General features: G+C 36.3%; 4 protein-coding genes across 4 annotated transcripts; all 4 read right to left on the bottom strand.

The window, feature by feature from the left end:
• Window positions 1-15,484: 15,484 nt before the first annotated feature.
• Window positions 15,485-16,773, bottom strand: LOC129945516 (transmembrane emp24 domain-containing protein B). Its single transcript, XM_056055303.1, has 4 exons — window positions 16,463-16,773; window positions 16,061-16,324; window positions 15,830-15,997; window positions 15,485-15,757 (listed from the first exon to the last, which is right to left on the bottom strand). The coding sequence occupies exons 1-4, from the start codon at window positions 16,679-16,681 to the stop codon at window positions 15,698-15,700; spliced, it is 711 nt and encodes a 236-aa protein (XP_055911278.1). The 5' UTR covers window positions 16,682-16,773; the 3' UTR covers window positions 15,485-15,697.
• A 7,872-nt stretch (window positions 16,774-24,645) lies between these two features.
• LOC129947348 (protein HBS1) lies at window positions 24,646-27,168 on the bottom strand. The gene is made up of 3 exons (XM_056057873.1): window positions 27,050-27,168; window positions 26,001-26,981; window positions 24,646-25,941 (listed from the first exon to the last, which is right to left on the bottom strand). The coding sequence occupies exons 2-3, from the start codon at window positions 26,947-26,949 to the stop codon at window positions 24,857-24,859; spliced, it is 2,034 nt and encodes a 677-aa protein (XP_055913848.1). The 5' UTR covers window positions 26,950-26,981; window positions 27,050-27,168; the 3' UTR covers window positions 24,646-24,856.
• Window positions 27,169-35,632: 8,464 nt separating this feature from the next.
• LOC129947351 (ADP-ribose pyrophosphatase, mitochondrial) lies at window positions 35,633-36,733 on the bottom strand. The gene is made up of 3 exons (XM_056057877.1): window positions 36,206-36,733; window positions 36,006-36,142; window positions 35,633-35,942 (listed from the first exon to the last, which is right to left on the bottom strand). Exons 1-3 carry the CDS (start codon window positions 36,628-36,630, stop codon window positions 35,668-35,670), a joined length of 837 nt encoding a protein of 278 aa, XP_055913852.1. The 5' UTR covers window positions 36,631-36,733; the 3' UTR covers window positions 35,633-35,667.
• Window positions 36,734-42,950: 6,217 nt separating this feature from the next.
• LOC129947350 (iduronate 2-sulfatase) lies at window positions 42,951-44,933 on the bottom strand. Its single transcript, XM_056057876.1, has 3 exons — window positions 44,549-44,933; window positions 43,296-44,487; window positions 42,951-43,235 (listed from the first exon to the last, which is right to left on the bottom strand). The coding sequence occupies exons 1-3, from the start codon at window positions 44,741-44,743 to the stop codon at window positions 43,096-43,098; spliced, it is 1,527 nt and encodes a 508-aa protein (XP_055913851.1). The 5' UTR covers window positions 44,744-44,933; the 3' UTR covers window positions 42,951-43,095.
• Window positions 44,934-52,088: the final 7,155 nt, after the last annotated feature.

Genomic DNA, 52,088 nt, shown 5'->3' with positions numbered 1-52,088 from the left:
AGTGGAACAATTTATTTCTGATGTGCAACAGGCCGCTGAAGAAAGTACTCCAACATTTTCTAATAGAAGACAAAATGAAATAGAATATTCTTTAGAGATAAGAGAGTTGATAATAGAGAAAAGAAGAGCTCGAAGAAAATGGGAAAATAGTAGATTTCCAGATGATAAAACAACGTTTAACCGTATAAGCAACATTCCTAAGGAATTTAACGACTGATTCTTCAACCGATTTTTCACTATGGAAAGCAGCCAAGCGCCTGAAAAGACCGCAGTTACAAAACTCGCCCTTGAAATCTCAAGATGGGAAATGGATCGGTAACCCGAAAGAAAAAGCTAACCTTTTCGCTGAACATCTTGCGAATGTTTTTAAGCCATACTCATCAAACGCGGCTGAAAATAAATTACAGTTTGTTGATAAGATAGATGAAAGTGAAATACCAAATGCAAGACTTAAAGAAATAAAAAGTATGTGTTTACATCAACTACCAAATAAAAAATCACCAGGTTACGATCTAATTACTGCTCAGGTTATGAAAGAAATGCCATTGAAAGCCTTCATAAAACTCCATTATATAATAAATACATGCCTTAAGCACCACCGGTATGCCCCGCACCATTGGAAAATTGCTGAAGTAATTGTCGTACCAAAGCAAGGTAAACCACCTACAGACGGCTTACAGACCAATATCGCTTATACCAATTATGGCAAAAGTTTTTGAAAAACTGCTTCTGAAGAGACTTAGCAAAATCATAGAAGAAAGAAGGTTAATCCCAAACCATCAGTTAGGCTTTAGAAATAAACATTCCACGATAGACCAAGTTCATAGAATATCGGATGTAATAGAAAAAGCATTAGAAGAAAAACAAGTATGTTCAGCTATTTTCTTAGATGTTGCTCAAGCTTGTGACAAGGTTTGGCATGAGGGTCTTGAGTACAAACTGCAAAGGGATCTTCCCAGGCAGTACTTTGAAATATTAAAATCCTACATCTCAGAAAGATTGTTTAGAGTAAGGTACGATCAAGAATACTCGGAATTGAAGAAAATAGAAGCCGGTGTACCACAAGGAAGTGTCCTAGGTCCTACCCTGTATTTACTATACACAGGGGATATTCCAGTTGGTAATCACATCATAATGGCTACTTTTGCAGATGATACCGCAATTTTGGTACCCGACAAATGAGGCTCTAAGGCAGCAGTAAAACTACAAAATGCCGTCGACACAGTGAGAGCTTGGACCGAAAAATGGCGTATCAAACTCAATGAAACAAAATCTTCACATATAAACTTTACAAATATAAAGATAAACAATATTCCAGTAATCATTAATAATCAAGCTGTTCCTTACGCCAATACGACCAAATACCTTGAAATGACTTTGGATGCAAAGCTTAAGTGGAAAGACCACATCAAAAAGAAAAGAGAAGAACTAAACTTGAAATATAGAAAAATGTACTGGTTGCTTGGTAACAACAAAGAAAACAAATACCGAAATCATCCAAAAATTCCAAAACAAAGAGAAATACCGATCTACATAGTGACTTACAAATAGAAATGGTTACAGAAGTTGTTAAAAAATTCGCTGTATCGCACAACCAGAGACTGCAAAGTCATACTAATTCTGAAATGGAGTCCGTCTTGAATATAAGAAACCATGTTCGGAGATTAAGAAGAACCAAGCCTCATGAGCTTATGGTCTAAAAAAAACATGGAACATAAGAAGCATCGAAACACCATTTGCCTTTTAGAAAGTGCTAGCAAACTTTATCATTTAAATCTTCTTGTGCTGTGGAAACACCAAAAAGATTTATTTAATCTAAACTGAGATAAGCCTTTGGTGTTAACATAACAAAACTTAGTTATCTTCTCTATTGTTTTCCCTTGCAAAATAAGCCCAGTTAGTCCATTTTCATTAACAAAACTAAATAATAATCAACAGTAACAGATTAATTGTTTTCCCCAATGGAAAACACATGATTCCAAATGCACAACTACTCAACGAACACAGCCATCGAGACACAAATGTAATATCAATCGTACCAACATTTGAGAACGAAATCACATAAGATAAATTCGAGAAATGTCAAAAACCCATCCGTAGTAAGATTCTATCTTACTTTTATCGGTAGTATTTATACTGCGGATATTTTGTTTGTTATTCGTGTAAAATCCTACTATACTATTGATAGATTTTCCAACAAAACACGGCTAGTAAAATTCTATCAAAATGTTTTAAGTTCGTGTCCAAATGGAGGAAGTCTTAAATACAACCGTTAACAGGTATAAATGCAATGTTTGGATTTTTAAGCACGTTTTTCTCAAAATAAGATTGTCCCATTTTGCTGAAATTCTAACTCAAAGAGCAAATATAAAATGGACATGAAATTTGAACTGAGAGATTGGATGAAAATTGTCTATTTGGCATTAAAAATAAGACAAATTTAAAGTTAAAAAACAGACTTTTCATTACGACGCCATTTTGTTAGTTATTATCTAGTTTCAAGTACAAAACAGCACAGCAAGGCCCCTTTATAAACTAAAGAACTTTTAGAATTTTTTAAACCATACCTTGCTGGAAAACAGTTATCAAAGAAGAATCTAAAACTGACACTGTTTAGCTTTTGAAAATGGTAATATATAATATACCACTAGTTGATTTTGCTGTTCAAATGGTGAAAATTTGGTAGAAAAATAAAACACAACACTTCCCGGAAAATTTGTTGGCCATTATTTCAGAAATGACAGGACGCCAGAAAAAAGGGGTTTAACAATTTTATATTAAATTCAAGTTTATTTCTAAAAAAGTAATTAGCTATCACCGAAATCATTTATAGTTTTCGAAATATTTATCGTTGAAGTTGCATTAAACGTCCATTTATTAATGAACAACACTTCAGAAAATATCATAAACTTCAACGACCAATACCTCGAAAACTATTGATTAAAGTAATATTGTGCCTAGGACATTTTTGTATTAAATTAAATTTGCTATAAAATGTGTCTTTCCGTTTCTGAGATCATGTTGAAAAATGAAAATTATATACAAAAGTAAAACTTATTAATTTTGGTTTTCATAAACTTGGAAAAAATGTCATATTTTTTCATTCCTATCAAAAAATTTTGCATCACTCGAAAAATTGTTTCAAAAACCTTTAAAACTTTACATAAGAAAAAGTCTTAAAGGTACATAAGTGTCACTTAAAGTAGCAAAACTCATTTTTTAAGACAAAAAGACTGTAACAGATATTTTGAAACTGAACAATCATATGTTAATGATATTGAATTTACTAAACACCCTCTTCAATTCGTACATTCCTCAATGGATGAATTAAATCCAGATTTGCTTTAATATCTACATTTTATTCAATTTCAAGAAACTGGAAACCTATTTAGGGAACGTTTACAACTTTTAAAGATATCCATAATGAAAACCACTGCACTCGCTGCTTTAAACTGCACCAGTAATTTCTGTTTCATTTGAAAAATATGACTTACCAACTTTTTGAAATAATGGATTTAGATGTTACCTTATTTGTTATCCTTTTAGTACACTTTCAAAACTATCACACTAATATTTACAATTTTAATCCTTATCATACAAAAATAAATCTTTATTTCTTGTAATCGGTCTTGAATTTTAAACACCGCTTCCTTATTGTAACTTTGGGTTTTATTTTTTACTTTCTTTTTCTTCTTCTGTTTTATTCATAAAACATAAATTAACATAGGTTTATTTTAAAATCACAACCGGAAACAACACATTGCCACCTTTTTACCGGTCACTCTTCAAAGAATTCCGCCACACTTGAGGTTTACATTTGCTTCCGTCACAGACAAACAGACAGACAGACAAACAATCTTTTACTATCCTGGGCGTCTGGGATATTGATAAAGTACAATGCGGGGAAAGTGTAATAGTTCAGCCAAATATTTTGTTAACTGCCAATAATAAAACCGTTAGCAGACATTTTTGTCCTGTCTTGAGCAACAAGCACTTCTCGCACACAAGGTAGATGATGAAGTATATACGGTCTCCGTTTTTAGTTCCGAAATCGCCCGGGGAAATCCGACAATGATTTTCCTTGTTGTTGCGGGTCACTGAGAATAACGTTTCCACATTTCCACAAGTAGAAGAGTGACTATGCCAAATTGTGTCCGATGTGCATTCCGTCAATAACGAGAACGTCGTCGAGAGTAGTTTTGGTCTAAACCACAAAACGGATAAACCATTGCGCCACACAGACACATATTTGAATTGCAGATACAGTTACAGACACACGCGACGGCCAGAGTAGCACAGTTAATATAGCAGATCATCCCTTTTAATGAGGACACCGTTTGGTGCGATTATTGTGTATGGTGAGGGTGTAGCCCTGGGGTGAAAATTGGTCTTCGCAACAGCTAGCGCAGCGACGACGAACGACGGCAGGCACAAGGCACATCCTCCCTCGATCTGTTTGTGTACCTCAAGGAATGCTGCTGGTTCGCACAGATAAAATGGTAGATTATCGACTTGCAAGCCGATTTCTATGGCTCATCCTTAAGGATGTCAACCCCCGTTAATGCGGTTGCTATTGGTACATCGGCACAAGGATACCCACACTTGGTCGGAATTTTCGAAATGGGCATGCGTGGTGCAGTGCATGATTCCCGACTCACGAATTCCGAGTTCTTATCTATTCTCTTCTGATGGGGGAGGAGTCATCGAAGATGATGATGATGATGTTGAATTTAGATCCTGTGTGTACGGTCGGTTCGGTGGTGTACCTCTGGCATATCCTCGCATCGAAAGGAACACACAAACCGCATTGGCCGGGTGATGGATAAAAGCACTGATGCGACGACGGGCGCGGCGGTGGGGCAAGAGAGGTAGCACCTTCGTCCTCGGATATGCGTACCGTTGGAACTGGAGATTTCAACAATGGCGGTTTAATGTTCCCGTCAGTAGCGTCCGCGATTCCATCCTCCCTCTTTCTCTCTCTCTTCTCCCCACCATCCGCCTCCACATTATGACTCCTTTTTTATTATTGGGCCAGAGAGGAGAGGATATGTGTGTGCCAAAGACGTATCTTTTCTTATCTGTTGTTCACGCAAAATGCATTCGTTGGATTTGTATAAGGTAAATATATAGGATATATCTGTAAAAAGGTATATACACCTGTTTTTTAGATTATAAAAAGTCCTTTTTTATTATTTCACGTATAGAACCGTTCTTTTGTATGTCTATATCTAGGTTTTATTATTTTTAAGTGGGACGAAAGGAGTTAAGATGTTACGAGCTCTGTAAAAATTTAACAAAAAAAAAGAACCTATCTAATGGGAAAAATTCAGGATTTTCAGTTTAAGATTTGAGACTTTAATGGCGGTGTTTAAGAGGGCGTTATCTAAATTATTACCAGATTGAGATACGGATGAATCGCTCCACTTCGTAAATAAGTTTTCTCTCTTAAAAAATAGGTTTAGAGCGTTTAGGTTTATAAAAATACATATCTAGATATTTTCGTATGTATGAAAAGAAGAAGAATAGGGATAAATTGTCTTTTGTTGTTTGAAGCGATTTATGAGTATGTAGCCACGTGTAACGAGGAGATAAGTCGTTTTTATTTAAATAGAGACTTTTAAAAGATTTTAGAAAGTATGTTCTTTCCTTTTGAATCGTTCCAGAGAAACGACTTTTTTGAAAGCAATTCAACTGAAATTAATCAATTCCTTTTACGAAGAAAAGTAATACGTGGTCGTTAAGAGTCTATTTTTTAGTTTTATTTATTTATTTTTGTTTAAATAAGTTATTTTTTGAAAGACTTTTTAATAAAAATGTATCCTTATTTGAGTTTGAATAACTGTGTATACCGTTTACCTTAAAATAATAAACAGATTTCTTAAGAATTGATACTTTTGGTACCATAATTTATTAAACCTCAAACATTCTGGTTTGGATTCGTTTAATTTTCTGAGGGGACCTACAATTTTCTCTCAAACGCGAATGACACAAATTCTCTTAAGGTATTGAAAAGATAAGTAAGTATCTTCATCGTAAAAACTATGACTTTGAACACAGTCAAGGGTCCAAGTTTAGTATTCAGACTCGAGAGAAAGACTGTTTCATATGTTCAATGTAAGTAATTTACATTAAATACTTTTCTCATCGATTAGATTTAAGACAGGATTAAGGTAAAATAAAGTGGAATTTAAATTCTTTGACGTTAAGCAAAAGGAACTTAAATCAGAAACTGGTCGCAGAAAGACTTATTATCTAAATATACTTAATTAATACGAAAGTTAAAATTTTTTCTAGACTAAAGTAGTTGGAAAAAAAATCCGTTAAACTAAATCCAAACCTAAAATGTAATTTTCTTAATTAAGAACTTTTACTTAGGATTCATTAAACGGTAACACAACCATTCATCCAAATATGCACCTCGTCAATAAAGATGATTCTTCGGCCAAAATTGGGGTCCTCTTCCAAACGATTTGAAGCCCAGTCAGCGAACATACGACGTTGTTCGTCATGAATTTTGAGCTCCTGGGTCAGTTGGATCTTGTACGGGTGTAGGCCAAAGTATTAACACAAAATTCGCCAAGTTGAAGTCTACGAAAGGCCAAGTTCTTGTGCGTGGCGAGGAATACACTGCATCGGGTTCTGCTGTACACTTTCACGGACTAGGAGATGTTCTCGGCTGACCTTGCGTTCCTTGAACTTACGGGTGTTGGCGGTCGTCTCAAATTTGGACACCAAACGTTGAAGAGTCGACTGTGAAGGGTCACCACGTCTACTGTAAAATGGGCGTAATGCTCGTGTAGGTTAGGTTAGGTTAGGTTAGGTTATAGTGGCTGTCCAAGATGGAACGGACACACTTAGGCCAGTTTAATGGCCCATTGTGATACCACATGAATCTTGAGGCTTCCTCCTAAGCTCAATGGAACTAGTTAGAGTCTCTTACGAAACGTGAGAGGCTGATTATCCCGATATGATTTAGATCGTTTAGATCGTTAAAGAAGAATTCTCCTAGGTTATTCTTGCGTTTTCGAGCTAGAGCAGGGCATGTGCAGAGAAGATGAAGAACCGTTTCTTCCTCTTCCTCGTCCATACAGCTTCTGCAAAAGTCATTTGAGAATACGCCTAGTCTCATGGCGTGCTTTCCTATTAGACAGTGTCCGGTTATGACACATATTATCGAGCTTATATGCGATCTGCTTAGAGAGAGCAAGCACCTTGAACGTTTTAAATCCAGTGTTGGCCAGATGTTTTTTGTGGCTTGACACGTGGTGATGTTGGTCCACCTGGTGCCTGCCCTCCTCACAGCGTCTTGCATTAGTAGCAGTTTACAAGTAGAATGCTCGTGTAACGAGCCATGATAATTTATCATAAGAAACTGAATAATAAACAAAAGGTTTGACAGATGTCAACAAAACAAAATGGCCGCAACGAGGCGCCAAAATCTACCCACTCCAATTTAAAAACCGTTTATAATAGTTCTTATTTTAAAAAGTAACATAACTTATAGTTTTTCTATAAAAATGACTCATGCCGTAAATCATGATGTTTTTTTTGTTAAATCAGAAACTGAAGTAAAAAAAAAAAGTTATTAGCCAGAAAAATGTCTCATAAAGACTTCATGCCTCTTCGGGATGGGTCATATATATATACTGTCATAACTTATTTTAACACTGACATAGCTCTTTACCATTTAACATTTTGACAGAAATTCATTTGGTAAGTTCATATTTCTGAGATCTGAGGCATTTCTACATTTTTAGTAATATACATAAATAAAATTTCTCATATAAGATGTTCGTTTTCGCTATAAAAACTCTGAGGGACCAAAGTGTCTCTCTATACGACCCTCATTATCTCCGTCCTACTATACGGTGCAGAAGCATGGACTATGACAAAAGCGGATGAAATTAAAATCCATTCAAAATGAAATTTAAAGTTCTGAAATTATCTTACATTCATATATCGATATTTATTTATTTAAAAAGAAATACATATCCTTCTACATATATTTCAAATTTTTGCCATGTTTCAACTATTTAAAATCGACAAGAGGAAATTGTTTTAAAACAATAGGATTTTTAATTTTTTTTATTTTAATCGTGTAAAGTTGTAGCTTTAAATTCATAATTAAGGAAATGAACAAAGGATTTAAGTTGAGTTGACTACAAATTAACTTTTTAGAACTACAAATGCTTTCCATATAACATTTGTAGTAAAACAACGTTCCTTAAAAACTTTCATGGCACTTTTTCGACTGTGTTTCGGTTTATCTATAAAATATTTGAAAACAGTATTCTTCAAAGAAACGTCAATCACAAATATGTATGTTATACTTATTTTATTGCAAAGCACGGAGCAAACAAAAACACAAGAAATTATACAAATTATGACAATCACCAAAGTTATTTACTGACTGATGTGTAAATGATTGGAAAATCTTCCAATATTGGTCGAACTGTCAAGGGTCTTCCAATATCATTAAACAAGCTGACAATTACCAATATTCTATCAAGTTTAAATTTTTCGTCGGTTGATTTCTTCCAAAATAAGAAATTTTCTGTAAATTACAAAAAGTCAGCCAATTTTTTAATAATTACCCGACGTTTGGCTGCCAATTTTTTTCCTGTCACTTTTGACAGATAAAATTGGCTGTTAAGGGCAGGTTCAGACGACATAGGTTGCGTTCAATCTCAGGCAGATATGGTTTCCGGATACCTTTTTGTTAGTGTTTTACGTGTTGATATCAAAAAAGGAATCCAAAGGTATCCAAGAATTTCTGGGGTATGCAGGTATCTGACAGAACAGCTGATTCAACACATGGTCGAATTTCAAGAAACTTGAAAATTAATTTTAGCTTTTTGTATATGTTGGTAAACAAAAAGATACAAAATGTTAGTTGAAGTTGTATTTGAGGATGTGTTTTTTCGGTTATAATAATCAATAGGGTTTCGTAAAGGTTGTTTTATTTGTATATGGCAAGCGTAAATTGCACCAACAACTCCTGAAATATACCCTGCAGATTTTTCTCGGAAAACCTATTTTGAATAATAATATATTTGTATCTATAATGTTCATTAAAGATATTTTATCCTATCATATTGACTGTCCGTTTTTATTGTCTCTTATAAATTTGCATGCTCCAACTCGAGTGCTAGAAATCGTTATTTAATCCATGAGGTATTTCATAGAGTAAATTATGCTGTTAACGAGCCAATATCTCGCTGTGTCAGAGAAATTAACCAAATATCTGATTTTATTTTTTTTTATTTTCATTTGAGTAGGGATGCATTAAAATATACTCAGCTTATTTTTCTGGTTAATTGACTAAAATTTATGTTAAGACAAATTTTGTAATGGTTGAACTATAAAAAGTCTTCCAATTGCATCCAATTAGGTGACAATTACCAATATTCTATTAAGTGAAAATTGTCCGTTTAAACGGTTGGTTGATTTTATTTAAATATATGTATGTAAGACAATATTTTGGTACAGAATCGGCTGACAATTGCCGAAAATTTTGTATCTTACAATTAATAATAATTTTCTTCTTACACGGTTGGAAGACTTTAAAAAACAAAAAAACTGGTAGAGTCATTGAAAAACAATTTTCAAGACGGATTAATACTATTGTATGGAAATATTTTTTTGAAGTGAAAACAGCAGATCCTGCAAAAACTCTTAAATACAAATTTAAATCAATAAAAACAAGTGAAAAAATATTGCAACAGGCAATAACTACTTACTAGTAAAGTTGTTCATGTCTCCAATAATTTTCTAACTATTTGTTTTGATGACTTCCTTTCCGATATTTTCCGGATGTTTACTTATTATTTCTTTCCATGGTCGTTGTTTTTAAATTATTAAAAAATCCCTAAAACTTTCTGCCAATTAAAAATTGGATAATGTTGTTTTCAAACACACGATTTTTTCAATAGAAAATTGAAAATTGGTCGGCTTCCTATTTTTTTTCTATCAATTTTGACGGATAAAATTAGATGTTAAAAGCAAGTTCAGACGCCATAATTGCTGAATCACAAACACGCTTCAGCTTCGGATTCGTCGGCGTTACGGTGGGCCTGCTTCGAGGTTGCTTTGAATGACATTTCTGTTATTACATCCCTCCAAAAAGCAAATAATTTGTTTGCTGTCGGACAAAGCAAATGTTCAGAACATTGAACTAGAGATTCCGTTTGGAGTTACATTACGTAACATTACGTTACGATTGTCAAACGAAACGTGAGGTCGAAGCTCCATTGTGATAGCATGCATTGAATTCCTATGGCTGAACTCGTAAACGTCAGGCGAAGCCGAAGCTAAAGCGTGTTTGTAATTCAGCCATAAAGGACTTCAAAGTAAGGAAATTGGGCAGGTTCAGACGACATAAGGGACTTGAAGGTTAGGCAAGTTTCTAGTATCTGATTGGCCAGCTGCAAAAATTACCTTCCAATCAAGGCAATTTTAATGAAAAGTTAGTCGAGAAAAATCTCCCTAACTATCAAGTCAAGTCAGACAGTTGATCATGTTTATTCATTCAACTGATAGTTGAACTTTATTGTTCTATGATTTATTTATTCTCCGCACAACTTTATTTAATGCTTTCTGTAAAAGGACTCCTTGTCAATTTGGAAAAGAAATAACTAATATTTCTTTACAATACAAATTACAAATAGTGGTGGACTTGTAGCTTTCCTGAGGAATGTTTTGAAAACAGTGATTTTGTTGGTACTTTTTGTACTATAAACTTAAAGTAGAGATTTTCGAAGTAAAGTTAAGAACTTGAAATTCGTGACGCTTAAAAACCTCGGCCAAAATTTATGTTCAAAGAATGAAGTTGACCGCCAATGAAGTCCCATATGTTGGCTGAACCTGCCCATTATCTGCCTTAAAATTAAGTCAAGAAAAATCTCCCTAACTATCAAGGCAAGAGTACTATTGTCAAAAAAACAGCTCATGATGTTTTTTCATTCAACTGAAAGCTGAACTTTATTTCCTTATGATTTATTTATTTTCTGCACTGTTCCATTTTTTGTGAGTTCCTTTCTAAATTATAAAATAAATTTAAGTACCTATTTCCTTACAATACAAATGTGATGAAGTATTTTATGGACAATAATTTTTGTTTTTAGTTTTTAAAGTTAGAAATGTATGACACTTGAAGAAATTACTAGTTGCCTTCCTCAAAATGTACGTTCAGTAGGTTGCTAATTCTGACCATAGTTGATAGGAAATTGGTTAAAATTTCCAACATTAAAAGATCAACAATTATACTTAGCTAAAGTTATAAAATCAATTGAAAAACAAATCCCTGAAAACAATTTCATTCGATTTTCAATTTATAGATCTTGATTTTGTTTAACTCGATAAATTTTGTTTGCCGTAGATCAAAAATGGAGAGCATTGCAACTTTGTATATATATTTGAATACCTAGTACTATCATGAAGAAGGAACGCTCGACCTGACATCTTCTTACGACTTCCTAAACAATTCGTTCCACATGTTTTGCATGTGGAATGTATTGGGGTGGGAGTAAAAATGAGCGAGAATTCCAACATAAAATAATAAATTTCCAGATTATTAGAAAAAACAGAAGATAGAGAAGAATGTATACAAATTCAGCGAAAGTTCGAGGGAGTCAATGAAAATACATTTTTGTTATAATTTATTATTTATATTTTGTATAATTTGTTATTTTGATTGTTTGATTGTTTGATTGGTTGATTGGCAATGAAATCATTTAAAAAAACACACAGGACAAAAAATGGAAGAAAAATTAGAATACAAACATTTTGTGGTTGCCAATTAGAAAAATTAAGGTTTTCCCTATTTTTTTCTAATCATTTTCAAATGAGACAAATACTTTTAAACCATGCTAATAATAGTGCGAACATTTTTAACTTAACATAAGAAGTTATTGTAATGGGTCCGATTTGTCAAATTCAAAATTTTGACATTTCTCGACATTCAAGGTCCCTAGAGTCGAAAAAAAAGATTTTTAGAGAGTTGTCTGTGCGTGCGTGTGTACGTATATATGTACATACGTTCGTGCATCCGTAAGTTTGGGAACTTTTTTCGTCATCCATAGCTCAAGAACCAGACGAGATATTGACTTCAAATAAATATTGATATACAGATAATAATGCAGAAAGATGCAAAAAGGGCTCTTAAGAAAATTGCATGGGTGGTTTTTTTGACATAGTAATTTGAAAAAAGGGTAAATATTTTGATTAACCCTAAATATCTCACGAACGATACCAAAGAAATATATTTTTTGAAAAATTTCAATTAACGTTTTTTTTATAAATCAAAAAAACTGAAAAACAAAATATTATTCGCCTAGAAAATTATACGACAAAAAATGATTTTATCTCCAAAACTATTTTATGTAACGTTAAAATAACGTTTTTGACATCTGGTAAAATTATGAGAAAAATTTAATTGACAGTTTTTGTACAAAATATAAAAAAAAAACAATACTAATACATACTTGGTAAAAATGAACTTTTACCTCAAATACCTTTTCAAAAATTAAAAACATTGGCTTCAAAATAGTTTTATCTCACAGAAAATATTATTTGCCACATTTATCTAATTTTTATTAAAATCCAACAGTTAAGTAGTTAATCGGAAAAAGTGCGGGTTGGGTCCGAGCCGCTACATTGAAAATATACTCATGTTAAAATAACAGCTTTAATGGTCACTTATTTAAAAACTCTTTTTAGTTAATTTGATGTAAGCACCGTAGAAATAAATCAATAGTAATTGAGGTGAAGATTAAAATTGACAAAGATTTTGTTGGAAATAAAAAATGTATTTAATTTTGATTTGAAATTTGATGTGTATTTCTTCAATGTTAAGGTTTTTTATCTTTATTCCTTAATCAAATTCCTTAAAATTAGAATGTCATTTTTAAAACGCGATTACTTAAATAATTAATTACACCTGACAAACCAAAACCATTTGACCGTTTTCCTAAGATCGGAATACGCAAGAAGAAGATAGTGTAGTAATCTTTAGCCATTTGTCCGTTTTTTAAAACAACCAAAATGAGAGTGAGAAGAATAGTAGGTTTTGTTACCTTTTTGGTTTAATACATTAATTTAACAAAATTATTCCCTAGAAACTTCCCTACATGCATAAATTCTCTTTTTTCCAATTCTAACACAGTTGTTTAGAAAAAAGTCTGAAGCTACTATTAGAAGTTCAACGTAAACGGTCAATGTGTTGACTCTTTGACGTCAAATAGACGTCATTTGTAGATCTACAATAATTAAAAATCACACAATAATTATGTAATATGCTTACACTGTACCAATTTTAACATTCTTTCACACCCTAATATGAAAAAAAAATAAAAATAACGTTGGCTTAAATAAAAATTATTTTGTCTAATCGTGTGATAGTCAACATCTTAAGCATTGAAGCTTTGAACGTTGACACAAAATATTTATATGTTTTTATGACGTCATAGAGTCAATGCGTTGGCAATTTAAGTTCATTGTTTAATTCTAGCTTGAGTCATGACTTGACACCAATTACGAAACGACTTTAGTCCTTACAATTCAGCTTAATACACACCAACCTCCTTAATACTTACTTTTCTACATACCTACCCAACCCACCCACTACCCACATTACAATAAAAAAAAAAAATTAAAAATACCTATATCGAATGTATTGCTATGGAAAAATTCAAAATATGGCAACGTAGCATTCTATTAAAACTTAAATTTGAAAACGTTGCTTTTAAATTTTCAGATTTCACAAAAATAGAAAATCTAAAATCAAATGAATACAATTTTCTGCTAACAAACCTAAAACACATACAACTAAATGTATTGTATATGCATACCTTCTATACATTGATAAGTATGAATAAAACAAATCTCAGGTAACGTTGGCAACGACTGATTTTTGTTTACATTTGAGTAATTTATTTTATTTATTTATTTGAATATTTTTATACTTCCAGTCGCTCTTAGATTCCACACTTAATTTTCGTACAGGCAGCGCCCCCATGGTCCGCCTTTCGTACCAAAATTTTGTGTTCCATGATAGTACTATTCAAATTAATATACATACATACAAAGATTGCAATATATTTCTGTAACTGATCTACGTTTCTTAATCTTTTACCTTATTCTAAATATACAAATATATCAAAAAAATCCTTTTAATAATACATATTCAAAGAGATTTGAAATAATAAGGACTTCTAAAAAACTATGCAAATTGTGTTTGACTTCAATTTTTGAATTTTTGACATTTTTCCACAATAATACAATTATATTTTGAAACGACTTGCTTAGCCTTTATGATTAAAAGGCCACCATCTAAATTACTAAGAGCAATACCTCCAGCTAATCCTTTATACATTTCAAAGAACGCATTACCCGGAATTACCTCTAACAGACAAATTTTAAATTATTTTGTGTGTACTCTTGAAGGAGTCAACTTACTGCTGAACATGCATTCTTCCCCTCAAACTTAAATTTCCTTGAAAATGCACATATCTCAACATTTACGTCAACATTTTCAAACCAAAAAGAAATATTTTTCTAAAAAAATACTTCAAAACAAAAACTCAACAATCATAAATCATTGGCAGTCATTTATTTACAAGCAAGTGTGATATTTAAAATGTTTAAATATTGTATAGCTAAACCATAATCTAACGCCAAGCCTAATGCACCTATGTACATATTTACATTTTTGATAAACGCCATGCATTTGTTCAAGGAATTCTCTATATTTATGTATATATTTGTCTTTGTTTATGTACACACTTTTTACTTTGAATTTACTAGATTTTTATATTAGGGACCTTGTATTTAACTAAATTAGATTTTCTTTCAAAATCATGAAAAACAATTGGTTCATGATTTAAACAAAACCCATTAGAATTAAGCCTTAAAAATTGGTTTCAAAATTTTAAGCTGTTAGCAGACATAGTAAATAACACTTATTTGTAATACGAACGTATTAGTTGCTGTTGTACCCACTTTTCTAGAACAGTCTCAGATCTTTCACATTGCCATGAATAATAGGTATTTAGCTTACTACTGAACTGGAAACTTTTATCTAACAAAAAAATTAAAATAAAGAACTCAAAAGCTTTCAAACCGCCCCCTATCCCACTCCCCCCATCTCTTGAATGTCTACCCACTTAAATAAATACCACAATCTTTGTACATTCAATTAATAAATGCAGTTGCAGTGTATTATGCATTTTCTGTGTTGCTTATCTAATTGTTGCTTTTTTCACTTCCAACGCCAATTTCAAGTTTGTACTTAACTCTGGGACAATGAATGTGGTTCAGAAGTAAAAATATAACGCCTTGTTAGCAAACAACTAACCAAATACCAGATCAAAACCACACAAACCGGCTTTTGCCTCTAATTGTCGTCGACTTTTGTTTGGCTTTTAAATATCCACAGAACTTTTAATTCTTAAACAAATACAAAAATCCAAATAAATAAAAGACAAGATTATTAAAGTAACGTGCCATAAGTCATTTGGAATGATAGGTATAATTTATTTCGTCACATTCATGGCTTGCTCTGGGTGCGGAAAAAACAAAAGTTTTCTCTCCTCTCTTTTTATAATAATTAGAAAAAATATCTCACAGATATAAAATCTCCTCTGTGTTAGCTTAATCTTGAAAAAAGGAATGAAATTTAAATAAAATGCTTTCAGTACTTTTAGATGCGGCTTCTTGAAGAACCCGACTTAATATCAAACAATTTCTTCACAAAATAAACCTGCAACAGAAAATAAAAATAAGATACAATTAGTTTTTCTTTGATATTTGTTAGTGGTTTAACGAGGCTCACCTGAACTGAGCAAGTTGCAAGTATCACAAGAATTTGGCTGACGGAGAAAGTTTGAACGTATTGATTGTTGTCCAATAAGAGAGCATAGTCGCGGGCCTCTCGGTTTTTGCTGAACGATTGATACGACAACATGTCGTTGATGTTCCTCTCAACGAGACCAATGGTTTGCTTTAAAAGACAAACTTATTTAAAAAAAAAGGCTTCAAGATAAACGTGGGTGCTTCAAACTACCGTAAAGTTCTGCATATTCAGTTGCAAGGCTTCGATTTCCTTGGCGTATTTATCCCAGGCGTCGTACTTAACCACAGTTATGTAGATGTTAACGAGCTTGCTGGCAAACCTAGAGAACTGGTTATCGATGCACACCCCATAGTAGCCGCCTGGTGAGGTTTGATCTGTGTAATCGGCTGTGGGTAGCCACTGATACGGCTTTACTATGACTCCTGCTGGATTCCGAACAGCAAATCCGGCCATTCCATCGCCACCACGTACAACCTGGTTAGTATTTTTATCGGTTTTTAAATTACAAATCAATCAACAAGTGGTAAATTCTGGTTGGCTTTCATCCAAGCAGAACGGCGGCGGTGGCAACAACAACAAATACTCTGTTTATGAATAGAACGAGATACTTACACTGAAAGATACATAGAAAGTTGCTCCGGGCTGGACATATTGATGGTAGCAATCCTCTTTTCCTGCGTCCAGATGGACCTTGTAGTCCATTGCAACAGCTGGCAGATTTTCATACCATGGCTTGTGAATCTCCTGGGCGGCGGTTTTTATTGATAAATTTGAAAATAAGCAAAAAGTCGCAAGAATGACTAAACTAACATGCCACGTCAAAAATTTCATATTCGCGATTTGTTTTGACTTTACTCTTGTGGTCTGTCTGTTGAAATATGGATGGAGAGATGGTGGAGGTTTTGACAGTTTTGTGTTTTTAACAGGGATGACAAAGAGGTACTCATATGTTTGAAAAAAAAGCAAAAGCATTCTGGGAATTTTTTGAAGTGAAAGTTTTTGGTAGAAAAAAGCTTTAAGTTTGCTAAAGCTGTCATGAGCTTTTTTATGATAGTGATGAGATAAGATAAAAGGAAAAATTGCAATTGGATAAAAATTATTTGTTATAAATATTTTATTACTTTTAGCAACAACTGACAAAATAACGAGTAACAAAAGATGGTCATTCGTAATTTTCTTGAAGTGGTGAGTTCTTCAAAACCATAAAACAAAAGGTTTATCTATTTTTATGGAAGCAATTATTATTGGCGTCGGTTTAAACTTTTTTAATTTTTGCAGAAAGTTATATTTTTATTTTAAAAAGTGGTCAATGTAGTTAAAAGCCTCAATGTCAAGTTATTCTTGTTTAAAATATCCAATATTTAATGTTTGTTTAATAGACAACTTAAAGTTGGTTAACGCTGCAACTTTAAGTTTCTAACACTGTTGAATACCATAATACCATTGGCCTGGGGGAGCTCATAAGTTTCTGTCAACTTTGTATAATCATGGATCTGTTTTTTTACGTTCGTAGAAGCCTTAAGATGGCGTTGCAAGCCTTATAGAAAAAGATTATGTACAAAACTGCAATTACTAATGTTGCCGTAGCCACTAGGTGCAGCCCCATTAGATACCCACGATGATAGTACTATAAGTTTTGTATACAAAGCTGTCACCTTAAACTGAGCTTAAAGATGGCGGGACTTGTTCGACGATTTGATTGTGGAAATTGACCAAAATGGCTATAGCTCGGTGTATGCCGAGCAAATTTCGAAAGTGTCTAATTTGACGGGCTAAATTAATCTGAACAAATTGGCTCAGTCGTTTATGTCCAGCTTTAGGGGAGTGCAATCAGTGCAATCAGTGCATGCAAAACGTCTGATGGAAAATGATACCTTTTTTCTTTTTATGCTCAGAGCAGATCACAAAGCAGAACCTGAGAAGGTCAAGTACGCTCCGAACAGAGTTTAATCAGAACTCTCCAAAAACTGGATTTGCATCTGCATAGTGCAGAAAATTGTAGGAAGGCCAATTTATGTCAATATTGAAAACTGGAAGAGTGGTAACTCTTTTTCCTTCCTATAATGTACTTTATCCTTTTGACATTGACATACTATGCATGGATTACTAGTGGTGTGAATTTTCCATACAAAATTTGAATAAAAATGGTTCCACTTCAAATTAGCTACACTAGCCTTTCCAGGCACAGTGGCAAGAAAAGTTATGGAATATTTAGCGACATTTGTTTGTATTTATTTGAGATAAGCTTTTTCTGACATAGAAAGTATTGACATCTAGTATAATTTGTGGAAGACAAACGATGCGGTGTTTTTTTTTACATATTATTAAAAAATTTTGACAGTTCGTGCAAAATGAAGCAGAGGCTGAAGCAGACTGTGCGCTTTGAGTATTAAATGTAAATGTTACACAAGTTTTCCGCATAGCCCTCTTTGCGCTAGTGTTTTGTCCGTTAAAAGTGGAACCATCGTGAAGTTGGCTACTAGCAGTCCATGTATAGTATGTCAATGCCTTTTGACATGATGTCAAAGTGTTGCCGCCTTAACGAATGTGTAATGAAATAAATTCAATTAAAACTAAACAACTTTTAAACATTTTTTTTCGGACAACCAGAAAACATGGCTTAAAAAGGAAAAAAGGGACTATAATAAGATACACAGTGTTTTTCGATGATCTTAAAATTGGAGTCAAAATGCACTTTGAATTCTTTATCTTCACAATTAAAAGGATATATAAATGAAATTCTTAAAAAAAAAACAAAGCGTGTACATATTTAATGTTCAAATGGTAGACATGTGCATTCAAGTGGACACAAGCGTCCACAGGTTTTTCTCAAAACCAACCTCTGTCTATCAACTCCTGCTCTCACCTCCCCGTGCAGCATTATGGATGTACGAACTTTCCGAGGAGCCAACATCGATTCGGACCACTCGTTGTAGCCAAGGTAGCACTTCGGATTTCCAGACCCAAGGCAAAACAGGGTGGAGCTGGGAGAAGGTACAACGTCGAACGGCTACAATCGCCAGAGATCGCCAAATCCTTTTCCGACCGAGTTACAATTAAACCTCTCTTGAAGTTCTCTGCCGCCAACACAATGTATCGAAAACCAGTGGCAACAGTGCCAAGATGCAATCAGAGAAGTCGCCTCTAGTGTGCTGGGTTTCAAACAGCCATCAACAAGGAACCCCTGGTTTGATGAGGAATGTCGGCAGGCAAATGCAGCCACGCAAAGCGGCGCTGCATAAAAGGACGAGAGCTGCTCGTGAGCTCTATGAACAGAAGAAGCGAGAGGAACGCTGACTGCTCAGAAGGAAAAGGAGAGGGCATGAGAAGCGTGCGGTCGAAGATGTTGAGAGGTTAAAAGCAGGAATGAAGTTCGAAAGTTTTATTAACAGGTGAAACGAAATTAACAGGTACATAAACCTAGAATCGAAGGATGCAATGACGAAAGTGGAAACATCATATTGGAACCGCTGTCAATGCTGAAGATATGGAAGGACCACTTCTGCAGACTGTATAACGGCGACGACGAACTGAATTCCGCTGTCAGGCATGATGACCAATTTAACATAGACGACGAAAGCCAACAATCCCGTCCTCCCGACTTAGACGAAGTAAAGATTGCCATATCTAAGTTGAAGTCTAATAAAGCCGCTTGAGCGGATGGCTTGAATGCCGAGCTCTTTAAAGCAGCTGGAGATAAGTTGGTTAGGAGCATGTACCAACTTATCTGTAAGATATGGTCGGAAGAAAGCATGCCCGATGAATGGAACCTCAGTATTAACAGAACCTTTCGATGTCAAAAATTTTCTTGACAAGGTCATGCGCTGTCATATGATTTTTTTAACATCGTGCTTGAAAGAATAGTGCAGAGCTCACACGTCAACACTAGAGGCACTATCTTTCAAAAGTCTGTCCAATTACTAGCATATGCTGACGTCATTGACATAGGCAGAGGTGGCAAAAATGGGTTTAACTGTTAATGAGGGCAAAACAAAGTACATGCTGTCGTCAAGAAAGGACATACAACACCGACGTCTTGGTCAAAACGTCAAAATCTACAGACGTTACTTTGAGGTAGTCAAGGACTTCGTCTACCTAGGCTCCGCTGTAAACGCAGAAAACAACACCAGCGCTGAGATCAAAAGTAGAATAGCTCATGCTAACCTCTGTTTGTTTGGACTAAGAAAGCATTTGAGTGGTAAAGTCCTCTCTCGAGGGACCAAAGTGTTGCTATATAAGACCCTTATCATCCCCGTCCTGCTATACGGTGCAGAAGCATGGACCATGACAAAAGCGGATGAAAGCACCTTGGGTCGCTTGGAGAGAAAAGTTTTTCGTGTGATACGGTCCCGTATGCATCGAAGGGGAGTGGAGGAGAAGATGGAACGACGAGCTGTACGGGCTGTACAGCGACGTAGACTTAGCCAGAAGAGTAAAAGTCCAACGGCTAAGATGGCTAGGTCACGTAGAGCGCATGGAAACCAATGCTTATTGGCGGAGCAGAAAAGCTCAATTCCTAGTTCCAGATTCGTACCAAAATCACACTCTTTTAGATCACTGAAGCTGTTATGATGGGCTGCAATTTCTTTATGACTATCTCTTTGGCTTCTTCCTTTGAGGACTCGCCTGGCTTGTATAAAGCACTGAGGATCTTCTTGATGTCCATCAAGGGGCGATAGCCCACTGTTGTGGTTTTATTCACTGGAACAACGATTCCCACATTGTGGAATTTTTTGGCGCAAATTTTCCTAGCCCGCTGCTAGTTTCCACGAGAGATTTTCTTTCAAACTTATTCTCCTCCACAAATGAACTTATCGTCTTTCCCATATCTCCCAAACCCTTGAGATTGAACGGAGGAGGCGCTATCATTGAAATGTATCCGGACAAATTTTTGGATTGATATTTGACTGTGTTTCCCTTATTTTTCTCTAAAAATGTATTTTTCTATTTTCCGAACATAAATTCATTTTCTTGAACAGCTGATACTTTTATGTTCAAAAGTGAAACGAATCGTTCCACTAATTTGGTTTCGAATTTCACACAATTCCAATGACAGATTTCTGTCAGTAAAAATTTGTCGGTGGCTTTCCATTAGGAAATTTTTTTCAATGACAGAAATTTTTGATGGAAGTTATAAACGACCTGCCAAAAAATTCCAATGTTTGTTTTCAATGATGAAAACCAATGATAGCTATAACTGGCGCTTTAATCATTTCTAATGATAACGTATTGAAAAGTTTACAAGAAATAATAGGGTACGAGTTTCAATAGTTTATCATGAGAAAAAAAGCGAACAATTTTACTAGGAAAGTTTAAGTGGAATTGCTACGTAGGTTTTTCAAGTCCGAAATCGGGCTTTACGAGTAACCGACTTTAAAATAATACACATGACGTACAGATCCAACTTGCAAATATCGAAACAATTCCACTGAGTACGATAAGCGATAAGTTCTACAAACATTTCTTATGGATGATTTTTTAATAATGGTGTGTTCTTAAAGATGGTTGAAATAGGTTAAAGTGGCTGTTAGTTGGGAAGACCAACACACTTAGACCAAAGTATGGTATGTTGTTATACCACATGGATCAGTTGATCAGCTTAACTCGTATAACCAATTGGAGCTCCGAATGAAGCGTAGGAGACAAATAATGTCAGAAGATGAGAGTTCGTGTCCTCCTCCGATGATCGACAATTTAGGGCTGTTAGTGAGACAGATTCTAGGGACTTTAACGCAGCTTGGCTGTCCGAGAAGATGCGTTTATCATTAGTTGATATAACGTTTTCTCTAAGCCATGATAGGACTTCTTTTATAGCCAGGATTTCAGCTTGGAACACGCTACAATGATTGGGTAGGCGAAAGGAGAGACTTAAGTTTAGTCTATCTGAGTAAACGCCTCCACCAACCCCATCGTCCATTTTTGATCCGTCTGTTTAGAGGATCATCGTTCAAAAATGATGTATTCTCCCAAGAAGACCTGAGAGGAAAAGTCACTTTGAAGCTATAGTTATTAAACTGAGGATGGGGTATGGTGTTGTCAATATATCTGTTTATAGTTCTGAACGAGTTCAAAATAGTGGTGTGGCCAATTCCATTATTGATCCACAGAGAGGAGGCTTGAAGCCGTATGGCTGTATTAGTAGCCGTTTGGTTGCTGAAAATCTCCAGCGGTATACGATGGAACAGAACATCAAGTGAGGCGGAGGGGGTAGAGCGAAGTGCTCCTCGCATACACAGGCAGGCTTTTCGTTGGACTTTGCTGAGTTTATCGCGATTTGTCGCTATATTTAGCGCCGTCCACAATACCGCTACTCCATAGGTAAGGATCGACGTTATAACCGAGATATGTAGCCAGTGTGTAATACGGGACTGTAGGCCCCATTTATTACCAATGGCCTTTTTACAGGAGAACAGGGCAACTGTGGGCTTGTTTATTCTCTCTTGAATATTAGGTTTCCAACTTAATTTCTTGTCCAAAATGAGACCCAAGTATTTTGCTTGCTCAGAGAATTTTAGTAGTACACCGTTTATGAGGGGGGAGGTTCAATGAGTGGGATATTATATTTTCTTGTGCAGAGGACAAGGTCGGTTTTTTGTGGGTTAAAGCCTAGTCCACACCGATTTGCCCATCTGATGAGCTTATTTAAAGCGTTTTGTAAGAGTTCTTTTAGTATATTGCGATATTTACCCGTTACTGCAATAGCAACATCGTCCACATAAGCCAACACTCTGTATCCTTCTCTTTCTAGAGTAATTAGTAATTCATTTATTACTAAGTTCCAGAGGAGAGGGGATAGGACACCACCTTGTGGCGTACCTCTGCTGACACCCTTTTGTGCAGTAAAATTATCCAGTTTTGAAATGATAATCCTGCTTATCAGCATCTGATTAATCAATTCGATGATCGACTTATCTACCTTCAGAGATGTCAATACACGTGCAATTGCAGATGCGTCGACATTGTTAAATGCACCTTCTATATCTAAAAGGGCAACTAAGGTGTACTCTTTATGATGGAGGGAATATTCGATTGTACGTACCGTACTGTGTAAAGCCGTTTCAACTGATTTCCCTTTGTTGTAGGCGTGTTGAGCCTTTGAAAGGAGGGACTTATCAATACTTGCCCTTAACTGGATATCGATCAATCGTTCAAAAGCTTTGATAAAGAATGATGATAAGCTGATAGGTCTTAGGTCTTTAGGGTTAACGTGGCTGGAATTTCCAGCTTTTGGAATAAAAACGACTTTAACTTGTCTCCTTGGCATACCACAAATATGAGAACTTAAGAAAAATCAATGAATTGACTTACATCTCATTTTACCCTTTGCTTAAAAAAAAAAAACTGTAAAATGTCAAGGTCAGGAAACATTTCTTAAAAAACTGTGACCTAAGAGCTGTGGCTGCTAAATGTTGACCATTTTTGCGGAGAAAGCGTTGAGGAGATTGACACTGTTCACTTTTCAATAATGACATTGTTTTTTCTTCTCTAGTGTCAAAAGATGACAGCTTCAAAAGTGACGATTACCTAAATTAGTCTATTTTCCATACATAATATTTTGTTGGAAGGTTTTGCATAAAGCAAACAAGGTGTGGCTGAAACACAAATAATCTTCAGCTTCGGCTTCGCCTGACACTTACGAGTTTAGCCACAGGAATTCAATACGTGCTATCACAATGAAACTCCAAAATCGCGATTCATTTGACAATCGTAAGGAAAATAACGTAATGTGACCCCAAATGGACAACTCAACAGCTGTACTGTAAAAAAAGTCAACAAACAAAATGCATTTGCTTTTGAAGTGATAAATTTCCGCGATGAATTTAAGTTTTTTGATTTCAAAACTCATATTTTTTTTTTATTTTGAGAAAAAACAACAGATGCTAATGACAGAAGAGCCATTTTAGTTATGTGATATTGGAAGTGTCATTCAAAGGAACCTCGAAGTAGGCCCAACGCTACGCAGACGAAGCTGAAGCGTGTTTGTGTTTCAGCCATTAGGTCATCGTAAAATTTGGTGTATACACAGATGACTAGACTGCAAAGTAGTAGGCCCATGAAAAAGTTAAATATATGAATGAAAATTTTATTGTAGTGTTCTTTCCGACTCTGTCCAATCTGATCGAAAAATTTAAAAATCATTAGTTTTTTTTTGACAACTGTTTGAACAAAATAAATTAAATGTTTTCTGATTGACATTTCTTTCTTTAATATGTTTCCGACTTAAGGTGCGATGTTTTTTCATCGCAAAATCGCATTCTACAAAAATCTACCCAAATTCATTGCATACTTTTTGGCAAAAATTCCGTTATTTATAAAGTTGTGGATAACAAATTTAAACGTAAATATTTAATTTTCAAGTTCATTCATGTTTAAGTGTTTATTTTCACATAAATTAAGTTGTTTTTGAAAGTGAATTAAATCTTTAAAAAAAGTGTCTTCTTCTTGTTGATGTGTGTTGATATATAAATAATTTGGGAACATTGGATAAAGGCTTTCTCATGTCAAGGTATGTAGTCCCTTCCATTTCTTTATTGCGTCAAATTAGCTCATAACTCCAATAAGTGTATTTTTGGGAATGGTGTGATAGTTTTAAGTTCTTTGACATCTTTCTTCATAAATAACCGAATTACTATTACCGCTACAGTCCGGGGTGGACCTGGGCCTCAACCAGCTCGGTCCCTAGCTATGTAGCTGTCTCCAGTTTCGCACGCCAAGTAGGTTGAGGTTTTCACACACCTGAGTCGCGGTAATAAATAACCGAATTAATATAAAAACCAATAAGAAAAATACCATCGTTTTGCCATTAACGTGTCCAATTTATTTGCAATCCTTAAATCAAGAATTGTCGCCTTATTTATTGCTTCACAATCATTTTTCTTGATTCTTGATGATTCCCATTTTAAAGAACACGTTAAATTAATTGCATGATAATATACTAGTTAGATAAAAGTCTTACAACTAAGCGAAGTAACAAAAAGAACAGCAGAGAAATCCCAGTCTATATGTTCATCGAATCTTTGTGATCATCCCAGCGGCAATAGTCACCCCACCCACTCGCAACATTACCCTTCCCAATTCCTTAAAATCTGCATAATTCTCAACACAAATTGGCCTCGTTGTCTCAATTTCCACCACTGCACACGAATCGTTGCCCAAGCAACGTGGTTTCTTCTTGATTACCTCTCCGGTTCCCTTGTGGATCTGTGAATTCAGTTTGATTATTGTGGCAGGTTCAATGAGCGACTGGTGGTGCATAATCACTGGGAACCCGATTGTAATGGGAACCTTGACATTGAACACCAAGATGCGGCACTGAAAGCGAGAAGTGACCGGAATCGGATTCTGTGGATCGCAAATGATGCATCCCACATTGATTGTATTGATGTCGACTCCAGCTAGAGTCACAGACACCTGGTCACCGGCGAAAACTGTGAGCTTTGAAGCCTCATCGATTGAAAGGCCCTTAACTAGAGCCTGTTCACGACTCGGACCGACCAGGACCTTGTCGTTGACACACAGCACGCCCGTCTCAATGCGGCCGGAGATGCACAGTCCAGATCCGGTGCCTTTGAATATATCCGAGACGGACATGCGGAAGGGACGGTCAATAGCTCTTTCGGGGATCTTGAATTTGTCAATGACATCGAGAAGGTACTGTCCGGTGTACCATGACACCAGTTCAGGGTCGGTAGCGGGCTTGGTGAGATTCTCACCGGTGAGCCCTGAGCAAGGGATAAATGTCACATCTGAGACTCGGAATCCAGCTCTCTTTAAGAAGCCCGACAATTTGCCCACGATTTCGTCAAAGCGCTCCTTGGCCCAGTTGACTGTGTCCATCTTATTGATGACTACGGCGAGTTGGCTCACTCCAAGTGAGCGGACTAATAAGGCATGCTCCCGGGTCTGTCCTCCTTGTTCAAATCCAGTCTCGAATTCTCCACGAGTCGCATCCACAACGAGAAGAGCGACATCAGCTTGAGTAGCTCCGGAAATCATGTTCGGGATAAAATCCTTGTGACCTGGAGCATCTAGAAGAGTGACAACTCTGTTTGGTGTCTCAATACGTGAGCTTCCAACGTCCATCGTGATTCCTACAAAGAAAAATGATTAATAACTCCCACATCAATCAGAAAATACTGAATCTGTTTACCCCTTGCGCGTTCCTCGCCAGTCTCATCGAGAACCCATGCGTACATGAAGCTCTGTTTGCCCATTTTCTTGCTCTCCTGCTCGTGTTTGTGCATAACCCTCTGAGATACGTTTCCAGTGTCGAACAGGATGTGACCCATAAGAGTACTCTTGCCAGCGTCCACATGACCAATGACGATCATATGGAAGTGAGGCTTCTCGTCGGCTCTTTCCTTGGTGTACAGTTGTTGGGCATTCCTCTGAGATTGTTCCTTGGACACTTTGAAAACTCCAGCTCCACGGGCACCATCTGTCTCTCCATTATTTGGCTCTGGAGTGTTTCTCCCTGAAACAGCTGGCGACTGGAACTGGGGTGAATTGATTTCAAACCCACGGCGAATATCCTTCTCGGGAACTTGAAGAACAGTCACCGCCACAGTTGGCACTGGCTCTGGTCTTTTCTCCAAGACCACTCCACTGGGTTTGGCCGCCGTCTTCGATGAAACACTGGGAGTGATCTTCTCCTTTTTCGCAGCTGGCTTCTCACTTTCTTCACTCAGAATCTCATCGAGGATCTTTGTGATGTCGTAGGCAAACCTCATCGAGGACTCCACGATTCTTCTCTCCGAGACAGCGTCACCAACCACACTTCGTACCTCGTCAATGCACGACACTAGCTTTGCTTGTTCCATGTCATTTAGCACAGGCATCTGGAAGCTTTCCGAGTCCCTTCTAGATTTTTCGTACATTTCTTCGTCGTCTTGTCCACCTTCGTCTTCCTCGGCGATATCCCGATTATTGGCTATAAAAGCCGACATACTCTGTTGTCCACGAGCGCGATCAAACAACCATTGTGATGCATCTGTTGGCGATATGCAGGTGTCGTCGTCGACAGAATGGCCATAGACATCGTCGTAGCCATCGTATTCGTCGTTGAAGTCCATCGTGCGGACTATTCTGTGTCGTGACATTTTTATATCGTTTTATCTCTAATTGTGTTTACCTGAAAGAGTTCAAATATATTTTTGTGAAATTTTTGGAAATTTATTTCAAAAAATGTTAAAATTTTACTTTGAATAATATTTTTTATCAATTTGCTTTTGCTGAATTATTTTTTAACTGATGAATCAAAAAGAAAAATAGAACCAACAAAAACACAAAAACATGTGAAGTGTCAAAGTCAAGTGTCAGAGATTGATGTTTCGATTATCAGTGATGCCAAAGTCTCAGAAAATAATTAAATGATTTGTTTTGTGTTGATTTTCATTCAGCAAACAAAATTGATTTTTTTTTTATCAAAATCTCGTTTCTTTTAGTTTCGTTGAATTTTTTTTGGATATTTAAAGAAAGAAATAAAAAGAAAAATTTTGAGGCAATTTTTGCTTTAAATTTCGTTTTTTTCGGAAATCCCAAGATTAGGCCTGGTAATTTGTGTGTGTGTGTGTTTTTTTATATTTTTGCTTTTTAAAAAGGTTAACAAAAAAACATAAAAGAGATGTTTTTTTATACTTTTATGATTTTTTTTTAATTTACTTTCAATAGTTGAAAATTTTTCTTTATTGTTGATTTTTGATAATTTGTATTGTTTTTTTGGTTAAATTCTCATATTTTTAATTTTATGTAAGTTTATTTTTTTATATTTGTTTTGATTTTTTTTAGATATACAGTTGTGTTCATAAAAATAGCAGTGGTCTCTAAATAAAACATAAAAGCCTTCAATATCAACGTTAAAATATATTTCATTAAACTTCTAATAACAAACTAAAATATTTATTCATAATAACAGAAAATAAGTATATTATCGTTTTTTTACTGTTACCTTTGTTATAGTAAAACCATTTTTTAAATACCTATTATGTAAGAAGTAAGAAAAGCTGTAATAAGTTATATGAAAGTATAAAAATAATGTTAGCTTAAAATTAGTTCTTTGTTGCATAAACATTGTTTTTTATGATGCCTCGCATCTACGTGGCACCGAGTCCACTAAAACCTGACACCTCTCGACTGGTATTCCGTTCCACGAATCACGCACTGGTTCCCACAATTTTTTCGAATTCTAAGGTTTTGCTTTATGAACTGCGTTCTTAACATCCCCCACAAATCTGCGATGGCGTTAAGGTCAGGGGATTGAGCGGGCCACTCCATAACGCATAACTTCTTCTGCGCAAACCATGGGTTTGCCTTTTTTGACCTATGCTTTGGGTCATTGTCTTGTTGGTATACCCAAACCAACGGCATTTCCTCTTCAGCATAGGGTAACATAACCTCCTCGAGAATTTTCACATACTCGGTTGCATCCCTTATACCCCCATAGGATAAATAGGCCCGACCCCGTAATATGAAAAGGAAGCCCATATCATAATTTTTCCTCCACCATGCTTCACTATAGTGTACCGTGGATAGTATGCTGCATTTTAGAGTCTTCTCACATATTCTCTATGCGCTTTAACAAACTCCATTCTCTTTGACACATGCCTTTTCGTCAAGAATGGTACCTTGCGTGGATTTAGGGCTGGTAACTTCGCTTATAAAAACGTCTTCGTATTGTGACAGCGCGAACAGACAGTTGAAATCCATTTCTTATTATCCTAGAGCCTATGGAGGGGTTCCTCTTGATAACTGAATAATTTTTCTGTCAGTTCTTTCAGTAGTCATCCTTTTTGGGCCTAGCGTTTTCGGTTTATTTTGCCATTTTAAGGCGTTACTGACTATTTTTGCTGAGCAGCCTTGGATGTTTTGAATATTTTGGTAGGTCTATCCCTCGAAACGCTGTTTTCTAATAAGTTTTCGAATTTCTTCGGTGCATTGTCTTGACCGTCCCATTGTTTACTATTGAGCTAATATTTATTAATTTTTTATATGCTAGTATGTAAGAAATACTTAAAACTTTAAATATTAAAACATTTACTTACCGAAAAATAAAAAAAAATTGAATGTTTAACACTTTTTAATTATAAAATCAAAACCACTGCTATTTTTATGAACACTCTATATCCAGAGAGTTTGAAATATTGTGTGTTAACCGGCAAAAGTAGAGTATAACTTTAAGCTAAAAGTCTCTAATATGAAAACGGAAGGCGCCTTAGATCAAATAACATGATAATTTTTGTATACGAATTTCCGTTATTTAAATAATTGACAAACTAATAAAATGTGACTAGCACTGCTATTTTTATGAACACAACTGTAATTTTTGTATGGATTAATTCATTTTGAGTTGGTAGATTTGGGGGCCCATGCTTAAAGACGCCACTGGAGCCTAGTGAATTAGAAACTCTCAACCATTCCTGTGTGCGAGTATTGTTGTCAGGGATGGATGGGAACTACAGTTCCGAACGGCTTATTTGAGAAAGCACTTTTCATGACAAGAATTACTCTTGGAGGATTTGTCAATTCCTCGCAAGACGCTGTACAAGTAAAAATTTCCTTTGACAACAAAATCAGTGGAAGTTTATAGTTGCCTAATAATTTGAGAAATAAAGAAATGTACGTAGTAGTAGTACCCGTGGCATGATGGTGGCGATGGACTGTCATGCCAGAGGTCTTGGGTTCGATCCCTGCCTATGCCACCTAAAGTTTTTTCACGTGTACTGCCTCTTTGGAGGAATTGACTAATTCTTGTCATGAAAAGTGCTTTCTCAAAATTAGCCGTTCGGATTCGGCTTAAAACTATAGGTCCCCTCCATCCCTGACAACAGTACTCGCACACATGAATGGTTGAGAGTTGTAAGTCACTAGGCCCTAGTTCTCAACGGACTGTTGAGCTACCCAATATAATATGCATATATTTGACAGAATCAACCCTAGGGATATCACAGTTATTTATCTTTAGCAGATTAAGTGGTAAAGCACAGGCTTTTCTTGCCTGTGTTTTTTTAAGCATTTAGACTTACTTTCCATGCTATGAAATAATCATGAATTTTATTTAGAGTATGTTGCAAGTCATTTTCAATTTCATACCCAATTTTACTTGAACTGTAAATAGCGGTATCATCGCCAAACATTGCACAATTCCATATTTTTGCAAAATCAGCAACATATGTAATGTATAATAATGGACCTAATACTGACCCTTGAGGTACCCCCGATGTTATATTTTAAACGGAAGAGTGTTTTCTATTTAAATTAACTTGAAATTGCCTGTTTCCAAGGAAGCTTTGTATTAGTTTTATTATATAAAAAGGACAACCGAATAATTAAAGTTTATGAAGTAAAGCCATATGCTATCAAAAGTCTTTTCAACATCCAGAAGGACAAGACCCGTTAAGTCTTTTGCATTCATTTTGTCTTTAACATGTTTGCAAATTCTAAGAACTTGATTTGTTGTACTATGATCTTGCCTGAATCCAAACTGTTGGTTTGGCACAACATTGGTAGACTCGAGAAAATCAAGAAGTTTAATTTTTATAATTTTTGTCTAGTATTTTGCTAAGCCTACTAAGGCTTATTTGTCGATAAGTATTAGGTATGTTTGGTGGTTTTCTTGAGGTTGGGTACGATTTTCGCAGTTTTGCATTTGCTTGGTAAGTATTTTATCTTTAGACAAGCATTAACAATAAAAAATATTAAAGATACACAAATTTTTGGTAGCTCCTTACAGCAATTTTTCAGAGTATCTACTCATGGTGCTTTATTGTTCCACGTGCCATGTATTATTCATTTAATATCATGGTTTGTGAAAAAAGCATCTACTGGCAAAGGTTCATCATTATTGTTAATAAAGTTAATTGACTCACTTACTAGATCGTTAGAGCTGGTTTCGTCTGCTAACGAATTGTTTGAAAAATTTTAACAAAATGTCAGCTTTTTCTTCACTGGTAATCAACAAGGAATCATTGTGTTCTAAGTGAGGAATACATTTGTTTTTTGCTTTAAGAACCTTGGCTATTTTCCAAAAGGGTTTGGAATTCGGTTCAAGAGATTTAAGTTTATCAATCCATGTTTTGTTTCCGAACTTTTAAATTTCAAAAGCTTTTTGTCTTTTGTATGCGTTAATTTTATTGAAGTTATATACCTGTCTTTATCTTTGCCACTGCCTTCTTAATCTATTTCTTTGCTTGATTAAATTTAAGATATAATGTGGAAGAATAGTTGTCCATGTCGTTTTTGGTTTTTTGGGAAAGACTCATCAACACCTTCCAATAATGAACTGGTAAAATAATCAATTTTTTCATAAGTTTGATGGGAACTTCTTATACTTCTTATCTATGCCAATTTGTTCTTTTAAAATCTTAGTATTTTACATCTTTTATTCTACCATTAAAAATAATATCACAGTTTATTGAAATATGATCCGAACTCAGAGCGTTAACAGCTAAAGGTTGGGTAACGATTTCTGGAAGTTCGTTATAATCAGATCTAATGATTTTTTAATTATCGCTATAAACTATCTACCAAAGAATTTCGAATTATTGGTTTTAATGATAAAAAAACAAATATTTGTCCCTTAAACCTAAAATAACTAAAGATATATTAGGATTTGTCCCTACTGTTTTTCATAATTGGTCAAGTTCTCTTTCTGTACCTGTATTACATATACTAATGGATCTATTTGTCATGATATTTTCTTAGAATTAAAGGGAAGGCTGAAATTATTGATCCGATATTTAAACCTCGGTCAAAAAATCTGGTAACGAACTACTATAAATAATTAAACTATGAGTCGTTTCAAAGCTTTTTGATAGCCTTCTTCAAGATAAATTTAAATCTATTATAATGCTAAATATAAGTAAATCTCAACAAGGTTTTTGGAAAAGTAGGTCTACCAATCCTAATTAAGTAGAATTCACAAACTTTTGCATAAAAATACAAAAAAAAAATACAAACTACACAGATAGATTTATATATATATTATATATAAATATTTTATTGCTTAAACGCAACAATTCTTTTTAAATATAATAAACAGCAATAATGATAAGAATAGGGTTATTATGTTGTGTCATCCTAGGAAAAATAATAGAAACGAAATTAGAATGGTATTCTTTTTATAGCGAGAAAATAACTTAACGGTAAAAGTATTTTAAATTCTTTGAGTATTTTGTAGTGGCACTCTGCCTCCACTGTTCGCCCCATCGAATTCACCAAATTGGCAATTGTCTCTAAAGGGATGGGGTACCATTCCCTTTGAATTTTCGAAAACAACTCGTCTTTCTTATTGGTTTTACAATCTCCGATCCTTCGCTTTAAGATGCCCATAAGTTCAATTGGGTTCAGGCCGGGGGATATGATGGCCATTCCATAACATTGTTTTTGTTTTGTTGTAAGTATTGTTTAGCCAATTTCGAAGTGTACTTCGGGTCATTATCCTGCATGAACTCTCATTTGTTTAGCACCTCCTCTTCAATTAATGTTAGCATAACTTAATTTTATATGTGGACATAATCCACATCGCACATCTAATCCTTGATCCAAAATATTAGACCTACACTTAAAGTACCTTCAAATCATTATATTCCCACCACCGTGCTCTCTGTCTTTCTTTGTGGATTTTGAGTTAAACTTCTAGTCTTTTGGTCTTCTCACAAACATTTTTCCATCGGAAGTAAACAAATTGATCTTTTTTTCATCCGACCATACAACGTTATTCCAATAAGAATGGTGTAAGTGTTTTGTATAATGGTTTTCTTGGTTAAAAAATGGCACTTTACGTGGACTTTTACCAGGAAGACTTGCTTTCTTATTGTTCTAGCTATCACTGGACCGTTTTTTAGTTGTCTTGGAAAAGGAAATGGTTTCTTTTTACATATTTTTACGAATAGTGTACCAAAACGCGAAGAAGTTTATCTTTTTTCCTCTTGTTTCTTTTTTAAGCGTGAATGTAAAGTTTCAAATACTTTATTCTTCGAACAGTTTAAGGTTTTTGCAATTTCAACCATCACTTTTCCAGCTTATTCTAGTTTTTTCATCACTTCGCGTTCAAAATGAGTACAATGTAATTCACGACCCATAGAAAATTTGAAAAAAAAACTAATATCGATATCCTTTTTTATTTGTTCTTAAAAACTACTTAAAATAAGGTCCTTAATATAAAACTTAAACTACCTATTCCACCTATAAACTACTTAAAACTAGAACAACCACAGCAGCAAATCTAACTATCTAACATTTTAGTTTTTCATATTTTGTTGTCTTTTTTTTGTGTATTATAATTCATGTTTTTTTTTATTTTTTTTGTGTCATCATGCCTATTCTGCTTAAAACTAAACCCTAAAACTATAAAACAATTATGTAAGCCGGCCAAGGCTTAAAACCCCATCCCGATTACCCACTATCAAGTTCCGATTGAAGCCACCAAAACTGGTTTTCCTGCTTCACCCCATCAGTTCGGTCCCGTTCGGACACAGCCCTACTGAACCGAAGGAGCTCTGCTCCGCCTTGTGCCATGACGTCCAGATTGTACAGAAGTCGCCTATCCACGGTTCGTCGTCTAACGAGCTAGATTAGCTGAACTGCCAATCTATCCTGTATCAAACCGCATCTATCTGAAAAGAGGAATGCCTCTGTTGAAATGAAGCCGCTCAAGCGTGCACTCTCTAAATACTCGTCGTTCGGATAGAACGCCCCGAAAATTAAATTGTTAGTCGAAGACAAAGCTTTGGCAATGTGACTTCGAACGAGTTTTATCAAGAAATTTTCAATTCTGTTGATTCGAGACCCGTTGTATAGGACCTCGTTGGAATAGTAATGCACGTAAGAAGATTCGGCTGTTCGATATAAACCGGTACAGCGTCGTTAACAGTGCCGCTCGAACACCCGAAACTTCTCCATCTGGGAAGGGGCAACGTTGAACCACACAGGACAACCATAAACGATCATCGGCCGTATGAGGGCAAATTACCTTCACTCTTAGGTCAAGCCGACTGCTGTAAAAAAGCGGTTTCGTCAGAGCGTAGGCTCCTCTGGCCCTGGTCAGAGCAGCATTTATATGTTTGTCGAAATATAAATACTGATCTAACCAAATACCGAGGTACTTCACTACACTTTTGCTCGCCAAAGGCTGCTCGTGAAGATCAACGACGACCATCTTGCGCCAATTCTTGCACGTATCCCTCGTATCCCTAGCCAACGGAGTCCAGAACAGAATTGTCTCCGACTTTTAGTCATTTATTTTCAGTTTGCAGTCATCGCAATTTCGTTGAATCTTTTCGAAATCACGCTGCAAGAGAATTTTAATAACCTCAACCTTTCGGGCCGTTCTGTACGCAATTAGATCGTCGGCGTATGCAATTGCCTTTGTAAGACTACCTATTAATCGAAGCTTTATCAGTGAATAGGCCGTTGTCTATTTCTATTATTTTTTCCATCACTGTGTATGACTACAATATGAAGTTAATGTAATTTCTGGTGTTCCAGAAGGTAGTCATTTAGGTAACTACTTTTTATTAATGATCTTCCGAACAGTCTTAAAAATTCTCATTGCCTTAAGTATGCGTATTTCTAGTTAAAAAATTTGTCTCTTGCTTTAGAATTATCTAAATTCTTTTGTCGATTGTTCCCGTTCAAATGATTTGTTTTTAAATGTTGACAAATGTGCTTTTATAACCTATAATAGAACTTTTTAAATATCATTCCAAACTATTCATTAAATAATTTTCCGTTACATGTTTTTGACTGATAACAATACAAGACATTTATACAAGACAAAAGGACAGAGGAGAAAGAACAGCATGGGTAGGTTTCGAGATGGTCCACCTTCCCACATCTTTCTATTAACCGCTGATGCTTGATTTTGGTGATCGATGGGAACCGATGCTTTATCACTGACTAGGCCCAAAGTAAATTCCTTACCCGGATTCATCAAAAGAAACTCATTAGAATTTAAGTGTAATCTTTATACTGCATTGAATGTCCTGTTCTTGAATATAACTTTACTTTTTGAAGATTTACAACTGAATAATTGAAAGAATTGAAAATGTTCAAAACAAAATTCTCAGAATTGCCCTTCGAAATATTATTGAAAACAATGCGAGGGTTGCCATCAACTTATTGTTCGAAATGCTTATTACTTGGAATGCAGGCTCTTGAAGTGAAAAGAATTATGTATAGTGTCACGTTTATTTGTAATATTTAGACGTCAACCATTGAATTGAGAATTTGCTTAACTACTTGCACCTGTATGCTTCATCCATTTTTTTTAAAAGCTAGGACACACTTTGATTTTGATTCCTCATCATACCCTAATGGACAGCGTGAATAAATTTATGCAAGTTTTAACTTATTAAATAAGAAACGGTCGGTTTTTACAGTTTTAGCAAGTCCTTAATTCCTTATCAAGAGGATAAAGCTTTGCACAAACTATCGTATAACATTTTCAGATAAATGAGTTAATCAATTATTCGAAATGTCTTACAATCGTTAAAACTTTAGATTTTCTCTTAGAATATTTCTAGAACGACGTTGTCCTCCATTTCCAGGCGAGCGACGAACGACAGAATTCAAATTGTTTATATTTTTCCTCATTTATTTTAACATTGGAATAGTATGTAATGTCCCTTGGATTACATAAACCCTTATAAACCTAATACTTATTATCGGGCAAACTTCCTTCGAGGCCACATTGCGAACCACGGCTACAAAATGTGTGTTTATTAACGTGATATAGTACCTTGGTGATAATTTTATTATAATGTAAAATTATTGCAAGTCAATTAATTAGAAAAGTTATTTATCATTTTTATTTATTTCTACTACCAGTGAGCATTTAATCTAGTAACAACTTGCTTAACAATATCTAAATGATTTGCATGTAACTTAAGATCTCTGCTAACGTCCATCCATTTAACATTTGCGGCATCATCACCGGCGGACAGCTGAAGTTTACCCACTTGTTTGCCAGTTCCATCATGAAAACTATAAGCAACAGTTTCCATCCAAGCGTTATCGGTATTTCGAAAATCATCAACATATCCTTTGTAGATTTCAATGCCTTCGGCAAAGAATTCATCAATCATTCTCTTGTTATCTGTAAAGACATTCATTTTATTTTCTCTTTAACTTGAACTTGATAAAATTTGAAATACAATACCAAAACTATCTAGAGCTTCCTCCATGAATTCTCTCTTGAGTGTGGCACTAACTCTTTCGCCTGGATCAACCATTCCACCTGGAATGGCCCACATTTGATTGTCGTGTCTTTGAATGGCAACCATCTGAAGAATTCGTCTAAAAACAAGATTCTAAATTAGTACAAGTAATCGTGGAGTGAGAGAAGTAGAAATAACTTACTTTTCACCATTGATCAATGCATTACCCAGAGAATCCCTTCGCCAACGTGTCACCACAGGATCTGCTGCATGATTCGGCCCCCATCGACCCAATAGTCCCCGACCTTTAATACCAGTCCGTCCGATTGGATTCCTCGGCACTCCATCCACCACTTTATACTCCCCATTGAACGAGACACGATTTATCTTACCATCTAGACTATTCCATGTAGGTTGAAATGTGCTATCGTTGATATCTGGATCTGCCCACACTTGGCCATTTATATGTGGGGCAGTGTAATCATAAGGTGTATACGATGGAAAATCCTCGGACCAATACACAAACTCATCGGATACGGGGAAACGAGTAATGCTACTCTTGGGATAAATTGAGTTGCGGCAAGTTATATGTTTAAATGATCCAGGTTTTAGGACTGCAGTAAACATAATTATGGCTAAAACTAATAAAAACTTAATAAAGTAGCCGGCCAGCCACAGTAAAAATGTAAACAAAACCTTCGCGGAACACAGAATTTTCGAAAGTGATGCCAGTTTTATTCGATTTTGACACTTGACAGACAAGCAAGTTTTCTTCTCTCTAAAACAGGGATGGTTATGAGGGTATTATTTTAATTTTAAATCAGAATCCGAATTATAACAGTTTGAAGTTGAGATTGGGTGAAATCTTTTAAGAGGACTTGAGGATTATTTTATAAGAAACAATAGCCTTGTTTTTTTTTGGAAAAGTTTATGTAGAAGTTTGTATGAATAACAAATACAAGATCAGCAAAAGAATTACTGCCGATAAAAGGTACAACTGAAATCAAGCTGTCTATAGAGACTTATCTATAATTCGAGTATCGGTTTTCATTTTTAGACATTAGGATAGTTTATATTTCTAACATTTCTGAGAATTTTTTCAGGCAATGACAGAGCAGGAGAATGAAATATAAACAAAATTCACTATTCAATCACACCTATCAATCAAATAAGCTTTGTATGACTTTTCTTAATTGTTTTCTTTTTCACATTTAATTGTAAAATGAAATAAAGCATGGTTTATTTTTATAAACTGAATTGACACAGTTTTTAAAAATTTATATTGCGGTCTTCCTGTACTGCGCTGTCCTGTGGGTGCGGATTCGAAGACTTTCCATGAGCTCTACGTGACCCAGCCATCTTAGTCGTTGGACTTTTACCCGTCTGGTTAACTCTACGTCGCTGTACAGCTCGTCGTTCCATCTGCTCCTCCACTCCCCTTGGATGCATACGGGACGACAGCGCTGGTGTTGTTTTCTGCGTTTACAGCGGAGCCTAGGTAGAGAAAGCCCTTGACTACCTCAAAGTTACGTCTGTCGATGGTGACGTTTTGACCAAGACGTTTGTGTTGTATGTCTTTTCTTGACGACAGCATGTACTTTGTTTTGCTCTCATTAACCGTTAAACCCATTTTTGCCGCCTCTGCCTCAATACTCACAAAAATCCCATTGATATCGCGCTGAGTTCTTCCGATTATGTCAATGTCATCAGCATATGCCAGTAATTGGACAGACTTTTGAAAGATAGTGCCTCTAGTGTTAACGTGTGAGCTCTGCACTATTCTTTTAAGCACAATGTTAAAAAATAACATGACAGCGCATCGAAAGGTTCTGTTAAGTTGTTTTCAACCTTTATGGAGCAGCGTGAATTCTCCATGGTCATCCTGCACAACCGGACGAGTTTGGCAGGGATGCCAAAACTAGACATGGCTCTATACAACTCGTCCCTGTAGATGCTGTCATATGCGGCCTTGAAATCGATGAAAAGATGGTGGGTGTCGATTTGGTGTTCTTGGGTTTTTCCAGGATCTACCGTAATGTGAATATTTGATCAACTGTGGACTTTCCTGGTTTCCTGGTCTAAAACCACACTGATAAGGACTTATCAGGTTGTTGACGATGACGGCAGAGAAGATTTTATAGGCGATGTTAAGTAGACTGATTTCTCTATAGTTGGTGCAGTTTAGAGGGTCTCCTTTTTTCAGGATCGGGAAAACAATACTGAGGTTCCATTCATCGGGCATGCTTTCTTCTGACCATATCTTAAAGATAAGTTGGTGTATGCTCCTAACCAACTTATCTCCAGCTGGTGTAAAGAGCTCGGCATTTAAGCCATCCGCTCCAGCGGCTTTATTAGACTTCAACTTAGATATGGCAATCTTTATATTGAGTCTATATTGAGTGCATCATCCTGCCTGACAGCGGAATTCAGTTCTTCGTCGCCGTTATACAGTCTGCAGAAGTGGTCCTTCCATATCGTCAGCATTGAATGCGGTTCAACTATGATGTTTCCACTTTCGTCTTTGCAGCCTTCGGTTCTAGGTTTATGTACCTGTGAATTTCGTTTCACCTGTTCATAAAACTTTCGAACCTCATTCCTGCTTTTATACCTCTCAACATCTTCGACCGCACGCTTCTCATGCGCTCTCTTTTTCCTTCTGAGAAGTCGGCGTTCCTCTCGCCTCTTCTGCTCATAGAGCTCACGAGCAACTCTCGTTCTTTAATTCAGCGCCGCTTTTCGTGCCTGTTGTTTGGCTGCATTTGCCTGCCGACATTCCTCATCAAACCAGGGGTTCCTTGTTGGTGGCTGTTTGAAACCCAGCACATCAGAGGCGGCTTCCCTGATTGCATCTTGGCAATGTTGCCACTGGTTTTCCATACATTGTGTTGGCGGCAGAGAACTTCGAGAGAGGTTACTTGTAACTCGGTCGGAAAAGGATTTGGCGATCTCTGGCGATTGTAGCCGTTCGACGTTGTACCTTCTCCCAGCACCTCCCTGTTTTGCCTTGTGTCTGAAAATCCGAAGTGCTACCTTGGCTACAACGAGGTAGTGGTCCGAATAGATGTTAGCTCCTCGGAAAGTTCGTACATCCATAATGCTGGAAGCGTGTCTGGCGTCGATCGCAATATGGTCAATCTAGTTGACGGTAGATTGATCTGGAAAAGTCCAAGTTCCTTTGTGGATGTTGAGGTGTGGAAAACGCGTACTGGCTACCATGACGTTTCGTTTTTAGAGCTAAAGTGTTTTTATTTTGGCTCGTATAGATTTTAGCGGCCATTTTGTTTTGGTGACATCTGTCAAATCTTTTGTTTATTATTCAGTTGTTTATGCCAAATCATAATGACAAGTTACACGATTCAACAACACTTTCAAATGATAAAACTTTTTTATCAAAATTGAGTGTTCGTTAACGCAAACGTTGAGCGCATTCCACCTTTTTACGGTGGACGTGGTTGCCCTTCTCAGTCAACGTTTGGTGGCCAAATTTGAGACGACCGGTTAAATAATCAATCAGCCAACAACGGTACTCTCAGTGAACTCAAGATTGGCCGAGAACATCGGCGGGGTCCGTGAAAGTGTACAGCAGAACCCGAGGCAGTGTATTTCTCGCCGTTTTTTGTGAACTCGTCCTTTTGAAGAGGAATCCAATTTTGGCCGAAAAATTATATTAAGTGACGAGGCGCATTTCTGGATGAATGGCTGTGTTAACAAACAAAATTGCCGTTCATGGGACGACACCAACCCATGCGAAGTTTACCAGGTGATAATGTATCCTCAAAGAGATGCCGTTTGGTGTGGATTTTGGGCTGGCGGCTGCGTAATTGGTCCGTACTTTTTTGAAAACGACGTTTCCTTTTATAAATTAATTGTTCACGAATCGTGTGCCATGTTGTGCCATCTTGTTGAAATCACATCATGGTTGTTCAATTGATGAACTAAAAAGTCAGTAATCATGGCTCCATGGCGGTCACCATTCACTAACTTCGTTTTTAAAAAGAACTTATGAACAATTATATACGAAACCCGCCCAATTTGCCTAATTTATAAGCGTTGTGCAGGTGTTAGTCTTTTCTTGTTAAAATGCCAAACCAAACTTAAAACAAATCACTTTTCAAATGACAAAATGGCCACCAGCTTAAATAGTTGCCAACTTATACATCTAAAAAAACACCCTATATTTCATTATTCTCAGAAATCTTAGAACTCGCCAATTATTTTCGTTAAAGTTTTGTTCATTCTCTATCTGTCAAACTATAAAGAGTCAAGTTAAAGGACTTCAAAGTTAGGAAAGCTTCTTGTATCTTGGCTAGCTGCCAAAAAATTATCTTCCAATTAAGGCAACTTAAATGGAAAGTTGACTGGAAAGTAAGGCAAGAAACTAATCATTCGAGTCTACTTCTATCAAAATGACAGTTGACCATGTTTTTTTATTCAACTGACAGCTGAACTTTATTACTCTATATGGTTTATTTAATTTCTCACAACTTCATTCAATGCTTTCTTTTCAAAAGGGTTCGTTGCTAATTTGGAAAAGAAATAAATAATATTTTTTTTACAATACAAAATAAAAATCGTGATGTACTTTTATCTTATTCTTGTGTATTTTAGGAGTGTTTTGTAGACAATAAAGTTTTTGATAGTTTTTGTACGATGAACTGAATGTAGAAGTTAGTGAAGTAAAGTTCTGAGCCTGAAATTTATGGCACTTGAGAAACTAACTAGTTAACTTGGTCAAAATATAGATTCAAAGAATACTGAATGACTGCAAATGAAGTCCCTTATGTTGTCTGAACCTGCTCAGTGAATACTCGGACTTCCCAACTTAAGTTACTTAAATTTCAACTTTATTTTGGTTTCTTGATTTTATTTGATAGAATTCATCAGAAATAATTCGAAACGCGAAATAAAGGGTGATTTTTTTGAGGTTAGGATTTTCATGCATTAGTATTTGACAGATCACGCGGGATTTCAGACATGGTGTCAAAGAGAAAGATGCTCATTGAATTTTATTACCAAAATCAGTGTTCGGTTCGAAATGTGTTTCGCGCTTTGCGTCCGATTTATGGTCTACATAATCGACCAAGTGAGCAAACAATTAATGCGATTGTGACCAAGTTTCGCACTCAGTTTACTTTATTGGACATTAAACTAACCACACGAATGCGTACAGTGCGTACAGAAGAGAATATTGCGTCTGTTTCTGAGAGTGTTGCTGAAGACCGTGAAATGTCGATTCGTCGCCGTTCGCAGCAATTGGGTTTGTGTTATTCGACCACATGGAAGATTTTACGCAAAGATCTTGGTGTAAAACCGTATAAAATACAGCTAGTGCAAGAACTGAAGCCGAACGATCTGCCACAACGTCGAATTTTCAGTGAATGGGCCCTAGGAAAGTTGGCAGAAAATCCGCTTTTTAAATCGACAAATTTTGTTCAGCGATGAGGCTCATTTCTGGTTGAATGGCTACGTAAATAAGCAAAATTGCCGCATTTGGAGTGAAGAGCAACCAGAAGCCATTCAAGAACTGCCCATGCATCCCGAAAAATGCACTGTTTGGTGTGGTTTGTACGCTGGTGGAATCATTGGACCGTATTTTTTCAAAGATGCTGTTGGACGCAACGTTACGGTGAATGGCGATCGCTATCGTTCAATGCTAACAAACTTTTTGTTGCCAAAAATGGAAGAACTGAACTTGGTTGACATGTGGTTTCAACAAGATGGCGCTACATGCCACACAGCTCGCGATTCTATGGCCATTTTGAGGGAAAACTTCGGAGAACAATTCATCTCAAGGAATGGACCGGTAAGATGGCCACCAAAATCATGCGATTTGACGCCTTTAGACTATTTTTTGTGGGCTACGTCAAGTCTAAAGTCTACACAAATAAGCCAGCAACTAGTCCAGCTTTGGAAGACAACATTTCCGAAGAAATTCGGGCTATTCCGGCCGAAATGCTCGAAAAAGTTACCCAAAATTGGACTTTCCGAATGGACCTAAGACGCAGCCGCGGTCAACATTTAAATGAAATTATCTTCAAAAAGTAAATGGCATGGACCAATCTAACGTTTCAAATAAAGAATCGATGAGATTTTGGAAATTTTATGCGTTTTTTTTTTTTTAAAGTTCTCAAGCTCTAAAAAAATCACCGTTTACTCATCCCTTCAAGAACAAATATTAAGTACTTCTACTTTGTTGGGGTCCAATAGCTTTCAGTGTACGAAATCAATAGTGGAACGAAACCACTTTTCGAATAGGAATACAGAGCTCTGCAAAGAATATACATTTTCTTTATCTTAATCTAAATCGAAATTTGAAGCACTCAAAACACACATTATCAATTTCGGAAGTAGCCATTTTTGTGTCATCTTTCTGCTTTATCCAAAACTGTTTTTTTTTTTTTTTTCTTTGAAATAGATAAAATTAAAAACATGCTCAAAAGTCTTACAAATGTATGCATGTACCCCAAAGTTCAGAATCATCAGAATTAGAGGTTAGGGTCGCCAAATAAGAGCAAAATTAGTTCGAAGTTCGAATGTCACTTGAAGGTCCAATTACAAAATTTAAAGTTGACAGAACTTCGTTCTGAAACTAACAGACAATTTCAATACCCTTAGTATTTTTTATAATATAAGTCCAAAATTCGTACTTGAACCTTTTCAAGATCCCGATCTTGGGATATTTCATACTTAAAATGAGACCAAAACTGAGCAACAGCCAAGTATAGCGATGAAACGTCAAAATGACTTGCATTGGAAGTACTGTCAAATTACTATACATGAATTAAATTGACAGAACATTTAATATAAAGCATCATTTTGTATAAAGCATCAAACTTAAACTGTTCTGTTTTAAAATTCAGCAATTTTGACCCAATAAGAAAGTGACCAGTGTGATCATTCTCAAAAAAAGTGTGGAAAACCAATGTTGAAAAAAAAATCAATTCCGCTAACCTTTTTTTATTAGTTTAAAAAAATCTTTCTTCCTTTCCCTACTTACAAAAAATTATTCAATCACATTTCACAAACATTCATATACTCAAATAATTAACATCAAACTTCTGCCAAAGATTTTGATTCAACGACCTTCATTCTTTAGTTCGAAAATGCAGTTACCAGTTGGTGTCGTAGCCACATTCTAATTCCAGAAAACTCATCTCTTCCAATCAAATTTATAAACTCCCCCGAATCAATTCGATGATCATACATTTCTTCACCGTAGATCTGAGTCCAATCTTGAAAAAAGAAAGTAGATACCATAGTTGCATGTTAGTTTCTAGTGAAAAAAAGCTTACCCTTTGTAAAATTCCCAGGATGAAACTTCACCCACAGGGTGTATCGAAAGTTATCTGTTCTCATAGAATATCCCATAACTTTTATGTTCTTCAACCGTGGCTTATCACTATTCGGGTGCTTCGTGGGTTCCCATCCAGGTCGAGGATATTGACTTAGAGCATGCATCATCAAATCACTACTATCAGGGTCCAAAAGATAATGATAGATACTTTTTCCTTCACTACACAAGATCTCGTTTCTTTTGTCTTGGCACTTAGGGAGTGGAGGTAGTTTTGCAAGATCAACGAGGGTCGGAAAAATATCCACTAATTCTACAATAGATTTGATACGTTTGCTCTTGGTCAATGCAAATTCAGGGCTTTGAATGATCAATGGAACTCGAACTGCAACCTCGAAATTACTGTACTTGGCCCATTCACCGTGTTCTCCAAGTGACCAACCATGGTCGCCTGTGAGTAAGACTATGGTATTACTGCGATTGACACTTTCCATGAACTTCCCAAAAAGATCATCGACGTAGGCTACAGAAGCATAGTACGCCTGTCTAATGGCAGATCTCTGAACACTCGGAATGGGCCCGTAAGGAAATGAGATATTCCTACGCTTGAAGTCATCACGAGAACGGACATCGGTAAAAGGGTTCCAGGCGACATTGGGCATTCCATCGGGCTTATACGAATCCTCGGTGTAGTTTTTGAAATCTTCCAAACGGAACTCATTAAGAAACTCCTTGGGAAAGCGAAAGTTAATATGGGGCTTATGAAATCCCAGAGCTAGGAAGAAAGGCTTCTTTGCTTCCGAACTTAGGAATCGCTTGGCTTCCTTGACCGACTCGATGTCTGGCAGAGTCTTCAATGGCTGCGACTCTAGCAGAACAGGACAAATGAGGTTCTTCTTAAGTACACCACTGCCATCCAGGCAAACCGGTGAGTTCATAAACTTTTCTGTCTGCGGATGAAACGGGGGTCGACTCCAACTCAACGGATAGTCATCGTTGTTGTTCGATGAGACACCTGGATGAAAGATCTTACCAACTGAATAAGTTGTGTATCCATTCTCTTTGAAGTACTGTGGCAGAGTTGTGTAGTTGCCGACGTTCGTTCGCCAATAGCTGTAGAAATCATAGAGTCTCAAGGTATCTGGTCTTCGTCCAGTAAGAAATGAGTTCCGACTTGGTGCACAGAGTGCTTGCTAACGAAACAGAAATGCACATTAGGATCTTGAAATCAAAATTTGTAATGGTTTAGCTCACCTGACTATAAGCTCTGGTAAAATAGAAACTATTCTTCATAAAGTTATCAATATTAGGAGTTTTGGCTAACACATCACCATATCCTGATATCACTGGACGAAAGTCATCAATGACAACTAAAACTACATTATATCTTGAACTTGAAGCACTGATTGCGGTTCCCGCCAAAATAAAGCACAAAGTAATTTTGAACATCTTTCAACCACTGCTGACCGGTAGTTAATGCGATATGAACGAATAATGTTTCTTTAAGATCACAAAATCAAGATCGTATATCGACCGTACTGTACCGGCTTTGCGCGGTGGCGTTGCGCGGCGGGGCAGCTCCAGCTATTATACTTTAGGCTTGAGCGTTCAACTGGGTATTCTGATGGTGGCCGGATGTCTGAAAAGATTTTTTTCTCTGACGAAAGTTTAATTGAAAACTGCATTGTTCACTTGTTTAGCGGAATGATGCAACTTCATTAAAGTGTGTGACGGAACGGACCAGGAACATGTGGGTACAATTATGGTGACCATATTTTCTTAGCCAAAATAATTTTAAATTGTAGAATTCATAAATGTCATATGGAATATTACAAAACTTTTTCCTAATATATATAAATGGTGATAAACTTTTATTTTTAAGGACATTATATCTACGAAGACAAATTGTCCACCAATTCTTTGCCATAGTCCTGATTTTGTCAGAATCCTTGGTATAAAGTGACAGACGAAAATGAAGAATGTTTTGACAGCTATGTATATAAGTTGAAATAGAAAGTTTTTAATTATTTTTAACTGAATTTTATAAATTCGTTTTAAATATTAGGAAAGTGAAGAAGTCACAATTTCCTCGTGAATGGTTATAAAAAAATAACCCATCAATATTTTATTGGTACATGAAAAAGAATAAAAACGGTCACCTTAGTTGTAGTGAAAGTTGAACGGACAAAGTATGTACACAATGTGGGGTACATTTAATTTCAATTATAATTTAAAACAAAATCGTATAAAACATAGTGAATTTGACCTTGGCATTCTAGTTTTAGGGTGCATAAATAAAATAATTTCTTTCGATAAAAGAATTGAGAGCTCTATTTCTTCAAATCATAGATATGCCAGCTGGAGACGGTTGACTTTATCGCGAATAAAATATTCCTTGAGAATGTTTCCGTCCTTTTAAATTTCTCATAAAAGTTATCGTGAATAAATATTTTTGTATAGTAATATTTTCTTTTACTTACATATAAGTTGCTAATGTGGATAGTTTTTGAACTTGCTGATATTTTATTCGAATTTTGTATATTTATTTATTTCAAGGGAGATTATCAGTATCACACTTATTTTCGAAGGCAAATACGGTTTGAAGCAGCAAAATATATTTTATTTCGAGATATCGAAAAATTGTTAATCGAATAATATGAAAGTTATGTCCTTTGACAAATACACACCCTTTTTATGGAACTCAGTAAAATAGAAAAATTGTACGTAATTTTTCGCTACTTAGGGTGGCTCCAACACCAAGAACGAACACAAGTTAAACTGAGTATACACGATTGGAAGATCTTCCAATAGTGTCGATCTTCCAATATTGTCCAAACTGCCAAAAGTCTTCTAATACAGGGTTTTTTGACAGGGACGCTACAAATTTATAGTGACAGGGACAGCAAATAACGGACGCCAGATTTCTTGCCACATTTCTCTTCAGTAAGGTTTGTCATTTCATAAGAAAAGATATACGAGCCAATAACGAGTCGAAATTGTTAAAATTTACTACCGAAATTCGGAGTCGGTGGCCTCAAAGTTAAAAGCGCTACATTCAATTTATGGTCGTCACAATCGTCCTAGCAGATCAAGAATTGAGGGTCAAGTGGACAAATTTGAATCCACAGGCACAGTACAAAATGTTTTCGTGCCAGTGAGACAAAGAAGTACATGAAGTGTCAAGAATATTGCTCCCGCTGAGGCTTCAGTTGCAGAAAGCCCAAATTTGTCTCTTACACGTCGTTCTCAAGCGTTGGGCATCTCTGTGACGTCGTTGTGGTGACGCCCCAGGGCTTTGGTACTCAATTGCTTTCTTAGCTCAAAGAAACAGCGGTTAGAAGGAGTTATTTTTCGTTTGATCTCATCGCTGTTGTTTTCTGTGTTTATAGCGGATCCTAGATAGACAAAGTCCTTATCGTTACGTCTGTCGATGGTGACGTTTTGACCGAGATGTCGGGGTTGTAAGTCCTTTCTTGACAAGAGCATGTGGTTTGTTATGCCCTCATTAACCGTTAATTCCATTTTTGCTGCCTCTGTCTCAATACTCACAAAAGCCCCTTTGACATCACGCTGAGTTCTTCCGATTATGTCAATGTCATCAGCATATGCTAGTAATTGCACAAACTTTCAAAGGATAGTGCCTCGAGTGTTGACGTGAGAGCTCTGCACTATTCTTTCAAGTACGATGTTAAAAAAATTGCATGGAAGCGCATTACCTTGTCTGTCGAAAGGTTATGTTAAGTTGGTTCTGTTGGTTCCTGGTCGAAAACCACACCGATAAGGACTTATCAGGTTGTTGACGATGGGCTTTGGACTTTCACATATTACGGCAGAGAAGATTTTGTAAGCGATGTTAAGTAGACTGATTTCTATATAATTGATGCAGCTTAGAGGGTCTCCTTTATTTAGGATCGGGCAAACAATACTGAGGATCCATACATCGGGCATTCTTTCTTCCTACCATATCTTACAGATATGTTGGTGCATGCTCCTAACCAACTTACCTTGAGCTGCTTTGAAGAGCTCGCCATTGAAGCCATCTGCTCCAGCGGCTTTATTAGACTTCAGCTTAGATATGGCAATCTTTACTTCGTCTAAGTCGGGAGGACGGGATTGTTGGCTTTCGTCGTCTATGTTGAATGGATCATCCTGCCTGACAGCGGAATTCAGTTCGTCGTCGCCGTTATACAGTGTGCAGAAGTGGTCCTTCCATATCCTCAGCATTGACAGCGGTTCCACTATGATGTTTCCACTTTCGTCTTTGCATCCTTCGGTTCTAGGTTTATGTACCCGTGAATTTCGTTCCACCTGTTCATAAAACTTTTGAACTTCATTTCTGCTTTTAAACCTCTCAAAATCTTCGAACACATGCTTCTCATGCTCTCTATTTTTCCTTCTGAGAAGTCGGTGTTCCTCTCGCCTCTTCCGCTCATAGAGCTCATGAGCAGCTCTCGTCCTTCTATGCAGCGCCGCTTTGCGTGCCTGTTGTTTGGCTGCATTTGCCTGCCGACATTTCATATCAAAGCAGGGGTTTCTTGTTGGTGGTTTTTTGAAAGCCAGCACATCAGAGGCGGTTTTTCTGATTGCATTTTGGCAATGTTACCACTGCTTTTCGATACATTGTGTTGGCGGCAGAGGACTTCGAGAGAGGTTACTTATAACTCGGTCGGAAAAGGATTTGGCGATCTCTGGTGATTGTAGCCGTTTGACGTTGTACCTTCTACCAGCACCTCCCTGTTTTGGGTCTGGAAACCCGAAGTGCTACCTTGGCTACAACGACGTAGTGGTCGGAGTCGATGTTAGCTCCTCGGAAAGTTCGGACATCCATGATGCTGGAAGCGTGTCTGGCTTCGATCGCAATATGGTCAATCTGGTTGACGGTAGATTGATCTGAAGAAGTCCAAGTACCTTTGTGGATGTTGAGGTGTGGAAAACGCGTACTGGCTACCATGAAGTTTCGCCCGCAACAAAATCTATGAGCCTGAATCCGTTGTCGGAAGTTTTGTCATGCAGGCTGTTTTTCCCGTATATTCCACCAAAGATGTCTTCCCTTCATAGCTTAGCATTAAAATCGTCCAGAAAAATTTTAATATCGTAGCTAGGACACTGCTTATATGTTTTGTCTAAGTGCTCGAAGAACGTATCTTGGGTGTTGTCGTCTTTCTCTTCTGTGGGGGCGTGCGCGCATATCAGGCTAATGTTGCCGAATTTAGCCTTGATGCGGATGGTCATGAGGCGTTCGTTGATGTACCTATAGCTGAAGACTTGTTGCCTAAGTCTGGCTCCAATGACAAAGCCGCATCCAAATAAGCGCTGTTATGGTTTTCGCGGTAGCAGTCAACATAGGAAATGTCGCAGTTTTTTATCCTCTTTTTGCCCAGCCCATTCCGTCGTATTTCCTGGATGGCGGTGATGTCTGCTTTCTAGCAGTCTAAGGCCTTCGCTAATTCTTCGGCCGCATGTGGTCTGTTAAGGGACCTTACATTCCACGTGCTCATCCGAAGTTCGTTGTCCTTATTTCGTTTGCGTTGGTTGTCAACAGTAAATCCGTCCGTATCCGAGGCTTGTTGGTGCTTCTCAATTATGATGTTTTTACGTGGCCAGGAAGTCACCCCAACGGCACGACCCTCAACCTGGAGGGTTAGATCCTTAGTATAACTCAAAGGACGGGGAGCCGGATAAAACCACTCCTTATAGGCCTGGGCTCCGAATATGTCGAAGAAGCCCTATAAGGTGTTCACTAAGTAGTTCACCCTTACTTAGTTACGACTGTCATCGTCATATCGGATCGTTGCTATTGTAGTATACGACTTGGAAAATATGTTGTTTCAACAAGACCTCACAACTCGAGCGCATATGATTTTTTTGCAAAGGACATTTCCTGGTCGCGTACTTTGTCGTCGTGGCGATATCACATAATCTCGGTCTTTCGTACGCGAAAGACCGAGCTTTAACTTTTAACTCTTGATCACTTAAAAACCAACATTCGTCAAAATATGGTGTCGTCATACTGTGTCAAAAAGTGATAAAAAATTACCTTAAAAGAATCAATGCTTGCAACAATTCCCGAAAAAATTAACTTTAATTTAAGCCCAAATCGTGTCGGTAGATTTTACGGTATGTGACAGAATACAGTAGTTAAAAAATGAGCTAAAATACGTTTTTTTTTTTTACAAAAAATCGTTGTAACCATTCTAAAATAGCAAAAATGACAATTTGCCATAATGTATTCCACAACTCCTGCAGTAAGTACATTGCGCCAAAAGAAGATACAAATGTTAAAGGGATGGGAAATCTATATCCCCCTGGTTGGCGGGATGGTTAATACTTTTGAAAATAAGAGATGGAAACAAACGGCATATTATTGTCATATAACTTTTCTCAAAACAATAAATCAACTTAACATTTTTAATAAATATTGATTTTAACTCTTAAATTTGAAAACAACAGACAAGTTATTTGAAAAACAAATTGTGTGTCCTTCCTTTTCTATATTTTTGAAAACTATATTTTTTCAGTAATCAATGTCCTGGTCAATTTTTGATTAAAAACAGAAAAGCCAAAGAAATTTGGAAACAATTACATCCTGGTTCATACTTTTTTTTAGTCAGGCGGTCTTTTCTCTGGACTGACGAGCCGTTTCCGGTGGTTTTGACGATGGTGTTATAAAGAATCCAGGTTTTCGACCTTGTAGGTTGACGTAACATTGCCGATTTTAACCCTGATGGTCTAGTGTCTTTCCCATATATACACTCTACGATTTCCAACAAAATCGTTCTATCTCGTCTCAAAATACCATTTTTTTTAACTAACTTGTGAACAACCGTATTCTGAAAACCGTTAATTCAGAATGATAACTTCCACTAGTAATTCAATGGAATTTATCTAAAATATTTGTATTGCTTGTGTGCATTTATATCCCCAAAAATTGGTATCGTCTCTTGAAGGAGTGCCAAAACACCCAACATAATATCTTGTCACATAACTTATGCCTATCATCTTATATAGCCATATTCGGATTCCATCAGTGAAGCCTTCACGTTGTTTTTCTCAAAAATTGTCTCTCCCATATAAATATCTTCGTAATCTATTGACTTAATTCTAAGAAAAAATAAACTCAAAACAATGTATCTATAGCTAACCCTCTGAGAAAAAGATACAAAAAATAATAAGACAATTCTAATTAATTGGCCCACCACAATGTAACCTTGAATTGGCATAAATAGAAACTTAGAGCCAATTAGCATAGCCGTGTTCGACATTCCATTCCAGCCGATTGGCGATCTCCACTGATCGCCATCAGCTTCAGTGTGACAAATAAGCTTAACTGGCACCTACCCACGCCCATAATGTAGGCTTTATGAGTATCAAAAACAAGCCTCAAGCATATCTAGAGACAACAGAAAAAAAAAAATAAAATAACCTTATGACAACGCATATGATTGGGTCTTTATCAAAAAGTTCGATGTCAGAATATCAGTTTATATTACGTATGCATATTATAGGCTTACTCCTCCACATCAAGTCAAGTCCACACCACACACCGCAGTTATTAATATTATTAAAAATAAAAATAACCATGAATTCCCATTTGAATTCGATGTGCGCTCAAATTGAAGCCTTCATCTCTCCTAAGTCACATTAGGTTAGTTTTCGGAATAAAAATTGTGAATATAATGTTAAATTAATGCATATTTTATAATGCTGAGTCTGTGTCGATCGATATTGCCGCCATTTTAATTTTTTTGTTTACTCAAAGCATAATTTAGTTTATTATACAATTAGTATACGAAAAAACGAAAAATAGAATATTGTTATGAAGCAAATGGCCGATTATGTCGTCATGGCGGTCAAGAGTTAGTCTTTAGTGCTTTCGGCCATTGGATTGTATTGGAATTTAAATATATTTGGTTGAAGTTGGTTTAAAGACAAAAAAAAGGGTTTTCAATTTGTCACATAAATAATGCATAAGGGCATAGTTTAGTTTAAAAAACATGGCTAACCTTAATGAGAACTTACTAAAAATTGGGCATCGTAATTTGTTCCGCTAAAATTGAAAATTGTGACGGTTTTAGGGTGAGGAAAAATTTAACTAACTTAATGTTTTACAGAGTTTTTCAATTGGCGTGGGTAGGTTAGGCGCCCCGTGGCGGCCATTTTGCTTTGGTGACATTTGTCAAATCTTTTGTTTATTATTGCGCCCATTTTACGGTAAACGCGGTGGGCCTTCACAGTCGACTTTTCAACGTTTGGTGGCCAAATTTGAGGCGACCGGTTCAGTAAACAATCAGTCAACACCCGTACGTTAAAAGACAAGATCAGACGAGAACATTGCCGCGATCCGTGAAAGTCTACAGCAGAACCCGAGGCAGTTTATTGCCGGCAGTGCACAAGAACTCGGCCTTGCGCCGACTTCAACGTACAAGATCCAACTGACCAGATCCAACTTAAAGTTCATAACCATAGATAACGCCGTTTGTTCGCTGACTTGGCTTCAAACCTTTTAGTTTTAAGACCATCAGCTCATCAGGCTTGGTTCTTCTTAATATCGGAATAATTTCTCGTGCATTTAAAACGGTCTCCATTGGTTTTTTTAACCACCTCAATAACTATTTCAATATGAACGTAGATAGCTATTTCTTCCATACTAAAAACATTTATTATTCCATGAAGGACTTTGTTTTGATATTTTTGGATGGGTTCAGTATTTGTTTCTTTTGTACAGCCTCATAGTTGGATGCGATATGTCCAAACGGATCTTAGTACTTACGTATATAACATTAGTTTGTCCTGG

The sequence above is a fragment of the Eupeodes corollae genome, chromosome 2, assembly GCF_945859685.1.
Source record: "Eupeodes corollae chromosome 2, idEupCoro1.1, whole genome shotgun sequence".
Lineage (NCBI taxonomy): Eukaryota > Metazoa > Arthropoda > Insecta > Diptera > Syrphidae > Eupeodes > Eupeodes corollae.
The sequence above is the reverse complement of the archived record's forward strand: the minus strand, read 5'-3'. Positions and strand labels throughout refer to the sequence as shown.

What these genes read in the sequence shown, in the direction of transcription:
- LOC129945516 (XM_056055303.1), bottom strand. Translation starts at nt 16,681, where the DNA reads ATGAAATTTTTGACGTGGCATGTTAGTTTAGTCATTCTTGCGACTTTT. An exon ending in CTTTCTATGTATCTTTCAGT is followed by an intron (nt 16,325 to 16,462) that starts GTAAGTATCTCG and finishes AATACTAACCAG; the next exon opens with GTTGTACGTGGTGGCGATGG. An exon ending in TTGCAACTTGCTCAGTTCAG is followed by an intron (nt 15,758 to 15,829) that starts GTGAGCCTCGTT and finishes TTTCTGTTGCAG; the next exon opens with GTTTATTTTGTGAAGAAATT.
- LOC129947348 (XM_056057873.1), bottom strand. Translation starts at nt 26,949, where the DNA reads ATGTCACGACACAGAATAGTCCGCACGATGGACTTCAACGACGAATAC. An exon ending in TGGCGAGGAACGCGCAAGGG is followed by an intron (nt 25,942 to 26,000) that starts GTAAACAGATTC and finishes TTTTCTTTGTAG; the next exon opens with GAATCACGATGGACGTTGGA.
- LOC129947351 (XM_056057877.1), bottom strand. Translation starts at nt 36,630, where the DNA reads ATGTTTACTGCAGTCCTAAAACCTGGATCATTTAAACATATAACTTGC. An exon ending in GCATTGATCAATGGTGAAAA is followed by an intron (nt 36,143 to 36,205) that starts GTAAGTTATTTC and finishes TCTTGTTTTTAG; the next exon opens with ACGAATTCTTCAGATGGTTG. An exon ending in GGAAGCTCTAGATAGTTTTG is followed by an intron (nt 35,943 to 36,005) that starts GTATTGTATTTC and finishes ATGTCTTTACAG; the next exon opens with ATAACAAGAGAATGATTGAT.
- LOC129947350 (XM_056057876.1), bottom strand. Translation starts at nt 44,743, where the DNA reads ATGTTCAAAATTACTTTGTGCTTTATTTTGGCGGGAACCGCAATCAGT. An exon ending in TTACCAGAGCTTATAGTCAG is followed by an intron (nt 44,488 to 44,548) that starts GTGAGCTAAACC and finishes CTGTTTCGTTAG; the next exon opens with CAAGCACTCTGTGCACCAAG. An exon ending in TCCTGGGAATTTTACAAAGG is followed by an intron (nt 43,236 to 43,295) that starts GTAAGCTTTTTT and finishes TCTTTTTTCAAG; the next exon opens with ATTGGACTCAGATCTACGGT.